Source organism: Thalia democratica, chromosome 7, assembly GCF_965202585.1.
Source record: "Thalia democratica chromosome 7, ktThaDemo2.hap1.1, whole genome shotgun sequence".
NCBI lineage: Eukaryota > Metazoa > Chordata > Thaliacea > Salpida > Salpidae > Thalia > Thalia democratica.
In genome coordinates this window covers 57,103,720-57,175,246 of record NC_139171.1, presented here as the reverse complement: position 1 = coordinate 57,175,246, position 71,527 = coordinate 57,103,720, and the positions used below count along the sequence as shown (strand labels likewise).

The following is a 71,527-nucleotide window of genomic DNA, read 5'->3' as shown; positions in this document are numbered from 1 at the left end:
GGAAACTTCAACCGATAAACCTGCAATAAAAGTGGAAGCACCTGCGAAAACTAGTAAAGATATACCTGCAAAAACTAGCAAGGAAATACCTGCGAAAACTAGTAATGAAATACCTGCGAAAACTAGTAGAGAAATACCTGCAAAAACCAGGAAAAAAGCGAAAGCTAGTAAAGAATTACCTACGAAAACTATTAAAGAAATACTTGCGAAATCTAGTAAAGAAGTACCTGCAAAAACCAATGAAGAAATACCTGCGAAAACTAGTAAAGAAATACCTGCAAAAAACAGTAAAAAAAACACTCGCGAAAACTAGTATAAACTTACCTACGAAAACTAGTATAAAAATACCTGCGAAAACTAGTAAAGAAATACCTGCGAAAATTAGTTTAAAAATACCAGCCAGTGAAAGTTCAAGATAACTACCAACCAAAGATAAAACAACAGAAATACCACCAAACTCTAAATTTGAAAAAATACCTCAAACTTTAACATGTTGTTTGTGTCTCGGATTGTTGGAAGACGCGGTTATAACCTGCTGTGGCTACCCTTATTGCGAGGCGTGCGTGGAAAAACACTTGACAGAAAGTGATAGATGCCCGATACGAAACTGTGCGGCAGTTCTATGTAAGAACATAAATGTTGTACCAACTTGGGATATAAGAAAGGTTTGTTTTGAAGTCGCGCAAAATTTTGTTGATTTTTTTTGCAAACGTGAAAAAATATTAAATTTATTTTCATCGTTTACTTGGTGTTGTTTGTTCATTAGGTTTTTATTATTTATAACTCAGTTCGTGGACAACAAGTTTAGCTAAAGTATGTGATAGAAAGGTAATAGTTTTATATAGTTAAACTAGACAACAGTTTGAAGAACTTATAAGAAAAGTTTAGCTTTTGAATCCTAAGCTGATAATGTTATTAGTAATTTAACACTACAAGGTTTATTTTTAACTCTTACTTGACATAATATACAGTAACCTCTCGCTTATTTACGCACATTGTGTCCACAGAAAAAGTGCGTAAAGATATGAGAGATCGTAAAGAAACGAGAGGTACCAAATATACTCACTAAAATGGCTGTTTTTTTAATATTGCTTCTAGTTAAAAGCAGACTGGGCACTTTCCCACTTTTAACAATTTGTTTACTTTATTTATAAATATGAAAACAACAGACAAAACTATACATATATTAAAAAAAAAGGATTTGAATTTCTATAAAATAATAATACGAGTAGAAATAATTTTACTATTTTAATAATAAGTAGAAATTATCTTTATCTTTATTTATATGTGACATTTATATTCTATTCTACTTAGCAAATTCAATTTATAATTAGGCATTTCTTTACAATTATAAAATGGTGTTTATTAATATATAATGCAAGACTGCAGTATTATTTCTTTGTGTTTTAAACTTTCATTATTTCATTATACTTTTATTATTAAAAACAGTCATGTTTATTTCAGAATTTTGATTTAATCTCTTATTGTTTACAAAATTTCTGATATACTGAGGTATAACTAAATGTTTATCAATTAGTCAAGGAACATAAATTTACAAAGTCTTAAGATATAGAGAGGTGTGTTAGCATTGAAAAACATGTTTTAATTTAAAAATATACATTAAACCTAATTTGTGCAATATTATAAAAAATGAAAGTTTTTATTTTCTGAGTTTTATAGAATTCTGAAATGCGTAACTAAACGAGAGTACGTAACGTCACGAGTGCGTAAAGATCCGAGAGGTTACTGTATTTAATAGACTTAAAACATTTATTCAAAAAAAAAAGCATGAATAGCTGTTTTGCGTTTTTTCAGCAATAAATTTATCAGTTAACTAAATAGCCTAGCAACTGACAAAATAAGACATAAAAAGGTTACGGTTTAAATTATCCATTATAATACAAAAAGTGTAAATAGTTCAATAAAACTTAAATAAAGTTTTTTAGTTGGTCTGCAGTTTATTTTTACTTTGATTGAGAATTCTACTATTTTAAACTAAAAGCTTTTAGTTTTTAGTAGTTTTAACTTTTAATTAAAACCTTATACTATTTAAACTACTTACATTTACTAACATTTAGTTTTTCAATAGTGCACTATGTACAAGCATTTTAAAGCTGTTTTTTTTCATGTTCTTTTTAAAACTTTATATTTATGAAGCCAATGTTATTGTTTTTAACTCAATGTACTTATTATTACCATTAATAGTAATGTAACATATTTTTCATATTTAAACTATATTTGTAATTTGTGTACTTTACTACAAGACAAACCGGTTGAATAAACGATTTTGCATCTTATTTGTTCTTTTCAGTCAATTTTATAATTAATTTTTTGCCAAGTACTTACCATTGCTCGTTTTTATTTCTTTTTACAATAATACTACTGACACTGACGACTAGGGCTTATTCTTCACTAAAAAAAGGAGAAGTCATTTACAGGCTTGCAATTTTCTTTTCGTTTTTAGTTATAAAAACATATCGCAAACAAATCAATTAGTTTTTGTTTTCAATGAAATTTTAATTAAAACAATGAGTTTTAAGTTTACTTTAGAATATATAAATTAGTTTTAGTAACATAGTTTTAAAACAGTTTTATGATCTTTATAAACATTTTACAGTTCAAACTTAGCTATCTAAAGTGCCTACAATAAATATTTTTTTAAAGTTTACATTTAAAAAAATATTGAGAAATGCAAATTTACATTTTTTCTAAATAGTTGAGACTTAATCTAAATTCAAATTTTTTTATATTTCATAAACTCTGATTTAGTTTTTTATGTGAAACTACAGTACATGAAAAGGTAAAAGCTTTATTTTAATACTTTTACGTTATCTAGTTTTAATCATTGTAATATAAGCTATAGTTCATTGTTATGTAGGCAAAGCACTTAGCTTTCTAAATTTAGAATTTGACTAAGCTGTTGTTTTGAATTTCGAACTATCAAAAAATGTTATTGTTTGAGAATTTTAAGTGTAAGTAATTTAACAAAACAAAAAATAAACTTTGTTATATACTCTCATAAAATCTCAAATTCTAAAATTTGTAATGTAAAAATTATAAAATACTAAACAACAGTAACTTTAATTTGCATTCTACTGTCTGCTATTTTTAGTTTTTATACTACTTTTATGAACAAAAGTTTAGACCAAGCATGATTATTGATGCAGAACCGGTTTCTCATTAAATTTGAGTTAAAATTTATTAGAGGAGATTGTTCCTTTACTTTGGAAATTACTAATAAACTTACTATTTAACCTGGAATCCTGGAAAAAGCTAGAACTTCAAAATTAAAACATAAATAATTTGGAAAAACCTGTGAAGTGACAGTTTTCAAAAGGTATTTGAAAAAACTTATTTTTTTACAATTTTTCATAGAAAATTATGAAATTTTGATTAGATAAGAAATACTTTTATATAAATTCGAAAACTATATATCTTTAAAATTTTGATAATTACCTAACATGATGTCACACCAATATCAAGCTGAAATTCAATATTTACATTTGTATTCTTAAACTGTGAAGTAAATAACGTTAAATTTTAGCTCAATATTAGTGTAACATCATGCTAAGTAATTACTAAAAGGCAAAGTGCAGTACATCTTAGGTAACTTTATTTTATTTATTACATATTTATCTTAAAATTTAATTTTCTTATTAAAAAGTACACAAAATTTTGTGTTATGCTTAACTATAGGTGAGCACACTTTGTAACACTATACATGAATTTTTCAGCTTTATATTCAATGATTTTCAACTTTATTATGAAAAAAAGTGCATAAGGGCAAAGCCCTGCTTATGTAATTATATTAGTGAATGTAATTTTAGCTGGCACCTTAGGTGACTCTTCAACTGTATATAACAGTGTCATTTCTGCAATGTAGCTCTTAAACTTTTTTGTATCCTTTTAGTACTTTGGTTTATGTTTGTGACATATTGGTTTAAACTTAGGATACTCGTTTTGTTATAAAATTTATTTGTTTAATTTTTTTAATAATGTAAAATATAATTTGAAATAACACTAAGTTGAAATTGCACTATTGTTAGAGTTAAATAAAGCCGCAAGTTAATTTTTGTACTAACTTCACACCAATATGTAACATAAATAAACCAAAGTACTAAAAGGATACAAAAAAGTTTAGAGTTGCATTGTTGAAATGACACTGTTGTATACAGTTGAAGAGTCACCTAAGGTGCCAGCTAAAATTACATCCAGTAATATAAATAAATAAGAAGTATAAATTTCAAAATGAAATTGAAAATCATTAAAAATAAAGCTGAATAGTTCCTTTATATTGAACCAAAGCGTGCTCACCTAAAGTTAAGCATAATCAAGTTTTGTGTATTCAAACACCTGAAGAAACACCTTAAAAAACAGTGACACTCTACAAATAACTTCAAGGTTTAAATAGATGAAATAACAGGTTAAAGAAATAAATTTTATTAACCTCTAATTTTTGTTTCCAACTTTAAACGAAGGATCATAAAATGAACAAGAAAAATGTTTTAAATTGATAAATCCTTAAAAGCAAGTTAGTTGGAAAGTACACAGGTTGCCACACACTCAAGAAACTCAAGCTACTCTGAAAAAGCTTAGAATCCCTCAAATTTATTCTGTAGTCTGGCATTAAGCTTGAGTTTTAATAGAGATTTAAATTGTTCAAATTCTCAATTTTCCTCATAGTATAAAACTTTTTCACTAAATTTGTAGACTTACAATTATTTGAGTAAAATAATTAGATAGTTGTTTTTCACTAGACAAATCACTCTATCATAAACAGTTCTTTGAGTTTTAATAGAGATTTAAATTGTTCAAATTCTCAATTTTCCTCAGAGTATAAAACTTTTTCACTAAATTTATAGACTTACAATTATTTGAGTAAAATAATTAGATAGTTGTTTTTCACTAGACAAATCACTCTATCATAAACAGTTCTTTATAAAAACATACTTTTTTAAAATAAACAGTAATAAACCCATTTGTTTTTACTTTTTAAACTAATGTAATTAAAACTTTATGGCATTACCTTAATAAAACACCTTTATTTACATTTCAAAGTATTATCCCATACCCAAACCACTCTAACACAAACAATTCTTTATAAAAACAGTTAAAATGTTGCAGAAAATATGTTATATGTGCAGTTTTAATATTTTATATACTACTGTTCGTTCTTAAAGGTGTACAACATATGTCCATCAGAGTGTAAAATGACAAACCTACCAATATTTACAAAGTTTAAGTGCAATATGGCATGCAACAGATAAAACTACAGCCAGCAAGCATGTAAATCTGCTAAACAAAAGCTGCTAAGCAAAACTTTAAAATTTATCAGAAATATTCTGGTATTTGAAAAAAAAGCAAAAAAAAAATCTTAGGTGCAATTTAGATGAGATTTGAACCTTACACTAGATATCTATAAAAAAAGATTTCATAAAATAATATTTTGTCAAAGTTAATTGAAAAACTGAGTAATTTACTAAGAGAAATTGAAATGCATTTGTTTCCTTTATTTTTCTCAATATCTAACTACAAGAGTTTTTGCTCCTACATCAAGTATTACAGCGGTTTTAATTAAGAATTTAATTTGGAAAAGTCAGGATTTTTTTTTCAGCTCAATCTGTGGCAACCCTGGTTTAAGGTCTTTCAGGACAGTTTTTTGATTTAAAGATATGCATACCTTAAAGTTATTTTAAACTTTACAGATTTAGACAGAAAACTGAAAAATCTTAAACTAGGTACTTTTTAGAAAAACCTATGATTTTTTACAAAACACTTATGAAAAGCATCAAATTTTGAAAAGTTTAATCTCCTTGTTTTAGTTTAAAATATTTACTTAAGCTAAATATAAAATAGTTTAATTTGATGTCATTTAATCCTAAAAGTTTTTATAATGTAATCGAAGTAGTACATAAAAATATTTCAAAAATCAATTTTAATATTGAATATTATTAACTATTATCAAAGAGCAATGACTTTTACTAACATATAAAATTGAATGTAGGGGGAACAGGTCAAATATGCACAAAGACATTTTTGCAGTAGCATTTTTCAGTTCAAAGAAAGTTGGCCATAAAAACTTACCTTTTATAAACTTTTAAAAAACTTTATTGTTTCCCAAAATTTAAATATATTTTTAGTTCTATAAAAAGTATATGACCATGTTAAGCTTTCATTAACGTTTAGTTTTTATTTAAAAATGTTTAATAAAACATTTCATAATTTAATATTTAATTATATGTTTTAAGAAAACTTAATTTTAGATGAAAATAATTCTGTCAGGAATTTCTGTGTTTAGTTTAATTTTTTCACAGTAACAGTTTGAAAAGTCGAACTTTTTATTATTAATGGTGTTAAAATTTGTTCATCTAATTTAAATTAAAACTTGTGATGGTAGTATTAAAATATTCAAAAAGTTTATGTAAACAGGTTATAACACAAATTTAAAATAATTTTCCTGTAATTAAGAAATCTAAACATTTTATAAACCTTATAAAAGTTTTATTTTGTTTATTTTGTAGTATTTTGGTCAATTATCTAACTAAGTTAATTTCTGCTAAATAAAAGAATTTTAAAACTTATAAATGTGCTAAAACTTAAGCATTTTGCTTTTGAAAAAGTGTTGTTTTAGCATTAAAGTATCATACATATTAGTAATATTTTATATTTTCTAATGGCTACTAAAACTGAATGTTTTATAAAAAATTATAACATTATGAAATTAGTAAAGTTAGTTTTTGCTATTTTATTGTTGCCTCTATTTAATATTAGAAAAAATTAAAGTACGGTTTGTTCATTAAAAATCAATAAATTGGTTACAAGAATACATAAGTGATTTATTTGACAAACTTTTAAATATGTACCTAGTAGAAAAGCAGCAATAAGTTAGATATCACATTGAGTTTTTTTTTACTCATTTATTAGTTTTTTTTAGTTGTTATACTCTTAAGTAAGTATTTCAATATTTTCATATGAACTCAATCATTAGTTTTTAAAATTATTATTAAGTCAGTTATTAATTTGTTTTTTACTATTAAGAAAGTAAGCATTTCAATATTTTCAAAATGCTCTAGTTGAAATTTTCAAACAAAGAATACTCAATTTAGAAGAGAAATGTTTTTTACACTGGGCTTTAATTTACATTATATCCATAACTGCAAGTGCAGTACACTTCTTGTTTTAATTAAAAATAATACAAAGTTTTTTTTTAAATATTGTTACATACAAACTTTTTATATATTTAGTATGGTATTTATCTTTCAGTAAATTTATATATTGTTTGTTTAAATTTACAAATAATAGCACTTGCTCTTTTATGAAAGTACTATTTACAAGCCATTTTTTATAGAATTTAAAAATCTTATTTAAATTATGAGATATTTTATTTTTTGTAAAATGTTTCTGATACAAATGTACGGACTACACATTTTTCAAGGTCAATTTCTTGAAAATATCAAAAATCACTAAAAATCTATTCTCTCCTTCATTTTTTGAGCTAGAGACATCAAACTTTAAGGTAATGTTTCTTTTACAGTTTAAAAGACTTTTAATGTTGCATTATTGAAAAGAAAAATTTTAGATTAAAAAAACAAAAAAAAAGGTGTATTTTTTAATAAAATTTATATTTTTTGACTTTTAAAAAAATACTTGCATTAAATCAATTTAAATTTTAGTATAGGACTTTCAATTAATTAAGGGCATAGTGGGTCCACCCTAATTTTTACAAGTTTATCTTATTTTATAGAGTTTTATCTGAGCTATCAAACTTTTAAAACCGCTTAAAAATTTAAAGTAATTTTTGAGATATAAGCAATCAAAGTTGGTGACCTCAATAGGTTCTAATGATAGGCATTTTTAAACCAATCTTCTTAAAATCTTCACAGAAAGTCTATTATTAAATTTAAAAAGATTTCATGCAGGAATATTTTTATTTTGAAAATAAAGTATTGAAAAAAACTATTTTTTTTATTTAATTTTAAGTTTTGATTAAAAAAAAATTATAACATTCTAAGTCTTTTAAACTATAAAAGTAATATTTCTTGAAAGTTTGAGGCCTTTAGCTCAGAAAATGAAAAAGATAGATTTTTAGTTGTTTTTAAAATTTCCATTAAAATTGACCCCAAAAAAATTGCAGTCCATACGTTTGTATCAGATTACAAATATTACATCATCTCAAAAATTATATAAGATTTCAAATTCTATAAAAATTGGCTGGTAATTTTTACTCAAAGCTTTAATATAAGAGCCAATATTGTTAAAAAAAAATGTTAGACCCCCTATGCCCTTGAACTAATATATAGAATAGCTTTGTTTTTAAGTTTTTAGAGACAATACTAAAAGCTAAACCATGTTTTTTATTTTAGGTTTAAGTAAACTTAAGCTTAAGTTACTTAATTTTAATAGCTCAGCTCAGGATAACAAAGAGTTTTTTGATCTTTTTATTAACTCATGTTGCATCAAGATAGTTTTGTTTTTATAAAGTCGTAGTATAGTTTTAAGTTTTTATTAAAATCTCAAGTTGATTTTTTTTTCTAGAATTTGTAAGAGATTTAGTTGAAATGCTTCTTGCAATATTTAGAAATTTCTGTCAGAACAAAATTTGAAAAATAAAAGTTTTATAACAAATTTTTTTTAATGTTAAAAAAAAACAGTTGGAAAGTTTGAGGCATTTATCTCAAATAACTGACTCAGGCATTTTAGTAAAATTGTCTTTTTTTTTTGCGTTTTTAGTTTGCACTTCTCATAATGAACCTATTATACTCTCCAAATTCAACCAGCTTTATATAAAAAATGAGTTTGAATATTAAAAATTAGTAACAAGCTACTTGTACTTTAATTAAAACTCTACAAAACAAGATAAAATTAAAAAAAAAAGTAACCCCTTCTATGCCCACAGTTTAGTTGTTTTTGTTTGTTTAATGAAAAAATCATGTTCTACTACAAATATTAGACTTAATTTTAAAAGATAACCTTTGTAGGGTATTTTAAGTACAGTATCCCTAAAGCTGTCTTTAAATTGAAGAAATGATTTTTAGATTATTCAGGAAATAGTTTAAGGTTTTTTTAAACTACTGAATCTAAGGATTGTAACATATATCTCTTGATTGGGTTCAAATTATGTAGAGGTAAAATAAATTTTAGTTTTGATATTGCGCACTCTTACAAAAAAATGGTTGTCAGTTTCTCAGGATAGACGACTTTTGAAAGAAACTAGCTGCTTCTAAATATCACTCAAAATGATAAGAAGTAATCTTGTTTTAAAACTTTAAACACATTTTTTAATTAGTTCTCACATTTGTTAGTTCTTCTTTTTTGGTGAAAAAGTTTAAAAAATCTTACAGTTTTAAAGCCATATTTAAAAAAGTTTTAAGGATTTTACTTTTTATAATACGTTATAAGTTTTATGACAAAATTAAAAACTCGGGTTGCTAAAAACTGAACAAATAAGTTTTAAGAAGTTGACTACAGGAAGTTCAGGTACTAACTAACAGAAAAAAAATATTAAAAATTGAGGTTAATAGTAATTATTATTTTAGTATGTAACAGCTAATACAGGGTTGCCAAGCACTCAGGATAACCAAGGATGTTTTGAAGTTTTTGAAAATCTTAGAATGACAAAATATAACTCAAATAATTTGAGTTAATTTATAAACTCAGGCTGACTCAATACAGTTTGTTTTCTTGATAAAAAACTTATAGTTTTTCTAAGATTTCAGAAAATCTCAGGCCATTTAATTTTATTTTAAATGAAATATAGTTGTTTTAGTTTAAATATTTTGTTATTTTACAACCAACTTTATTTAGAACTTGTTTTTTTAGGGATTTGAAGATACCAAGGAAGACTCTGGACAGTTAGGGTCATTAAAGATAGTTTTTAGTCACTCAGGACAATTTTCTGACTCAATTAGTGGTAACCATCTTAATATTACAAGTTGATAAAACTTGTCTAATATTTTAGTAAACTTTATATGAGTTATTATAATCAGATTTACTCAAATTAAATTTCTTGTTATTTTGCAACTAAATGAGCAAACTGCCAGTTTACTAGTTAACAGCCAATTAATGCTGATTAAGCTTAATATATATAGACAATGCTAGTATAGCAATAGGTTAAACTACTTTTAAACATATTCATACCAGTTTCTTAACATTAAAAAAAAACTGTAGGGGTTAATTTAAAAGAAATAATTATATTACTATATAAAGATTATGTAGTATAATTAAAATGTGGTAATAATTTATATCAGTTTTTTAGTTAATATAATTTATTTTCGAAATTCATTTGTGCTTGAACTCACAAGTTATCTTATAATTTCAAACATTTAATATTAAAACGTAGCTTTTGGTAAATAAAAACAAAATCTATTTAAATTTTGTTAAGTTAACAGTTAATTTTTAGAGTGAACAAGAAATACAGTTTAACAACCAAGCTAATCTTGTTAATCAGCTAAATGTTAAAAAAAGCTAAATTTATGAGAATAATCATACAATTAAATATATACAGCTAGTTATCTACTTGCAATACAAAATATTTGTTCAATAATAGAAGCCTATGGTAATTTATTTAAAGCTTGTTATTCTTCTGTACACAATCTTTGAACATAAATAAAAGTCTAAATGGATTAGTTGCATTGTTTCAATAAGTAATTAAAAATTAAATCTTTTTTTTTATTTTAATTTGAATAGTTTTTAAAGGCGATTAAGGCATAGGGTGACTAAGGGATTTGTTCTTTGTAAAAGTTATCATTAGCTTCTATTAAAAAGCTTTAAAAGTTTAAACTACAAGCCTTTTTTAGAGAATAGTCTTTATTTGTGCCTTCTATAAGAAACTTCCTCACATACTTCGGTTGTTTATGTCTAGAAAGTTACTTAGTTTTTAAGCGATTAAAAGTTCCTTATTAAGTTAAAAAGCTACAGAATAAGATCAGCTTGTAAAAAACTAGGTAGACCTATTTATGTCCTTAACTTTAAATGTCAATAAAAAAAAATCGGTAGATGAATATCAAGTTCGTTTATTTCCAAGTAAAGTATTTTAGTTCAGTTATACTGAAGTTTTAAATACTTGTCTTCAATACTTATTTTGTACTAGCAAAGTTAATATTTAAGGTAGTAATTGCAATCACAATCTATAAAAGATATTATGAAGCTTAAGTAAAGTAATAAATATCTTTGATTGTATTCTATGTTGTTAGTTAGTTTTTATGCCATAAGAAATAAATTTGATCTTTGTAGAGGTTAATCTAACAAATATAATAATACTAGCGTTATTTACTTCATGCAGAATTTTAAATTTACCGTAAAAAGTAGCTGGCCATTAACAATGGCCAACAGAGAGAAACGAGCCAACATATCGCCCAAAATTTACAACGGAGCTTTGTTGGACGAAGATGATGACATGATTGTCAAGGGTTACGTCATAGAAGACAAGATAAACCAGGAGCACTACAGCAAAAATATTGTTAAAGTAATGGAGGATGGTTCTAGCATGACTTTCGAGTACTTTCAGGAGCACGGCTTTGACACTCCACTGCATTTCAAAAGCGTAGAAGGATTAGGTTAGACATTTAAAAAGTTTTTTTTTTAACTAAATAAGTTTTAAACTAGTTTTATTTATTGTAGTAACTGAAAATTATAAAGCAAATTTCTGAAAAAATACCCAAGTTTGTTTTTAACATGTTTAAGACATTGGTTATACTTAAATTTATTGATTAAATGTTTTATTTCAGTACTTTTAATAATCGAGAAAAAAAAGTTTTAAGATCCAACTTTCTTTTTGCTAACTATAAAAAAACATATTGTTTGTGTGAAGTAATTTTAGTAGTATTTATATTTAAAAAAATTCACTGTTGAAATAAATAAACTTGGTCTAATAATAAAAGTTACAGTAACCTCTCGCTTATTTACGCACATTGTGTCCACAGAAAAACTGCGTAAAGATACGAGAGGTACCAAAATACTGTTTGATTGGCTGGTTTTTGATATTGCTTCTAGTTAAAAGCAGACTGAGGACTTTTCCACTTTTAACTATTTGTTTAATTTATTTATAAACATGAAAACAAAAGATATAACATTACTATACATTTATGTATCAAAAAAAAAGAGTTTAAATTTATACAAAATAATAATCCTTCTTGTAGAAAATTTTTACTAATTTTAGTTATAAGTAGAATTTATTTTTGTCTTTATTTTTTTGTGACTTATTTGATACTTAATATTTATATTCTTTTCTACTTAAAAAATTCAATTTAAAATTAAGCATTTGTTTACTATTAAAAAATGGTGTGGTGTCTGTATTAAATTTTTTTTTTCTTTAACCTTTAACAAAAATATGCATTTGGTGCTGTAATGGATTTCTTCTTTCGAACAAAAATTTACAAAATATAAGAAATATTTTTAATGAAAATTGTTTATGTTACTACAACTTTTTCTAATTTAAGGTTTGCCCACATAAGGATAAACTTGTCTTGCATTGTACTAAAGTTATATTAATGGATTTTTTTAGTAGGAATGAAATTTCAAGCCATAAGTTTGAAGAATTGTAATTTTCTATTTTTTAAAGGTATAAAAGCAGGGGTGTTAAGACACCTAAGCTAAAAAGGTCAAAGCCACAGAGTACAACAGGCTCCTTATTGAAGGCACAAACTAAAAATGCAAAAATATTAGTTTAGTTAAAAATCATCCCCTGTGTTTTTCAAGTTATTCACTACAAATTTTTAAAAAGTTCTTTGAAAATATACAATAAACCTAATTTGTGCAATCTTAAAAAATTTTTATTTTTTTAATTTTTTAGAAATCTAAAATGCGTAACTAAACAAGAGTGCGTAACGTCACGAGTGCGTAAAAATGCGAGATGTTACTGTAATTTACATTTTAGTTTTTACAAATATATGTTTTCCTTTATTAAAAGTATTTGTAAAGCTATCAAAAATTTATTCATAATGATCTATATTAGAAATTATTTTTATAAAAAATAAAGTTAGAATACTTAAAAACTATTTTAATGAAATAATAGATGAAATGATAGCTTAAGGTAGAAAGTTAAGATATACTAAAAAGTATAAATAACTAGAATTTATAAATTTGTAATTTGTGTTATTGCTAAAATATTTTCTGATAGTTGTGATAGTGTAATGAAATTGAATTTTTATTCACTTTACTAATTTTTTACTTCATTGTTTCAACGTTGAATATCACTAAATCAGCCAGTAAAAATATGACATGTATAAATCTGATGAAAATTAGTTTATGTTCATTGAAGTGTACTACTTAACTAAACTTTTTTTAATTAAGTCATAGTTTTTAGTAGTGAGATCACATGCCTGCAGTTACCTCTTTGAAATCCTAAGAAGCATTTTTAAGATCAATAGTAAGACTCATATTAATGGAACTGCATATATTATATTAATATTGTTAAAAATAAACCAGTTTTTATTATTTATTTAAAGTCTTTTTTGACTCAAATTTTATTATACAAATTGTTAAATAGTTTTTTACTTGGGCTTTTTAAGTTTTTAAAGTTTATTAGTATTATTAGTTTTTTAGTATTATTAAATTTAAAGTATTATTAGTTTTTTAAGTTTCTGATACCTTTAAAATAATTTTGTTAGTTAAAGTATAGTTTTTATAGTAGTTTAATTAATACAAATGTGGTTTTATAATAGTTTGATTAATATAAATGTGGTTTTATAACGGAAAATACACCCTTTAAGTTATTGTGTCTAGTTTGTACAAAGTTGCTCAGCATAGCATTTCATGAGCCCCTTTATAATTATGTTTAATAGCAACAATCACTTAAAAGTATACCAACACCCAATGGTTACATAAGGTATCTACAATTCATATGTATGACTTTAATAAAAGACTAAACTTGTTAAGTTTTAAATGCTTTTTAATAATTCTTGTGCATAGATTTAAGTTTAAATAGTTTTAATTGAAAGAAAAAAATTTTCTGGTACCTAAATTTAAGGAATTGAGCTTTAAATGTATTTTAACTGTGTTATAACAGGATTGCCACGCACTAAGGTTATTTTTAGTTTGTTTTTTAAACTCATGCTGATTCAGGATACTTTTATTCTTAAAAAAAAAACTCAGAGTAGTTTTTAGATTTCTGAAAACTTAAGGCCATTTTTTTATGAATTTTAAGTGGATTTTGTTTTTTTAGTTTTAATATTTTAAACTTATTACCAATTTTTTAAAGAACTTGACTTTTATTGATTTTGAAATTTTGTTTTATTAGTTTTTTTGAGGATTTGAAAAAAACCCAGGACTGCTTGTGGTCACTCAGAATAGTTTTTTTGACTCAAAAAGTGGCGAACCTGTTATAAAGTTACACTTTTTGAAACACAACTGAACGTCTTAGATAAAATTTTATTGGCCAATTGTAATCCCATAAAGTAATACTACACATATACTAGCTATGTTTGTGTTTTCATGATCATTTAAATTGTTTTTAACAAAAACCTTAAAAATTAAATAAACTAATTGAAGGTTATTTAAAATTATTTATTTACAACTTCCAGATTTATTAACTTAAATAGGTTGTAATATAAACACTGTTTAATTAATTTTATTTGACCAATCTTTTCAGGACTGGCGCTTCCCTCATCGGACTTCTCAGTTCAAGACGTGAAGCGGTACGTGGGCAGCAAACGTATGATCGACGTGGTTGACGTCAGAACGCAGGAGAACACGCAGATGACGATGAAGAAGTTTATAAAGTACTACCAGAAGCCCGCTGAGGAGCGCAAGCAGCTGCTCAACGTCATTTCTCTGGAGTTTTCCAACACGAGCCTGGACGGGCTGGTCAAGCGCCCGCACGTGGTCAACTACCTGGACTGGATCGACCTCGCCTGGCCCCTCCACCTCAAGCACGAGCAGATGACGCAAACGGACGCCACGTACTCGGTCAAGTACCCCAAAGTGCAAAAGTACTGCCTGATGTCGGTGAAAGGCTGCTACACCGACTTTCACATCGATTTCGGAGGCACTTCCGTGTGGTACCACCTGTTCAAGGGCAGCAAGGTATTCTGGCTGATCGAGCCCACTAAAGGCAACCTGGACTTGTTCGAGAAATGGACGCTTTCCGGCAACCAGGACGGCGTGTTCTTCGCCGACATCGTCCAGGAGTGCCAGATGGTCCGGCTGGAAGCGGGGGACACGTTCATGCTCCCGTCTGGGTGGATCCACAGCGTGTACACCCCGCAAGACTCGCTGGTGTTCGGGGGCAACTTCCTCAACTCCTTCACTATTCCAAAACAGCTGGAAATTTGCGACGTGGAGGATAGGACGCGGGTGAAGCGCACCTACAGGTTTCCATATTCAAACTAATATTAACAGTTGACATTTTTTAATAACTAAAGATGAGTTTGATGTTAAACAAATTAATAAAAACTAACATTTACTATTAGTTCACATTTTATAAAAACGGTAGATGATCTTGATATTAAATAATTAATTTAAACAATGTTTTACTACAAATTATGATTTAATCGGGTTTCTGTATTTGTAAATCTGCTTTATTTTCTCACAGGTTTCCCTTCTACACAGAGCTGCATTGGTACGTGCTGGACAGGTACGTCCACAGTTTAAGTGGCAAGTCGTTCCTGAAGGAAGAGTTCAAAAAGCTGAACAACGTTGCTGAAGCAAAGAAGGAGCAGTCTGACGAGGAGCGGGTGCACTTGACAAAGTATGAAATAGAAGGCTTGAACAAAATGATAGAGAACCTGCAGTCGCTTGCTCCGGGTAAGAGGTTTGTTCCAGACGGAATAGCCGACCCGGAAGGACTTTTAACTGAAGCCAGCAAAGTTATTGAGAGTCATCTGGACGACGACCCCAAGCTGGCCATCACCGGAAAGCCCGTCGCTTGCTGGTCTTTCGAGAAAGTGGAAGTGCAACCAGAACCGATGAGCTTCCCTCAGGTCAAGAAGCAGCGCAAGAGGAAAGCGCCCAAGGCGTTCAAGCCGCCCAAGGCGAGGAACGGCGGCAAGAGGATAAGGAGGGTGCGGTGCCACAAGTGCGAGAACTGCGTGAGGGAGAACTGCAGGGACTGCATCTACTGCCACGACATGAAAAAGTACGGCGGACCCGGCACCATGAAGCAGACGTGCATGCAAAGGAAGTGCTTGAACCCGAAGCTTCCCACCACCGTTGCCGACTCTTGCGACATTACGTACGACGACCCGGGCAATCAAGGAGGCAGCAGTCAGAACGGCCTTGAGGTTTCCAGCTTGAACGAGTCGACTGTGACAGACTGCAGTGTGGCTGATGAGAGCGGTTTCGAGCAGAGTTTCGTGAGCTCTTTTGGCGGCACTCCTGCAAAAGTTCCTCGCGCTGACTTGAGCACCGGTTTTGCGAGCACGGTTGTGCCGGAACCGTCGAGTTCCGATGACAGCTCGGATGACGAGCAAGATGAAAACGCGAACACAATGCTGGTCAGACCTGAGGAGCTGGTGGTTAAGAAAAACTTGAGCGTCCTGATGACGATTCCCGTCAACTTCAAAAAAGCAGTGAAAAAAGAGCCCAAGCCTCAGGTGGAAGTGTTGGACTACAGCCAGCAGCTAATCACAAAGCAGATTTTGAAAACGATCGTCAAAACCGCTCCCTTGAGCCTGATAGTCAAAGACACACAGATTACGTTCGATCAGCTTGCTTGGGTTCTGAGGAACTGCGAAAACATGAGATCTTTAGACATATCTGGCAACTCTGGCCTCATCGCCCGGGCCCTCCACAGCGACTTCTGCCCCATGCTGCATCACCTGGACGTTTCATACATGGTAGGGCTGGACGACCTGCGGTTCAGGTGCATCTTCGCCAAGCCCAAGAGCCTGCGGCCCGGCAGGTCCGTGGCCCAGCACAAGCTGGTGTTCTGCAATTCCATCAACGTGTCGGGGCTGCGGCTGTCGTCCGCTTCTTTCAAACTGATCTCCCAGCTCATGTACCTGGAGAAGCTGAACGTGAGCTACACCGACATCAGAGACGACGACTTCGCCCTCATCTGCAAGGAGCGGGGTTCCTCGCTGAAGCACGTCGACTGCTCGGGGTGCACCAAGCTCACCGGCAAGTCTGTCGACTCGTGCAAGGTGCTGTCAAAATTAGAGTACCTGGACATGAAGTTCTGTCCCCAGGTGGGCCTGGGTCACTTCGCCACCCTTTTCGCCACTTTCACCATGATGACCGCTGAAACCTACGGCAAGAAGACTCTGAGAAAGCCTCTGAGCTAAACTAACTGTTTTTGAGAACTTTGTGGTTTCTTTGTGCATGTTTTCTTTAAACGTTTTGTCACTTCCACGTTCGACTGTTCGCGCTTTTTTTGCAGTCATTTGTTTAGGCCACGACTTTTTTATATGAAAAAATTGTGAAAATATGAAAAACATCGACTTACTTACGTTTGTAACACTTACATACGTCTGAAGTTTGAAAAGTCATGGCCGAAATTAAAACTTTAAGTTTAAGCTGTTGCCACGGGTTTTTATAGACTAGGATACACAAATTGGCTTTTATAGTACGTTTTACTACTAAGTTTTAAATCATATTGTCAAGTAGTTTTTTATTAGGTAATGTTTTTTAGTTGGGTATAAAATACTTCTGTTTTAAAACTGTTTATTAAATGTGTTTTCTAGTAGATTATGATTTATAGAAAGTGTCTTGTAGTAATAGATTTAAAAATTGTTTTTATAGTTTTGTTTACTTGATTTAATTTGTTTATAAGTTAACTAAATGTTATCTGTGCTAAGTTACTTAATTATGTTTTATAAAATAAAGTAAAAGCTTAAAATTGTAAAGTAAGCTCTTTGACACACTTTTATTTTCAGGTTTAGTTAATTTTTAAAAACATTACCACAGAAAAAATATTTTCACATGTTGCTTGAGAGGTATCACAGTTTAAAATTCTTGAGAGGTATCACAGTTTAAAAAACACTATTTAAAATCAAGTTGTAAATATTGATATTAATTTTTTTTATGTTTTGTAAAAATTGCGTTATATTAACTGGTAAAAGTACTTAGTCTGAGTTCATAAAAATATTCAGATAAAAAAAATTCCAAGCCAAATTGTCAACTGGTTGACTAGAAGTTGATAATTTTAAATTTAGGACTTTTGACTGATGTATAAGTTTAATTTTAGTCATAAAGATTAATATTAAAAGCAGCACACATATAAACAAAACAAATAAAAGATTGCAGACATCACCTACGACTCAGTTTACATTACTTAAAGCACTGATTATAAATTAAATCAGTTACTAGTGCATTATTATGTTTTTTGAGCAAAATTTTGGATTATTAAATAGTTTATAAAATTTTAAGTCAGTAATAACGAATATTGGTACACAGTCATTAATAACTAATAGATTAAATGTAAAAACAGCACAATATAAACAAACAAATAGACGTTGTATAATAAATAATTCAAAAATACACAAGTTATAATATTTATTTTAACTGGGACCAGTTTACTATTTTGTTTCACAGTTTTAATTTCAGCTAAATATAAACAAAATAAAAGATACACAAGTTATAGTATTTATTTTGATTCGAATTAGTTTACTGTTGTATTTTTAATTAGTTATTTTATTTTGTTTCATAATTTTAATTTCAGCTAAGTATAAACAAAACAAAAGACATGGCAGACAGCAGGGACTTTATGCTCAACGAAGAAGACGACTTCAAGCCGCAGTCGTCGGGATTCGAAGAAGTCGACGGCGCCGATATTTTTGCTGACGTCAGCAATAAACAAGAGGAGCCGGAATCGAAAGCGTTCGACGACATCGACGGATCGGACATCTTCGGGGACGGGGACAAGGAGGAGAAAGTGGAGGCTCAGGAAGCTGCCGCTCCTCAAGAAGAAGTTGTGGCAGGGAAAGAAGAGGTTTCTTAAATTTAGTAGAATAGTTTATTATACAAAACTTATGTTTTGTTTATTTTTATTATATCTAATTTGATTTTACTAATTTATTTTTTGCTTATTTTTGTAGTTTCTATTTTTATTTAAAATTTAGTAAAATAGTTTTACATGTCATATAGAGCTTTTAAATATGTAGAGATTTTAAAATTGATTAAACAGTTTGTTATACAAGTTTATGTTTTGTTTATTTTTATTATTTATATTTTTATAAAACATCTAGGTCGTTTAATTAAGTCTTTGAGCTCTAGTTTACTTATTATAAATTCATTAACCATAATGTCAATACCAGGTGGCTGACGAGCCAGCTTTAATACTAAGCTTTTACTATATTTTGTAAAAAATATATATGCTTTGACCAAGTTGTTGAGCTTTGGTTTTTCAAACAGTATTTTAACCACAATATCAGTTGGTTGTAGAGCCGGCTTTTGTGCTTGGCTTTCATTTTATTATGTAAAACTAATTATCTCTTTGACCAAGTTGTTGAACTTTAATTTTTGTATAGTATTTTAACCACAATATCAGGTTGTTGAAGAGCCTGCAGTGAAAGAAGAAGCGACAAAAGAAGAAGAGCCAAAAGAAGAGGAGCTGTTCAATGAGGAACCGGCCCCTGTGCAGGAAATTAAACTCGATGACGAGGATGTGGCGCCACCCGTGGCCACGCCTCGTTCCGCGCCGGTGGTGGTGGAGGAAGTCGTTCCGGTGGCCGAATCAGAGGTGGCGGCTCCCAACGCTTTCCAGGAGGTTCCCGCCAAAACTGTCAAGGCGGAGGCCGAACCGGAGAAGAACTTCGACATTGTTATCAAGGTATTTGTTTTTGTTTATGCATTTAGATATTTCAATTAAGAATAAACCGTACTAGCTAAGCCCTGAAATCTGTGTTTTATTACAACGTTTAAATGTACTATTAAGTAATTCTAAGATAAGTTAAAAAGAGCTTTAGCTCGTTTTAAATTAAAACACTTACTTCCGATCAAGTTTACAGGTAAGTGATAAAAAAGCAATTTAAATGCAGACCAAAACTTGAAACACTATTTTTATTTTTTTTAAATAAAAAATAATTTTCATACAGGTATCCGACCCACACAAGGTGGGTGACGGAATGATGAAATCTTACATGGCGTACAAAGTCACCACCAAAACCACAATGTCTCAGTTCAAGTCAACAGAAATTGAAGTGGATCGCAGGTTAGATAGTAACTCCTTACTTGACAAGTCTTTATTCAACGACTGTTTATTCTTTAACTATTTGTTCAATAACTTTCCGCTTAATAACTCTTTATTTAGTTTTAGTTCTATTTGTTAAGATCGTTCGTGAAGAACAAATATTTAAGTGTTTCAGATAATATGGTTTCAAGTATTGAAAGTTTTGTAAAGAAAACTTGATAAGCTTGTAACTTCACATAACCATACGCGCAGGTTCAGCGACTTCCTGGGATTGCACGAGAAGTTGCTGGCCAAGCACAGGCACGTGGGCCACATCGTGCCGCCCGCACCGGAGAAGTCCCTGGTCGGAATGACGCTGGTGAAGATAAGCAAGACGGAAGAGGAAGCCGCCAGCATCGACTTCGTTGAGAAGAGGAGGGCTGCGTTGGAGAGGTGAGATTAGTTTTGAACGAAATTGTTTAGTAAAAATTTATTTATATACCTTTGTTTCATTGGATTTTATTGTTCTGGTTTTTGAATATCACAAAGCTTTGACCATTTTAAAACTGCAAGCTTGTTTGTAAAAATAGTTATGAGTGTTTTTATTGTTATCTTAAGATCGTAGAACAATGTTTTTATTTTTCACTGTTTTAAAGTTGCAAGCTTTATATATTTGGCTATCACTTGTAACATACCATTAAGCTTTAATTTGACATTATGTAATATATAATGTAATATATTAAACACTTTATCATTTAAAGTTGTGAGCCATACAGTTTTAGTTTATAGAGTATTATTTGTAACAAACAAACATTATGCTACAGATGTAAATTTAAATATCACAATCTTTATAGTTTCTAAATACTTTAGAGTCGTTACCATCCTAAGTTTTAAATCAATAAGCTTTTAGTTTTTTAAGTAGATAAAACGGAACTGGTATAGTTTATTATTCATATTAATCAAAAGCATTTGGAAAAATGTCTTTTAGTATATTACATCAAAATAGTTACATGCTTTTAATTGTCAATAACTTGTTACAAAAAAACCATTTAATTGAAATTAAATTTAGTGTAATTGTCAATAACTTTTAAAAAACATTTTATTCTTTCTATATTTACACCACACGTATATTAACCGGTTGTTAAAATTAAAATTTAGACTATAACCGAAATGGAAAGAAAAATACTTAATAACTTAAGTTTTACCCCACTCTTACACTTACTTTACTACCATTGAGCTTAAATTTGACATTATACTGGGAATTAAATTTGATTATTCTGGTGTACATCTATCTAAATATTTAAAGTTGTTAATATTCTTACTTAAAAAATTTCTAAACTTTTATTTGTTCAAATTAAGCAATGCTAAGTTTTTATTGTTGTTTTTAACAAAAAGCATCAAAAAATATTTGTTATTTATTGTTTATTTAAAAATAAAAACTATTTTATTGTCAACAACTTGCAACAAAATGACATGTTGTTTTCACAAAACAGGTACATGAACCGATTGGTTAGACACGCCCCCACGGTACACGACCAGGACCTGATCAGTTTTCTCGAGGTCAGTGGCACGCTGCCCCAGTCCACCAACACTCGAGCGCTATCCAGCGGAGGGATGATGCGGTTCGTTAAAAACGTGGAGGGCGCGTTCAACAAGATGACCATCAAAATGGTGGAGGAGGACCAGTGGTTCGAAGAAAAGCAGCAACAGGTTGATAATCTTTGTATTTGTTTTATTTCTTTTTGTTCTTTTAATTTGTAAATATTTAAATTAAAATTAATATGTCCAGTGGTTCGAAGAAAAACAGCAACAAGTTTATACTGTTATTTCATTTAAAATATTGGGTTTATATAATTTTAAATAATAAACGATCCGTAAAGATGATAATGGGTGGAATACTTAAATTTAAATTAATTAGATTAGTGGTTCGAAGAAAAACAGCAGCAGGTTTGTATTTTTTATACTTAATACTCGATACTTAACTTTATACTTGTTTTATTTCATTTAATTTAGATATACTCTTTTAAGGCCATAGGGGGGGGTAAACCATGTTTTTTACAAGTTGATCTTATTTTATAGAGTTTTTTCTAAGCTTCAAGATGCTTTTTATTGTTTCAAAAAATTCAAATTATTTTTTGAGATATGACGAGTCAAAGTCGGGCCGCATAATAGGTTCCCTATGGGAAGGGAAAACTAAAACAGCGAATAAAGACTATTTTGTTTAAAATCTATCTCCTCCTACATTTTTCAAGCAATCTTCTTCAAACTTTCACAGTCTAATCTTTATATAATAACAAAAAACAGTACTTTGGAATTAAAAAAAAATTTGTAAAAATATGTTTTTTTTTGAAAAAAAAAAACACTTTTTTTTAATTTTTGTGATAAAATTTTTATTTTTTTAATATACTAAAATTCTTAAGTAAAGTTTTTTCCTTTTATTATAAGGAACGTTTCCTGAAAATTTGAAGAAGATTGCTTAAAAAATGAAGGAGGAGATAGATTTTTAGTGAATTTTTAAATTTCCGAGAAAATGGACCCCAAAAAATTTGCGGTCCATACGTTTATATTGGAAAATTTTTACAAAAAATTAAATATCTCAAAAGTTAAATGATATTTTTGAATTCTATAAAAACTGGTTTATAGTTTGTACTTTAAGCTTTCATATAAAAGCCAAAGTTACTTTTAGTAAAAAAAAGTGTTGGACCCCCCTATGGTCTTGATTTAAATTAATATGACCAGTGGTTTGAATTTTAAAATGAGGGAAGGTTTTTCAGCCTTCTCCTAATTGGCAGAGGGTTGATATTTTCGTCCAATAATATCTTCGAAGAATAACTCCTTTTTTAGATTAAATCAAGTATTTAATTAGTGTATTAGATAATTGTTGTAATTCTGTATGTTGTAACTGTTGTAAAACTTTGGCAACCTAACTTATAAAGATTAGCAAAAAAAAATAGTGAAAAATATCTACTTTTTTATTTTGTTAAGTTAGTTTAGCTTTAAGCAATGAATTTTCTGTAGAGACAATAATATATAATAACTTCCACACAGGTGAATGGTTTGGAGCAGCAATTGAAAAATTTGCATCACGGTTTCGAGTCATTGGTGCAGCACAGAAAGAACTTGAGTGTTCACACAGCCAACTTCGCTAAAAGTTGCGCTTCATTAGGTTCGTTTTGGTTGTAAATATTTGTTGTAAATAACTTGATACAAATTTGAGTGTTTACACTGCTAACTTTGCTAAAAGTTGCGCTTAACTTGGTTAGCTTGGTAGCAAAGTGTTTTAGATAAATTTATTTAAGTAAATATTTTGATAATTATTTTTTTAATTCCGAAAATTTTACCAACTCTTTCAAAAATAAAATGGTAGTAAAATTGCATTGCTAACTGTGTCTCTGGGTTTGCTTTTTGTTAAACAGTTGTGATAAATTAGTTTTTTATCATGAAATAAAGAGTGTCTTCAAAATAATACAAATCTACCTTATGCCACTTTAAAAAAAATCATACTCCCATTTTTACGTCTTTGGGTTAACTTTATTTCACGAAGTAGGTATCAGTAACAGATATCATGTGTAAGCAGCAAGAATGATCATTGACTATAGCAGTATATAATTTATAGTAGACAAAACTTATTTTAAAAACTCAGACCTTTACTATTAGTTTCAAATGAATGTTTTTCTAAACTCAAATACTTTCTTCAGGCAACTCTGAGGAGCACACGTCACTTTCAAGGGCGCTCGCTCAACTGTCAGACAGTTTCGAGAAGCTGGAAGGTCAGCAACAGGAGCAAGCTAATAGCGATTTCTTCGGAGCGAGCGAGATAATAGGAGATTACCTGAAGATCATCGGTGAGGTCAACGAGATTTTCCAGGTTTGTTATGAAGATTTCTATTAGTAAAATATTTGTTTATAATTTGTCATTAGCTACAAACAAACAAGCGTTCGTGCTTTTTAATTTCTTTAATTTCAATTTTTTAGCCAATCTGAATTAGTTCAACACAAAAACATTGTGTTCCTTATTAAAGTTTGTATTTTTTACAAATAAAGCCTTTTTTTCTGTAAACATTAGCAACTTAATATCAAGCATCGTAATCTTATCTATACTGTTTACATTCTGATTCATAACAATAAACTCAAAGGTACGTATGAACTCCTATTTTTTACCTGTTAAATATCTCTCAACAATTATAAAGGTACGCGTTAAATCTTGGCACACAAATATTCATGCTCTTGTTATTTTTCGTCTGTTAAGTTAAGTATTATAACATAAATCTTAATTAATTTAATACAAACAATATCTTCTCTATTTATTTTGATATCATTTCTTTATACATTAGCTACCTCATAACAATACATCCATAGGTATGTATAAAATCCTTTATTATTTTTTTCATGTTGTATACTTTAATACACTTTACATTAAAAAGGTGCGCGTGAAGTCGTGGCACACGTGGCAGTCTGCCGAGCAGGCGGTAGTGAGGAAGAGGGAACAGGAGATGAAGGCGCAAGCTGCCGGGAGGCAAGACAAGATCCAGATCATCAAGCAGGAACTAGTTGATCTGCAGGAGAGAGTTAAGGTAAAGAAACAGATCTTATAATTTTTTTATATACTTTTATTAATGTTGAAGTGTTTTCCTAGGATTTGGTATAAAAATAAGGCTTGAGGATTAATTGAATAAAAACAGGCGACTTTGTTTTACTCATTAGTATAAAAACTATACAGTTAAAAAATTTTTGGTACTATTCAAATAGTATTCAGGCAGCATAATAAATCTCCAGATTCAAAATCAGTTTAAAAGTATTATGTTGAAATGTTTTCTCATTTTTCTCAAAAGTATGTTGTCAACACAGGTGGCGATACAAGAACTCGAGAAACTCTCATTGCTAATAAAAAACTACATAGTCAAGTTTAAAAAAATTAAAACACATTTTCATATTCACAAGTGGATATGTTTAACAAAAATACTCAACTTAATTTTAATTACCAGTTTAATCTTCACATATTTTACAGGTAGCATAATAGTTCTCTAAGATTCTAAGTTATAACTTTGTATCAGTTTAGATTAGTTAAAGTTAAATTAATTTTTGTACACTACATACAAGTGGGAAAAGAGGAGTTAACTTAAATAACAATTATTTTAATTTTGTTTTAGTTTTATTCATTACACACAGGTGGCGAAAGAGGAGTTTGAGAAGCTGTTAAAACTGTTTTGTTTTTTTAAACATATTTTAGATAGCATGATGATTCTCCAAGAATCCAAATTTTTTACAATGTATCTGTTTAAATAAGTTAAAATAAAAGTTTTTATATATTACATACAGGCGGCGAAAGAGGAGTTGAACTTAAATTATAGTTATTTTATTTTATATCAATTCAAGTAGTGTTAATTAATTTCTATAACATAAATACTCACACAGGTGGCAAAAGAGGAGTTTGAGAAGCTGTCGCTGCAGATCAAGAAGCAGATAGGTGTGTTCGAGAAGGACCGCATCTCGGACCTGAAGAAGATGATCCTCAAGTTCTTGAAGTCCATGATGGCGTCGCAAGAGGGCGCCATGCGAACGTGGGAGGCGTTTCTCCCCGAGGCCAGGGCCATCGCGTAATACGTGTGACGTCACAGTAACGACGTTTCTCCTTCGCGTTGACGTTTCTCCTTACAAGTTGCAAGTTTGTCATCATATTTCACACATTTTTTTCACTTACGTATTTGTAGCAGCTAACTCTTCGAAGTTTTTTTAAGTTGAAGATTTATTTTTAAATTAATTTTAAGAAATTTTTTTAAAATTAATGTTATTTTAACTATTTGTAAATACTAGCTGCTTACTGATAAGCATCGTACTTTAGTTTCTTTTTCTATTAACTTATGACTAATTTAGTTTTAGGTTTTCAGGATGGCCACATATTTCTGGGACCTCTTTAAAAATAATAAGATACATGTTCAAAAATACTCTATGAAAATTTTTTTAAATAATTGACTTTGATAAACTCCTAATCTATAGAAGCAAAAGGTTTTTTAAAGTTTAAACATTAAAAATTTTTAAACTTATTCACATGTTATTTAAGTAAAACAATATTCAGAAATTAGATTGAAATGTAGTTTAAGTGGCTTTCTATTTATGTTTCAGTACTGTAAATACAATAAGAAGTTATAGTGTTTTCAAATTGAATACTAGATATGAAAAAAGGGCAAACAATTTTCAATTCAAACAAGTTTATTACTATTTACACCTTTCGAATACATCTACTAGAAAAAAACATTAAAAATTAACTGAAAATAATACAAAATTAGTGGCCACTCTGATTAAAGTCCTTTTATTTCTAGTATTTAAATGCTTTTATAACTTAAAATTTTTCATTTAGTGTATGTGTTTTTAACAAACCTAATGGTTGTATTTTAAAAAGTGAGGCATAAATTTGAATGCCTTGGAGCTTTCATTCAAGAATTTCTCTTGTATGCCTTAAAAATGTCCGTTTGTTTCGTGCATAAACAGAATATGATCGTGATTTTACTATTTACCACGTGTTTACTTTTGTTAATGTAATTTTTTTTCTGAACTGCAGTTCTTTTTTTGAATATTTTGACGTTCTATGCGTGCAATAGTCGGTTTTTTAAATGATAATTTTGATTTTTACTTGTTTTTATTATTACCAAGTTAAATTTTCTTCATTTAACAACTTTCTTTTCTATTAGTATTAGCTTTAGCAATCTTTCATATTGATTTTTAATTTCTATTCTAACAAATAAATTCATTAACTTATGTTGTTTGTATTTAATATATCAAAAGCATGTAAAAAATATGTTTTGATGTGATTTTAGCATTATATGGTTGTAGTATTTTTAAATACAAAAATCTTTTAAATTGTTTCAGTTTAATTAAAACTCAGAAACGGTTTAATATATGCTTTTACAATAATTAAAACCATTAGTTATTTAAGGTAAATTTGCGTTCTCTAAAAAGAGCAAGTCAAGGTACTTTTACTGCATATTTTTAGGGAGCTTCTCAATTAGTAGCTATAAAAAGGTAAGTAAAGAAAAAGCAATAAAATACTATATTATTTCCGTTCTGGTTATTTAAGTTAAACGTTGAAAAAATAAAAATAAAAGCGATGTTAAATTGATAATAAGATTATATTCTGTATGAATAAGAATGAATGTCGTGCTAAGAATTTGATTTAATGTATCAAACAAATTTATTACAAATGTGCAAATATAAAGCATACGGCAAAAATGTGCAAATTTATTTGATCATTCTTTTAGTACTTATCAGTGCATTGTTTGCTTGTTGAGCTAATTATTAACTTTATTTTATAGTAAGCACACGTTTTATCTACAATATACTGGCAAAATTCACAATAATTTAAACCACTGAAACTATTGGTTTTTAAAAGTATTTTTTCAATGGTATGTTTGTTATGAAAATTGATTATGCGTCTTTAAGAATTACCCATTTTTTATAAATTTTATGCTAACTTGAGTATCGATGTTTTAAATTTCAAGATATATTTTTGAGATAATATATTTACTTAAATCTTTTAATTTTTTATCTGAGCTTAGACATCGTTTCGTCGTTTTTCAGAAAAAACTCAATTGTTTTTATTTCTCTTAACTGTAACGATTGTCATGTAAATTTATGCATAAAATAATCATTGATTGAAAAAGCAGTTAATTATCCTTAAAAACTTTTGCATACCATTTAAGTGCTGGGAAAAATTAAGTTCCAGTAATATTATTCTTTAGTAAGCAAATTATACCAATGTAAAAAACTCAATTTAAGAGTCTTACTGCTTAAATTTAGTTTTTTGTTATATTATATTAACGATTTGGCTTTCTTGCTTAGAATCTTTAAGTTTATCATATAATCTTTTTAGAATATATAATTTAGGTTTTAATTAATGTTATTTTGCAAATCAAATATAACATAGATTTTAAGTATATTAAACAAAGTTTAATCAAAAACTGCACTTATTACATAGCATAACAGTATGTTGAAATTTAATGATAAAATAGCTTTTGAACAATAAATTTACAATTTGTAACTTTGAAATAAAATTTTTCCGTTAATGAATTAGAAAAAAATCAAAGCTTTTATACACAAACACTTATTTTATAAAACAAATTTACAAAGAAACTGATATTCAAATATTCTAGGTTTATTGCAGGTATATCATTTATACCAAATCGATTTAATTAACAACTGGATTTATACTTCTGCCTATTTTAAATTGAAATGTTTCTTTTGCCCAAAATGAGAAAAAAAAGCATTGGAGTAAAAATAAATAAAATGAAAGTTTAATTAACCTTCGAAACAAAAACATTACTTACCAAGAATATTTTTTTAATTTATAGTATAAAGAATTTTCTTTGTAAAATTTTTAATTACTTTTATTAACCAAGTTAACAGAGTTTAAAAGCTATACTATTTAGAAGTAATTACTTAGAGTTTTTTAAGTTTTATTTGAAAAAATTTCAGAACATCATTTCTGCAAACATAAACTATTAAGTAATCATTGTAAATTAATTAACTTTAATATTTAAACTTTAAAAAATAAAATCATATAAGTTCACAGTGGGCTGGTAAACCAAGCGGTTTATTTAGCTGGGTTTGGTTCTATTCTGCTTCAAGTATATTAAAAGTTGTTTAAGCTTAAATTTATATTACTTTTTCGGTTTTGAAGAATAAAAACGAGTCAAAAAACTCAAATTTATGTCAAAATTAAGGCCTACAGCAACTGCTAAAAAATAACTTAATAGCTTTTATACAAATACTTTTTTAGGTTTTTTTTTCTTTGGTTTAGTGTTAATAAAAAATGTTTAAGTTCTTTGAAATTTAAACAGAAAAGTTAATTTTTTCTCATTTAAAAAAAAAAAACTGCTGTTTTTCTGAATCCATTGGTGTATTAAAGGCAATATATAGTATTTTTAAGAGCAAATATCACAATTGCCTAGTGCTGAAATATATTTTTTCATCATTAATTAGCAGGCATGTTATAGATTCTATATACAAATTTACAAAAAATTCTATCGTTAGTAACTATTTTTTAGATTTATACAACCAAATTTTGATGCTTAATTTTTTTTTTTTAAAGTATCAATTTTAAAAACAAAAAAAGTTTAAAGTTTAAAATTATTCAAATAACTTATTGTAATTTTTGATACAAAATGAACCAAATTTAATAGATATTGTAAAAAAGTTTTTCCAAATAAGTCTTACAGGTGTTTTTCTGTAATTTTCTGCAAGCAATTTTTGGCAAAAACTATGAAGATTTTTAAGTAGTTTTTAAACAGTAACAAACAAAAACTAGTTGGATTTAAACTTACATAACTTCTTAAATACTTCAAGAAGAAAACAACAAAACCAATTTCTAAACGAAGAAATCAATTTATGTTTTACACTTAGTATAATTATGTTTTAGTGAAATTATTTTCTTGTAGTCAACGACCGCTCGAACCCCGTTTTCAGCCCAATGTGAAGTTTAGCTTCAATTCACTCATTACAGTTGCTCTTAAATAGGTTTTGTGGCGTTTTAAATATTTAAAAAGTCTATACTATTATTATCTACCAACTGTATAAAATTTAGTGTCTTTATCAGTTACAAACTATGCTTATAATAGAATATGTTTGATCTGCAGTAGATATATAATTGAATCCTTTCAGCCACACTGCACATTTTATTTTAGGTCAGGGTTTTCCAAACTTTTTATCAAGTGGCTTTCCTTGAAAGAAATTTAAAACGCCATGGCCCTCTTGTACCAAAATTACTCAAAAAACTACCATAATAAACACCGAAGACCTTCTTTTTTTTTGCACTTCATCAGCAACTATATATTTAAATCTTATATATCTATTGTAAGTTTTAAAACTATCATATAAAACACCTAAGACCGGTTTTTGCTCTTCATCAGCAATTCCAGAATATCTAGTGTTACTTTCAAATTATGACCTCACGGCCCCCTTGGTGACTCCTTTACTGCTCATGGCCCCCTGAGCATCTATCATGGCCCCCAAGGGAGCCATTTGGTCCACTTTGGGATACCCTGTTTTAGGTGAACTCTTTTAGGACAGATGTAATTTTTCGATGCAACTATGTAAAATGAAGTATTTTGCTAAGTTCGTTCAATCTAGCCCTATATACTCAAGAAAATTACCTTTGTTGAAAGTCTTATACTAAAACAACAAGATTTATTTTCAGTAAGTAAAAATTAAAATCTATAATAAGTGAGTACCTTTGCAAAATACGAATATGTCAATACTTAAATGTATGTTTATATTTAATTTATATTTAGTTTTGAATGATTGGAACATAATTGAATAAATACATATAAATTCAAACTTTAATTAAGTTGTTTCAGTTAAAAATATTGAACAGTGGTATTGACTTTTTTTAGAACTTTATGCTCCTGAAAACAAGTCTGCTAGAATTACTTGGTAACTGAAATGAAGTTTTCTTGTTATAAGGTTTAACTTACTTTATCATAAACCTAGTATTTTGTATTTACTAAAATACTTAGTATAGTAGTTAAAGTTAAAACTAATAGCAGTACAATTAAATAAGTAAAGTTATGATACTTTTAAAAGTCTAAATATGTATGATGAAATATGTTTAGTAACTTAAATTAAAGCTAGTATAATATAATAAATTAAATAAAACTATGATTTTTTTTAAAGTCTAAATAAGTGTGACGCGTATTACATGAAACATGTTTAGTAGTTTAAATTAAAACTAGTAATAATATAATAAATTAAGTAAAACTATGATCTTTATTAAAGTCTAAACAAGTATGACGCGTATGACAAAAAATATAGTTAAAAATAGAAATATTGTAACGGTATATCAAGTTTTGTTTGAAACCGCTTTTTGTTTAAGGAGATATCCCAGAAAAAAAACGCATGAAAATACAGATAAAATTTTAAGTTAGTTAAGATAAGGGAAAAAAGAACAGATAAGTTATTCCTGATGTAATGTTGAATAAAGTTAACAACACTGCTATATAAACCAGCTCCAGTGGTGTCGGAATTTATAGCTACAGCCTGCTACAGTAAACACGATATTACATAATAGACATTTATATTGTTTTTTTGTGTTATATGAAGTATTTTTTAATAATGTTACTTTTTATAAGTATTATTCATATACATTCTAAATAGTTAAACTTTTTTTTTGTTTTATACACTCTAAATTAGTTTCTTGTTAGATTGATTCTTGTGTAAAAGTTTTGTCCACATTTAGAGTATTTTCTAAAGTATGAGGTTCTTTATATATTTGTTAGTGTTTGCAGTTGTTCTTTAATACAATATGTTCAGTCATGTCAAGCCTAGTTTTATATAGAGTAGCCCTTAGTAATATTTAGTAGCAGTATTTAGTATAACTTAAGAATAATTTCAATTATGTTTATTTATAGTTGTTCATTACACTAGGACCCTACAACATGACATACTGTTAAAAAAACAATATTTTTTACTTTATGCTGCATAATTTTTGTAAAAAAGATTTGAATTGCAATTGACTAAAATCACAAAAAATTGACTAAATGAGAGAAAAATTACCGAAAAAAAACTATCTAACCCTTAAAGAAGAGAACTATAAATGCTTAAGATGCTAGTTTCTACAAATGTTTTATCAAAAACTTGAAGACACAACTCATTTATTTTTCAGTTAAGAAGAAAACTTAATCGTTTTTTCTTGAATAATCTGCAGAAGTAGGGCCAAGAAATATACAAAAAGTAATTGTTTTTAATACTTTTACTCATCTTATCAGCGTAAGTCTTATTAGAGCTTTAGGTTGCTACACTTCTTCTTATAAAACTAATTGGAATCAAAACTCAATAAGATTTAAGTAAAATCTTAGTTTGCAAAAATTCTTCTTATAAAACTAGTTGGAATCAAAACCCAATTAGATTCAAGTAAAAGTTTAGGTTGCAAAAATTCTTTTTATAAAACTATTTGGAATCAAAACCAAATTAGGTTCGAGTAAAAACTTAAATTGCAAAAATTAAGCTTATAAAAATAAATGGGATCAAAACCCAATTAGGTTTAAGTTAAACCTTTGCTTGCTTAAGTTCAGCTTTTCATCAAATTTAACAGATTAGTTTGTAGCTTGACCTCCTGTTTAATGTTGTTATGAAACTATACAAAACATTTATTATTATATCTTTTAAAAATAAGAATTTTTTTTTTGGTTAAAACAGTTCAAATCATGCTACATACTTTGCAAAATTTATCTGAGAAATTTTCATGTGATATTTTCGTACATTTTTTGTTTGTGAAAAACTTCAAACATCATAGAACTTTTTCATTGAGTTAGTGTACTCATTAAAAAAAGGTCATTTAGCGCTTCAGGCAAAAGTTTTTTTTTAAATTCCAATGCAAAATTACAAATACAACAAACGAGTAGTGGTTTTAAGTAGTGACAAAATAAAATTATTTTTAGTAAAAATGCATTAATCTTACTTTTAAAAAGTGAAAACATATCAATTGTTAGCTTAATTAGTTAATTAAAAAAATTACATTAGAAACATGATTCAAGTTTTTTACAGCTTTTGTAGCAAGCAAAATTAAAAAAAAAAACAGTAAGAAAATATTAAGAATTGTTATTTCTGGCAAAAAAATGTTAAAACTACTTACTTTCTGAGAGTGAAAATAATTCAATTATAAACTTAATTAGCAAATTGCATCATAAACGTATCATAGTTCAATTACCTTGCAGCTTTATAAGCGAGCGAAACTGAAAACTTGCTCATTCTTACTGCAGACTCCATAGAAGTAAGACCAAAGTTCAAATATGAAGAGCGTCACTCTTGCTATGCTACTTTGCTTGACGGCATTTGCTGCTGCCATGCCAACCATACCAGAGCAGGATGACGAGGGCAGGATCTACATCCCCAACCCCATACCGGTCACGACCGTGCTGCCGTTTTACGAGGACTGGACGAGGATCGTAGTTAAGATCCAGGTTGGGAGCAAGACACTCGTTGACGAGGGAAGGTGCTCCGCGTGTTCCTCACACTTTCAAAAGTAATTTAAGTTTTATTTTTTGTGATTTGCTTTAATTAATTTATATATTTTGTTTTTTTTTATTATATATACTTTTTTTTTTTTTTTACCTTCTCCCACTACCAAAATTAGTTTATTTTAATTTTTTATGATTTTTTTTTATTAATAATTTTTTAAATTTTTTTTATATATATCTATATTATTTTATTTATCTTTTCCAACTTTCAAAAGTAATTTAAACTTTTATTTATAACTTATTTTAAATTTTTTTTATATACAACATTTTATTTATTTTATGTTCTCCTACTTCCTAAAGTAATTTGAATTACTGTTTTATTTATAACTTATTTTAATAATTTTTTTTTATATATAACATTTTTTTTTATTTTACCTTCTCCCACTTCTAAAAGTAATTTAATTTTTTGTTTTTTTATAATTTATTTTAATATTTTTTTTTAATATATAATCTTTTTTTTATCAAACCTTCTCCCATTTCCAAAAGTAAATTAAATTACTGTTTTTTTATGATTTATTTTTTTTATTTTTTTTAGTTTATTTTTAGTTTAATTTTGACATAATAATAAGCCAGGCTAGTTTGAAACTTTAGCAGGTGTTTTAGGCACAACTGAGGCTTGTTTGATAAAAAAACAAAGAAGCATTACTCTCAGAGATATCAGGCTGGCTTTTTTGACTCTAAAAAATTTTGTTTCCTAAAGAACTTTTTTCCTGTAAACAAAGCCTGTTATTTTTTTCAAAACTGACTAACTGCACGTTTGTTTATTCTTTGTCTGATAATTCTATTTTTAAAATCTTTCAAACAATATAAATAAGACTCAATTTTTCAGAACAGTATATTACTTTTTGCTTTATTATTAATTACGTTGATTGCATTTTCACCACATAAGCTAGATTTGAAATTTTACTTTCATTGCTTAGTACACAACTGACGAAAGAAGCATGAAATATGTATTGTTCTGAAAAGTTGAGTCTTACTTACAATGTTTGAAAGAAATTATTAAAGTGCCGAATAATGTTGTATTTTAAAATCTGCTTCACAGGAGCCGGGTTACGCACCAGCACGTGACCGCGTTCAAGTGGGGGAAGTACCTGGTGTTCGCCTCCAGCTTCAGCGACAGGAGGAACAGGCAGAAGTACATGATGGCCCTGAACGACAAGGTGTACTTTGCCGCCGTCCCCCACTTCCCCGAAACCACCAGGGACGCCAGAGTGTTCACCATCGAAGAAGGTTTGTTTTGTATATATATATATATATATATATATATATATATATATATTCATATATATACACATATGTATATATGTGTATTTAAGGGTAACCGCTCAGTTTCAACCCGCGATCATCGGGCACAACTCCCACCCGATCAAACCCGAAGACCGCTTACCGACCAAGGGTGATAGTAAGAAATAACTAAAGTATAAAAAAAAAGTTGAAAGTAAATAAATGTGAAAAGCAAATAAAAATAATTTTTGGTGGAATTGTGTGCGGATGGGAAGTTTTAGTATACCGTATTTTAGTTGTATGAAGCCTAAAAACAAGCTTATGTTTTAAAAAATTTAGCCGCTACGAGCTCAACACAAAACTATATTATTACATTTAAAGTTAGTTATGTCATAAAAGGTTTTTTTTTAATTAAGCACAGATTTACTTTTAATTAGTGATCACAAATTTGTAAAGTAACAGAAAACAATTAGGTGCGGGTAGTTTTTATGTTTAAAGTGGATGATATTTTAGGCTTTTTTGATTTTTAAATTAAAAATTAGTTTTGTTATCAGGGTTGCAACACACTTAGGCTAACCCAGGCTAGTTTGAAACTTTTAAAAGTATTTTAATCAGGCAAAATGAGTCTTATTTTGTGTTTAAAAAAGTAGGCTAGTTTAGATTTTTCAAAAGTTTTAGGCTAGCGTTAATGAATTTTTTTTTCTAAAGGGTTAGTTTTCTTCTAATAATTAAGTTTTAATGTTTTTTTTTTTGAGTTTCAATGTAACTAATAGCACATTTGTTTAGTTTTTGGCTCTAACCTTTTTTTATTTATTCATTTTACAATTTAAGGCTGACTCATACTGGTTTTATGTAGCTCAGGTAGTTTTTGGTCACTAATACTGGCCTTTTTGCCTTTCTTTTTTGAAAGAGTGGCTTCCCTATATTACGTTTCACTTTGATCAATAAATTTAAATAATAAAACATTGGTTTTACTAAAGCGATATTTTTTAGGCTAATCAAAATAAACTTTTTTATTTACTACTGCGTACTACTGCGTATTAAACTGTGAATTTTCACGCTTTCTACTTAAATGCTCTTATTAAAATCATTTTAACTATTGTTAGAGCTAAGTTTTACTTTAGTTCATCCTTATTTGTTTTACAACTGATAAAAAAACTTAAACGTTTCTATTAAACTTTTTTTTTTCTATTATGTTGTAACTAAAAAACATGTACAACTTAAAGTACTATTTCATACCAAATATACAAACAAGGTATATTTTGTTCAAGGTAAAACACCAGACGATGTCCTCCTGATGCAGGTATCAACTGGGTTGTACCTGGTTAGAAATGGTAGGAAGGCGACAACCACCTATGACAAAAACCAGGCTTCGTCAGTCACACTCAAAATTTTTCCTTAATTGTTGTTTTGTTTGAATAAATTAAGTAGAAAATTGTAAATGCGTTTGTGTCTTTGCTTATGATTTACAAGAGTAATGGGTTGTTTTACTCAGAACTGTTTTTAGTTGTACAAAAATCTTTTACTTCAATATTTTGATACTAGGTGTTAATAAAATACAATAATAAGTTTGATACTCAGAACTGTTTTTGATTCTTCACAAAAATTTTCGTTCAAGATTAGGTGTTTATAGAATATAACGAAAATCAAGTACAACTAAGTTGTTGTAGAAAATAATTTGTAGACCATAATTAGTTTAAGTGCGGTTTTAAACTTTCACTTGAACAAGTTTTTTTTACATTTTTAAATAAGTTAAGATACTTTGATTGTAATAAAAAAGTTATGTCATAATTTTTTCACAAAAACTTTTAAAAAGCTCTTTTAAAATCGAATTACAACCATTTTGATATACTTAATTTTTTTTTACAATTTTCAACCGCTGACGTGTTCAAGTATTTGTTTAATCCATAAAAGGTTATTTCATTTATCAAACCAAAGGTGTTAAGTTACATTATTTAGGGTGGCATGTGATAACTTCTATAGCTAAATCTGAGAATTTTATTAATACTAGGATGAGTCTTGTTGAAACTTTATGGTGTTTTCCTTTATATTTACTGAGTAAGCTAAATAAAAAGCTTTTTTCATGTTTTTTTTTATTTTTAGTAGTTAGAAATCTAATTTTGATTAACTTTTAATATGTTTTGATAAGGTCAGTCAGAGATATGGGTAAAAATAAATAAAAACTTATAAAAATGCTGACTCAGCAAACATTAAAGGGAACACCCTAAGATTACAATCGTACCCTATAAGGATAAATAGTAAATGGTTGTTTTTAAAAAGGCTCAAACTCAGGGTCTCTGCATTTAGTTTAAGTAAAACTAATAGAACATTTAAAAAATGGTTACTACAAAAATTTTCTTCTAAATTAATTTAAAACAGGGTTTTCCAAAGTGGGCCATGACAAGTACTTAGGGGGCCACAATCAGCAAATGGAGAAGAGGGGGCTATGAGACCATAATTTGAAACTTACACTGGATGTTCTTGAGTTGCAGATAAAGAGCAAAAAAAAAAAAAAAGGTCTTCGGTGTTTTTTATTGTAGTTTATGAGTAATCTTGTTGAAGGGGCCATGGCTTTTTCAATTTCTTTAAAGGGGCCATTTGCAAAAAAGTTTTGGATAGCCTGATTTAAAAGGTAGTTAAAGTAGGTGACACTTGATGATACTTTCAATGTTAAAGTCTTTATTAATTTATGGTTGTACATGTGTCTATTTAGGATATTTCAAAGTTTTTGCCGATCATTTTACGCTAACATACTGGAAATTGTTAGCTGATTAGGTGAAATTTTAAACTTAAAAAATTTTTATTTATTTAAATTACTAAAATTATATAAGAAAACAAAGAAAGACAAAGAAGTTATGAATGAAATAAATTCAAATTTTACTTTTACTATTAATGAGTAATTTAATACAGCTATCTTCACATTTAAAACGAGTTTTAAACAAAACAAAGAAGTGCGTGCTTAAAAAGAACTAGTCTAAATGCAAAACAGTGTTTTGAACACAAAGTATTTGACTTGAAAATGACTTGCTCAGCACAAATTACGTATCTGAAAGAGCGTACTAACAAGAATATTGCTCCAATTTGAAGCTAGTTGGGTCAGTAATACTTACTTATATATAGTTTATTGAACGACAAAAAAGACGCTCAAAATATTTGGTCCTAAGACCTGGTGCACGAAAAAACTTTTCGGTTATCGAGTTACACACCACGGATACCTTTTAACGTCTTGTCCAGGACTTAGATTAGTTAGTTTACTAGTCTTTTGTTAATAGTTATGTTCATTTAAAAAAAAAGAGTTTATACTAGTAGCGTGAGCTACAAATAAGTTTCTTATTGTTAAACATAAAAGCTTAATTGAATTGAAACAAACAAAACATTTAAAAGTAAATAATTTTGTTTTTGGCAGCCAACTGGCTGTCACGAGTAAAGCTACTGATGAATGTAGTTTCAAACAAAAAATAGTGTAAATAATTTATACCATGTTAGACTGGACAAAATAAGTTGAAAAACGAATTTTTTCCACAAAGAACTCATCAGTTACCAAAATTGATATTCATACAAAACCAGCATAAACAAAATAGTTTATATAAGATACTAATATTAATAAAAAACTTTGCTTAATTTCCTGTTTAGTATTCAGAGCACACAAAAATTTTTTAAAGAAGTTGTTTAAGGAAGAATTAGATAAAGTTCAAAGTATTTTTGAAGCTCTTGGTTATCCATAACATTTTATCAGAAAGACAATTAACAATACGTTCTTTATGTTGGAAAAAAACTGTTAAATATGGTCCAAGTAAATGCCCTATATATTTGAGACTGTCATATTTAGGTAAAGTAGCAACTGCTCTTGAAAAGAGTGTAAAAAACATAGTCAACTCTACTTTTAGACCTGTACAGCTAAGAATCAGTCATGTTACAAGAAAACCCTTGAATGGAATTTATAAAGATCATACTGCCGATCTGAAAAAAGCAAAGTAATTTATAAGTTCAAATGCCACTGTGATAGTGTGTATATCGGCAGAACGTCCCAGAGATTCCATATCAGAAGAGACCAACATCTTTCTAAATCCCTCAGAGTTGGATGGACACGGGTTTGAAAAAACCATCTGACAGGTCATCGGCAAATGCCGAACACTTAGTAAACAATTCTGTTTGTGCAAACAATTATAGTGACAGTAGTTTTTCAACTATTAGTAAAACTCGTAATGATTACCATCTAAGTGTTTTAGAACATCTTTTTTTAAAACGTTCAAACCTAATTTGTGCAAGCAACAGTACGTTTATAATTCTAATCTTAGTAAGTTATAATAACTTTATTTTGATTTTGTCGCTTGTTTTATTGTTTTACTTTTGTTTTGTTAGTGTTGCTTATCTTAAATTACTGATTAATTATTTATAAATATATATGAGTTGTTATGAATTGTGAACGTCTAATTAAATTTGCTCAATTATGCTACTTAGTGTTAAAAGTTTTTTTTTCTGATGAAACCTCTAACTATTTATTTACCTAAAATTTAACCTTAAAATTAGTTGCTAACATAAGTAGTTGATAAGAGTTAGTCGAAATCGATTTTGCTTGTATGTTTGTTTGAATAAAAATGTTTTTGAACGAATCATGTCTTAAATTTCTGTGTAACTATTTTTCTTTTAATTTTTCATTTTAGTTTGTTTTAACTCTCGTGCAAAAATGTAAATCGTGCAAAATTAACCCTTGGTGCAAAATTGTCTTCGTGAAAATTTGTCTTCGTACAAAATTATCTTCGTGAAATTTTGTTCTCGTGCTATTTAATCCCCTCGTGCAATTTAGTAACCTCGTGCAACTTTGTCTTCGTGCAATTTCGACCCGTTCCCAGTAAAAATATCGAATGATTCTTAGTAGTGGTTTTTTTCAATTAAAAGTTTCATTTTAATATTTTGCAATATCCTACACACAAATTTTATAAAATTTTGAATACTCTTGTTTGACACATAAAGCGTTTTTTAGTTGCAAATAACCTAAGTAAGTTTATAAGTACTTTAGTTTGCAGAGTATATTTCTACTATGTCAAGCATTTTATTTTTTATTTTTTCGTCTTTAAAATAAAATCGGATCTTAGAACGATCTCTAATATAAGCGTTTGTTTTATCTTATTAGATTTTAAATAATTTTTATTATGTAATGCTTCTCAAACGAACATTATACTTAAAAAAAGAAACTATAAAATTATTAATTTATAAATAAGTATAAAAGTGTCTTATGAAAATATCAGGAAATCTGCTTCCTTGTCGTCAGGTTTCCTGGATACTCCTGAGTTCGTATAAAATAATTAGGGATTAGCAATAAGCTTATTTAAATTAAGTTTGTACCATCACTTTTTCGTAAAATACCTTTACAACTTAGTTAAATGGAGTTGCTCAACTATTACAGTCGATTTTGTTTTAAAAGTTTGGCAGCTTTCGAAAATTAATGTTGGGTTTGGTTTTAAATGTTTACTTTTTACATGAGTATAAAAATGTGTTGTTTAATAAAATGTTTTATGTATATCTAAAGTTTTATTAACTTCTTATAACTTTTTAGAATGTTAAAAACTTCAAATATCCTTTTTAAAGTATTTAAACAAGTTTAAACAAGTAAAAAAGTATTTAAAGAAGGGTCAACGAAACATATTAACAAAATAGTATCAGACTGCTGGTAGAGGCTTTAAATTATTAAATAAGTATACGTTTAAAATTTTATAAGAATGTAAAAAAGTGTAAAAACATTTAATGGTAAAAATGTATTAAGACTTTTCTTCAAGTAAAAACAAAGTTATGCAAGAAGAAATATGGTATTCTTAAGTATTTAAGCGGTTAAGCTATCAAAAAATTAAGTTATCAGTATGTAATTTATTCATTTAAGAGTGAAAATTTTTACAGCGCTTAATATTTTTTCACCTATTTGAAAAGATTTATCATAAAATTTCTTGCTTACAAACTAAAACAACATAAATAGATAATTCTTATTTAGATAAGTCTAATTTAAAAAACTTGAATATATAAACTATTTACAAAAAAAGTTCAAAAACTATACATATACTTACAACACTAATAACAAAACAGTTGCTAGTTATTCAATAAATATTAAAGGGTTGAACTTCTTCAACAAAAAAATCATGGTGTTTACATAAAAATATCTAAGCGTTGAAAAATAAACAAGTAAGATTTTTTTAGTTTGTTTATTTTTTTTTTACATTTGTAAGTTTGCAAAATGAATTAAGTTTTTCTAACATTAAATCACGTACTTATAAAACGCAAAACAAAAGTTTTATCAGTTTATTTTATGCGGTTTTGAACAAATCAAAAAAATAAACCAACGCCCGCATATTTTATTATAATAAAACTGTTTACAAAACACTGTTATATCACGAAGTTATATAATTTACAATTGTAATGTTTTAAACCTTGCGGCGTATTAACAAAGGTATGGAAAATTGATACAATGTTAAAAACAAAATCTAGGAAGCATTTTTGAAGTCATTTTTTATAAGATACACTTAAATATATGATAACGTATTATGTTCATATCAAAGTTAAGTTTCAATTAATGTTTCTAAATTATTTTGTAAAATGCTTGTTTTGGTATTTTATTCTGTATTATTAAGATTAGCTTTATCAAAAGCGTCAGTTTTAAAAACAAAAAAAAAGTTGTAGCTTACTGTTTTAGATAATTTTTAGTTTAAAATTTTAAAAAAATGAAACAATAATACAGCGCAAATTGTAAAATAATAGTTATACAATTTCAAAAACTTGACAACGATTATTATACTACTTGAATTAAGATAAGGTAAATTACTTAAAGGTTATATCAACAAAAATTCGTATAGCTGATTTTTAGATTTAGTAATTTTTTTGGTTATGTTAAACTAACTAAGTAAAAGTTAACTTAGAATATAAACACTTTTTTGATATATTGTTCGCATAGACGCTTTGCAGTTTGATTTTTTTTATTAGTTAGGATTTTATTTTAATGTTACTTACTTTTAGACAAATCGGATAGCTCTTAGTTAAAAATAAAAATTCAGATAAGTATAATTTATCAAGTAAAAGTAAAAGTGCGACTTGTAAAAATTATAAAATCTAAACTATTTTTTTAATAAATAAAAACATATAACTAGAAATATACGAGAAAAAAAGTTATAGTTTAAACTAATCAATAACCTTATCAGTCGGCGTTAAAGAAGTTTCAGCAATATCAATAAACAAACAAAAAACTTATGAAAAGCTTAAGGAGGTTTAGTAGAACTTTTAAAAAATGAAAAGTATTGAAACATTTTTATTTAAGAAAAACTACTAATTGTACTTTAATTTTCTCTAAAGGTTCTAGCAACATACGCAGCTTAGATTTTTCTCATTTAGCTGTTGTATAAATTTTAAGATCACAGTTTTTAAAATCCACTTTTTTTCTCAAGTACATACTCTTCTAAGAAAATATAAATAAAATGTTTGAAGAAAAAAATAACATGTTGATATTTTTGCTAAAAAGAACTAATGTTTATTTTTTATTTTGACTTTTATTATAATCGAATTAGTTGTTGCAGTAGATAATGCTAAATGTCGACCATTCTTTAAATTTTTCTACTAAAAGATAAACTATCAAAACATATCGACTTTAAACTGTCAAAGTTGTTTTTAAACTTGAATTATTTAACACTATTTAATGCAGAAGTATTTAAATAGGACTAATACCATAAATATACTGTTTTTTTTTCTACATAAACTTATAATTAAAAATTTTCGACTTATGTTTTTAGCAATAAGAATGGTCATTTTTGCACAATATTAAACTTTAGAATTTTGTTTTTAAAGCAAATTGCTTTTCGTATTACAATAAAACTTATTAAAAGTCATAAAAACGAGTAAAAAAGTTTTAATTCGGTAGGACTTTTTATGGGTAGTTTTAAATATTGGGTACTTTTAATTGCAGCAATTATGTAATAAAAAGTACCCAATATTTTGATGATGTCATTAACTTTACTTTGGGTACTTTTGAAGCTTAAACTTTCTTAATAAAACAAAACTTCTGTCCAGGCCTATGACAAATTCACTTTGTTTATTTTTCTAAATATGAAAATAACTATATCTGAATTAAAACAATAGAAGGTAACTAACTATTTCCCTATGTTAACAAAACTATAGAAAAATAATTTTAAACCTTGATATTTTTTGTGTCATTTACAATTTTAAATTCAAGCACAAATAAAGTTATTGACTTATTAAATTTTTCTTTTATAGTTTATTGATGGATTTCAGTCATAGAAAAATTTGAACTAGTTGTACATAAGTTATGTACTTCTATAAAAGCTACCTTTTTTTAGTTTGAAATAAAGCTAACAGGGTGGCCATAAAACCCAGATGCTTATGGAAATCTTGGAATGTTGTATAAAATCCTAGAATGACTTGAAATTCTGATCATTTGTTTTTTTTTTTTTAGAAAAGTAATTAAGACTTGCATTTAAAAAAATTAATTAAATTTAGAAAAATTTAATAGAATTTCAAAAAAACTTTAGGAGTCACCTTGGGTACAGGAAGGGTGTAGATCACTTTTATTACAAATTGATGTCACTTTATAAATTTTAATCCAAACTACAAGTAGCTTTATACAAATTTTTTATACCAAAACAAACTTTTGATATGTAACATTAAAATAGGAGAGTACAGTAGGTTTTAATTGTCATCTTTTTTACTTTTTTCTTTTTATTAATAAATATTGAAAGGAATACTTCCTTAAAATTTGAGCATGGTTGCCAACACACCTGGAATCCAGGAACTTAACAGTTTAAACAAAAACTGGAAAAACCTTGAACTTGTGAAATTAAAAAAATTGAAAAAATTTGGTATTTAAAACAAAAATCACCTAAAAATCTGTAATTTTTAAACTACTTCTACATGTAAAATAATGAAATTTTGATAAAATATAATAACTTAAAGTCATCAATAAACTATAAAAGAAAAATTTAATAAGTCAATAGCTTAGTTTGTGCTTGAATTTAAATTGTAACTTACACAAAAAATATCAAGGTTGAAAATTATATTTCTATAATTTTGTTAACATAGGGAAATGTTTAGTTACTTTCTATTGTTTTATTTCAGATATAGTTATTTTCATATTTAGAAAAATAAACAAAGTGAATTTGTCATAGGCCTGGACAGAAGTTTTGTTTTATTAAGAAAGTTTAAGCTTCAAAAGTACCCAAAGTAAAGTTAATTACATCATCAAAATATTGGGTACTTTTATTGCAAAATTGCTGCAATTAAAAGTACCCAATATCTAAAACTACCCATAAAAAGTCCTACCCGTTCCATAATAAGTAACTTTAAGTAAGATTTACTTATATTTTTAAGTACATCACTTAACAACTGTATTAATTACACTTTTTTTTTATCTTGTAACACAAGTGTGCTTATGTGCGTAAGAAAAAATATTAAATTACTCTACTATTGTGCTAGTTTAAAAATCGTTACTGTTTGAGCTTTTAAAGCTTTAAAAAAGCAATAGTAAGCAACCTAGTACAGTTAAAAGTTTTATCAGTGTTTTTTATATTTACTAACTTACAGATTATGTCGATTAAGTGGCAAGATACATACTTTTAGACAAAGTTTTAATAAAAAACACTTGTTTTCCTTCATATCTAGAAACTAATCTCTGTAAACTTACAAAGTTGTCCGTTGGTTATCAGATTCTAGCTTTGAAGCTTCCTTAAATTTTACTAGATTACGTAAAACTTTTAAAAACATACATTTTCTAAAAGTAAGTTTTTTTGCGCATTAAAATATATCTGTATCAAATGGGTGTATATTTTTAGATTCCGGTAAAGACCTTGTATACACAAAAATTATTATTGGTATATATACAATTATTTATTTTAAACTATTTCTACTGTTTTAAGATATTTTTATAAACTCTCATTCAAGGTTTAAGATTTTCATGATAAGATGTACATTACAACGTATTATGGATATAAAGCTAAATAAACTTAATAAAAACAATTGATAGTTTCCAAGTAGATTTTCATATTAAATGATATTGACTTTAAATACATAAATAATTTACTTTTAAAAACAACTTTGTTGGTTTTTGCAGATTAAAAAAAATCACTTATCAATTAACTTTTTATTAAATCTCTTTTTTTTTTTTCTCAAATATCAGTATAAATTAAGCTAATGTTTTCAGTATAACTAAATGTTAGTAACTTTCTTATCTCCAGCGTACTAAAAAAAGAATTGTAATTTATTTAAACCTACGAACAGTATTACTGTATAAAAACTTAACAAAGAGTAGTGAAAATCTTACAATTTTACTAAGCAATAATTGCAGTATGCATCTTTTATACTAGCTTTATTTTATAACGCCAAGTATGTGTCATTTAAGTTATACTTTAAAGAAAATAAATGAAAATGTGACTGCAAAGTGTGACTATTTTATTAATTTACTGAAAACAGTAAGTTTTTAACATGAATCTACTATTATAATCCTGAACTACTAGTAGTAGAGAATTGAAGTAGCCAAGAACATTTTCATTATCTTTTCTTACGACTTAATAAACTAACAGGTTTGTATACAATCACTGTAACTACTATAACAATTCTTGTTTATTTAGATTATTTGCTTGTTTAAGAATTTCATCGCCTAAATATAGTTGCTCATATATTTACCTTATCTACTTAATAAAGTGCAGGGTTCAAACCATTTTTACAGAAAGTTACATCATGTAGCCTACTTCTTAGTTGTTTAAATGAAATATTCTCTCTAAAGTGTAAGCTTACTAACAACAAAAGTGTTCAATATACTTTTAAACTCTATATTTGTAGTAATCGAAAAGGTACACTAAACAAGAATTATTTAGCAAAATTATGATTCTTTTGTCATTTTTTCAAACATTTATTTAGCAAACTTTATTTCAGATTTAACCTTTTTACTTAATTTTTTAAAGTTGTTAAAAAATCTAAAAATGAAATCCAAATAATTGTGTTTATAGATGTTACAACATTAATGTAGCATTATTAGTTAACTAAGATTCAAAAAATGCATAAATTAGGTTTTAGTTTTCTTAAAAACTTAAGAAATGTTCAAAAACAACTGTGTTTACTCATCAAGCTTTTTCTTTTACAAAAAATATAAATAACACAAAGAACTTCAATTACATATTTTGTTATTAATAAGATCAGCCACTCAAACTACAGATCTCTTGGTAGTAAAAAATTCAAAAAGGAAGTTATATAAAACTTAAAAAGGCTATAATGCAACTAGGATTTTTAGCAGTTCTTTTTAAAGTTGATGTTAAAATTTATTTTGTTTTATGTTATTTACAAAGTTTTTTATATTTTGAGTCTAACAATCGATATTTAATTTTTGGTGAGTTTGAGTTTGATTTTATTTAATTATTAAACTAACATCAACTAAACACCTTTAACGCAAAACTTTTTTATTAAGCGAGCCGAATCTAGACAAGGACCGTTGTTCGCCAAATCCAAAATTATAGTTATTAAAAACTGTATTTAAAAGTATAAATAAAACAAACTTATTAGCACCATTCGACTACACTTATATTTATGCGTCAAATTAAAGTTTTTAACAATGTTTAAAATATTAGATAGATATAAGGCAAAACAAATTATATATTTATTACAGGTAATTTTAGATACCTAAAATACAGTCTTTAATTTTTTATGTATATTTTTTTAGAAAACTTTATTTTATATATAAATATGAAATACCTTAATAATTTTTTTCAAGTTAAAAAATGGTAAAGTGACATAAACTAAGTCCTTATCAAACACGTCTCTTTATGTAAAAAAATAATGAATAAAAAAAACCTTTTAATTTGTATAAACACAGTTAACTTAGCCCAAAATTGATTCAAAATTGAAAAAATGTTTTAAGAAGAATATAGATTATATAAATGTTTTCTTCTTTTATTTCTCCTTAATAAATAGACTTTTGTAATGAACTTAAAGCTTTAATCTAAAATTCTGAATTTCAATCAGCATTTGAAAATAAGAAAATAACTTCTTTTTAGTTATTTTGCTATGATTGAACCCTAATACTTTTACATAACTTTAAATACCAAACTGCATTGATTTTTGTGATGACAAAGCTTATAATGTTGAAGTAATGAGCTTACGTTGTATTATATTTCTCTTGTAACTAGATGCTGCCGACAACATATATTCCAATTTAGTTTTGATATTAATAAGTAACAGCAAAACTGATTAAAACCTAAATCAAGTTATTTCAATTTAAAGCAAACGCTTTAGAGATTTTATTAAATTGGTTGTTCACAGTTAACTTTTGCATTACTCGGATTGTTTTCTTTCTTTCGTAATAATTTTTATTATGTAACTAAAATTTATTTGTTTTTTTTTTTAAATCTTAGTTTTTACGCTGTTACCACTTATTAGATTACTGTTGACAAAAAAAAACTAACTAAAAATCATAAGGAAGTGAATTGCAATTTAAGCAATAGTTTTAAGCTCGATGTTATCAAAATCAATTTACTTTTGTTTTGTTTATTCACCAATTTATTGTAACGAAACGTTTTAAAACAAACATCGCGAAATCGTACGACGACTAATGCTGCCAATAAACACAAAAAGAAAAGCAAACAAAAAAAAGTTGCCATCAATTTTCTCTTGTGCGCCAGTGAATAATGAAAAGTGCTCTTGTCAATGGGATAACGCAAAGAGCGTAAAACGAGCCGAACAGATTGAAGAGTGGCACAATGTTTGCTGATATACTTGTAGCAACCGTGAGTTGAATAGCGCGCTGGTGGAATATCGACTTTTTTTCGCGTTTCTTGATGGATTTTTTCGAGGTTTGAAAAATGTAATCAGTGATATTTTGAAGGGAGTTAGTTTGGATTTGTATCTTGAAACACGAGCACCTTTCTCCGAACTTGTACATTGTTAAGTGCGTTTTAAGTGTGGCTTTTGCTCTTTGAAATGTTAAAGTAATTTTTAAAACGTTTTTATTGTAACCTTTTTTTCTTATGTAAACAAGTGATGATTCATTAGTGATCGACAAAAAAATATTTATAAACACTATTTTTAAATATCAGTAATATTTTCTATGATATTTAATTTTTATTTTAAAGGTTAATCTTTTATATAGTTAAAATAGATTTAATACGTGATAATTAAATGTTTTATTAACTAAAACAAAACTTTAACTAGAATGTATAAAGATTAAATGCTTATTTTTAAATATACTGCTTAAATTTTGTTTTTAGTAACAAAAATAGCTTTTATTTGTTGTCTTAAACAAAGAAAAACAAAAAAGCTTGTACTTGAACAAGTTATAAACTTGTGATTAGTTGTTATATTTTTACAACAATTTTAAATTTTATAAAACACAAAATACTGAATATTAGCTTAATTTAAACATTCAGCAATACTTTTTTTTTTACTTTTATTAATTGCGACATCATCAAAACAAAAATACTATGAAAAATAACTAAAATTAAAACTATACAAACTACCTTCTTATTTTCAAGCAACTCTACTTTAAAAATCACTACACAAGACCAAAGTCAAGTTGAAAACCTAGTCTTGCAGTCAGCCACTAAACAAAACATGTTAATATAAATTGGAGCTGAAGGAATATAACTTAAATTTGATGTCATCAAAATACATTAAGAATTCAACTTACCTACTGTTATGTTGTATGTTAAATAAACAAGAGTACAATCTTCGTTAGAAAAAAAGTTTTCTGTGTTTGAAACGACAACTTTGAAAAACGCTAGAAAACGCCTATAGTAATTAATTTATAAAAGTTGGCTCAGTTTTAAAGAGTGTGGAAAATTGGAGAACGAATTTAATTTTTAATACAAACACTTCCAAATAACTGTTGACACACTTTTTTTTTGTGTTTAAAAGTCAACTTCGATGTGGAGCGCATACGCGGCTTAGAACTTTATTTTTATTTTACAATTTACATAAATTAGATATATAGATATAAGAGAGAAAAAGGTAAAAACTAAAAGAGGAAACTCATTGCTTTCTGCTAGAAAAATTTATAACGGTGTTGACAAAACAAAAAGAGTCGCGTTGATAGATCCAACGACCAATGAAAATCGCCGAACAACTCCAACCAACCAATAGGATCACTTCTTGCCCGCCCCCTTCTTTCCCGCGTTGCTGCGCGGCGGGGTGACCGGCCTGCCCGCGTTCAGCCCCCCGTACGGGAACTTCTTCTTGTCGGCCGGCTTCAAAATCTGGAAGGAGCACATGAGCGTCTCGTCCACCGACATCATGGCTCCCGCGTTGTCGAACTCGCCGCAGTAGTTGGGCGCGCTGAACAGGGTGACCAGCTGCCGCTTGGCGAAGAACTCGTAGCCGTCCTCGACGACCTGGTGCGCGCGGCAGATGAGGTCGAGGTCGTGCTTGTGCAGGAACTTGGCCACCACCTCCGCGCCGAACGTGAACGAAACGCCCCTGTCGTTCTCGCCCCAACCGCTGACTTCCTTGTCGGGGTCCGACCACAAGAGGTCGCAAAGCAAACCCTGGTCTGGGACGTCGGTGGGCCGCATGATGCGACGAATCTGCTCCATGGACTGCAGGTCGGGGGAGAGGCCGCCGTGGCAGCAGAAGATCTTCTCGTCGATGATGGCGGCCAGCGGGAGGCAGTTGAAGCAGTCGGTGAAGGTCTTCCACAGCTTGATGTTGTACCTCCTCTTGCACTCGTCGTAGAAACCGTAGATGCGGTTGATCGAGGCGCACTCGTGGTTGCCCCTCAGCAAGAAGAAGTTTTCCGGGTACTTGATCTTGTACGCCAGCAACAGGGCGATGGTCTCCAACGACTGCTTGCCCCTGTCAACGTAATCCCCCAAGAAGAGGTAGTTGGACTCTGGAGGGAAACCCCCGTACTCGAAAAGCCTCAGCAAGTCGTAGTACTGCCCGTGCACGTCTCCGCAGATCTTCAACGGGGCCTCCAGCTCCAGCAGGATGGGCTGGCTGAGGAAGATCTCCCTGCTCTTGAGGCACAGTCCCCTGATGTCGTTCTCCGACAGCTGGACGCTCTTGCCCGGCCTGGACCCCCTGACTTCGAGGAGGCTGGCGATGATCTTGTCAACGTTCAGTCTGTCCGTGTCAGCCATGTTCTTTTTACAATTAATTACACTTTTTTACCTGGAATAATGCATTGTTTGAAATAAATCAAATAGTTTTTTATCACTTGAAAATTGTTGCGAAAATTGAGTCGAAAAACAACATCTTAAATAATTCTAGTTTGTGATTTGATACTTGTATAAACTTTAGGAATAATCTAAAAAAGAGTAGAATGAAATACTTTAAACATTGTTATTAAACGATAAATATACACACACTTTTTTTATTTTTATTTTTAGACTCATACTTATTATTATAAAAACGTGGTATTTAAAAAAACCAATTGATAATTCCAAATAGATATACGAGTCAATTAACAACACACGTTTAAGTAAACAGTAATTCTTACGTGATATAAACAATTAACTTTAAAATTTATTTTTCCATATTTGATTAAAACTTACAAAAAAATGTAGGTGCTACTATTATACCACAGTATCGAAAAAAGTTAATGTTTTGAATACAAGTGTTCAAAATGTTACACTGTTGAAGTATTTGTTAAAAATATTCGAATGAAACAAGTTCGTTGGAATATAATAATACTAACAACTTGCTAGGTACTTGCTTTATATTACGTTTCTATGTGTTAAACTAATAATATAGTTCCACCAAGTTCTTCATACTATATCTTTCTTAAAATTAAGCAAGTATGTTGCAAAACATTGATAAAATTTAAAATATTTTCTTTTTTCAACTAAATAAGAAACAATAATTTGGCTTTAAGACTATTGCATTTTTTAGATGAAAATAATCTATTAATTTTTAAGGGCGAAAAACTCTTGAAATTTAAGATCAAATTAAAACTATGTATTCCAGTAGTTTTCATAAACTTTTTACAACAAATAAACTAACTATTTTTCGATATATTAATTATAGTCATATGTCTCAACTAAAAATTATTGATTAATCTACTGTCAAGAAAACAGCTTGTTTAAATATAATAACAAATGTGCAAACAAAGTAGTTAATTAAAATTAGACAAGTTCAGACTTTTTTCCCACTGAAACCGGGCAATAAATAGAATATTTAATTTGCACATCTATTAACATATTTAGATGTATTTGTTATAAAATCAATAATAAAAAAATTATTAGGTTTTTGTGTAGTATTGAATTTAGTTATATTGACAAAATGTGTGGTATTTTAAGCTTGAATACTTTGCAATCACATTTTGTCTTGCTAATAGTTAATAATAGATACGTTCGGTTAATTCTATCAAAAAATCGATAGCAAACTCAAATTTAAATATACAACACTAAAATGTAAGCTTACTTTTAATTTAAATTACAACAGTTTCACAACTAATTAGTAAAATAACCACGTTAACATTGAAATAAATCGTTAACTTAATCACAAGCTGACCTGCAATCATAAAAACACCATATGTTGAAATTATACAACTTTTTAAAATTCAAACGTAATTCAGGCAAATGGCATGTGACAAAAAGCAAATAAATAAATTGATGAAATTAACATCATGCTTGCCATGTTTGTTAATAAACAAGTTTGACGTAATTAGCAACGAAAACATTAGGAACGTTTGTACAAATTCTAAACAAAATATTAAATTTTGACGTTCAACTGTTGCATTTATCTGGGACCTGATTGGCGAAATAAAAATAGATTGAGCTCTTATTTAAAATTGACATCTTATAGATATTTTTCTATAATATACACTATAAGACATAATAGACACTATAACATACATCATTTCATGTAAATAAAAAAAATTTGAAAGGAATAACTTATTATTTAGTTAGATACAGTTCTCTTTAATTATTTTATTGTGTATAAAATATTAGTGTATATAATATTTTTGAAAAACAAGTCACGTTGTCAAGAAATTCATAACATTCCTAAAAATTATCAAAGAGGCAATTAAGCAAATTAAAAAAAACTTCCAAATACTGATGGAATAGAAAAACTAATAAATATAATCTAAACTTAAGTTACATCTTATTACTTCCCCAATATGCACAACTCTGATTGTGTTTTAAATCGAAATCAATTTATATCTGAAGGCGCTTTTAAACGCTTTAACATATTTTTTTTTTCCATTCAATGTTTACGGTCAAGAAAAATTCAACATTATACAAAATGATGCAACTAAAATTATATTGACCTTTGAAGCAAATGTCAAAATAAAAATTCGAGCACAAACATTTCAAGAAATCAATATGCATACAATTCGAAAGTGTTTGTACAGAAGTCAAATCAATATTGATAGATATTCAAGACTTAATGTTATGTAACTGCTGAAAAATACCAAAGTGTATGGTTGAAATCTAGTGTTTACTGAGGTAAACAAAACTGTAAGTACATAACAAAATTATGGCGACTTTTTGTAAGTACATATAGGAAATAACTTTTAAATATCAACTACTTCTTAAAATTACAGTGACTTCAGGCCATACAAGGTTTAATACATTTTTTTAAATACTTATATTTTACTATATAAACCACTTGCTTTAAAAATCTTAACAACCTTGAGGTTTAATAAATTAAGATTGAGATTTCGATAGCTTTTCAGTTGAAGGTGATAACTGATGAGGCAAGTTAAATGATTAAATTTTCTTTTCCTCCGACAGTTTTTGAGCAATTTTTTCAAGCTTTATCAGTCTAACCTTTTGCATAACAACTGTTTCAAGGTGAAAATTTAACATGTTGTTTTTTTTTTCAAAAAATGATCAATATTTTTATGATTTTTTCATTGTTCTAAGAAATTCCAGTTAATATTGCAAGAAACACTTTCTTAAGACTTAAGTTAAATTGATTTAAAAGAAACCTTTTAGAAAATATACTAAACTTCAAAAGCTAAGATAGTTTTTTTAGTTTAAAGAATGACTTATAGAATATAATTCAAAACCGTTAAATAAGAGTCAATGCTATTTAAAATTGATTAAATCAAAAAATGCTTTGTAACCAATACTCTTACCTTTTTATAGTTTTAGGTCAATAAAATAAATTTAGCTGCAAATATCAAAATTTAAGAAGATCTGTCTTTATATTGAAACAAACAGTGTTATGTTCACAAAGCTGAGATGTTTTTGACACATGTAAAATGGACTATGCAGTTTATGGTTGTGCTGTACAACTTAATACTTTTCCAATAGTTAAATAAATTTACCTTAAGAAACACAAAAAAAAATATAAAAACATGGTTGCAACTCCCCAGGGAAATAATAATAGAATAATTTACCAGAGACTAATTTTTGTTATCCAAACATTTAAAACTGGGACATTTAAAAACATTACAACTACTATCAAGAAGCAGAACAATATATATCTGCAAACTTTATAACATGAGCTCTAAAACAAAACTGTAAATTTTTTAAACATAACAAATTCAATTTTTTAAGACCTTTAACCTTTACTAATAGAACTTAAACAATTAAGCATTTATATTGCTTTTTTGAAAATTTAAAGCATTAGTAGCTAAAATAAAAATATAATGAGACTAATTTGTAAAACTAGATGGACCTTCTATACCTTAAAGCTTTTATAGCTTTAATACATATGAATATTATACTGAGATATACTTTATCAACTGTTTTAGAGAATAAAAATAATAATACCTAATGAGATTACTAATTTAAAGTTTAACTTAGTAAGCGACTAAATTGTAGCCTTAATTATAAATTTTGATGGTCTTAATTTAAAAATTAAAACTTAGAAGTAACTTTTACAAACAGTTTATAATACAAACACTTATATCAAAAAAATTACAATTATAAAATTAATAAGAAATGTATTACAGTATTTGAAAAAATGCACACTAACAAACAAATGCAAACTTTATTATAACATGAGGTCTAAAAAATACTGGAAACTAAACTGCTTGAAATATTACAAGTTTATTCTTTTACTTTAGACCCTTACTATTAAAAGTTAAATAATTAAACAAAATAAAGTCCGAAAGTCCCGAAACTGTATTAAACCAAATTCATTTAAGAATGCAGCAATTTATTTATTTTACGGAATTTAAGAATATTGTATAGTGGATACCTCTCATTTAGTTACGCTTCTTGCAGTGGTCACAGTGTGCATAGCAACACAAGAGGTGACTGTACTAATTAAGTTTAAATATATTTGTAATAAATTATAAGATGAACAAGAATCATACTTTTTATATATGATTTGTAGTACTAAGAACAAAAATTGGTTAAAGCAACTTCATTGAGTTAATTATTCTCAAAAGACAATTCTACAAACTTAAAACTCTAAATTTTGTTTCTATAGTCAAAAGAATAAAACTTTTTTGTAAAACTTTTAGAAAAAAATACAGTGAGGAAAAATTAAGAAAACGTTGCGTTTATATAATAAAAATTGTGAAATTAATTAATGTTTTTTAAAATTATACACTTATTGTTTTCTAGTTTAAATAAATAGTATTGCTAAGGTTGGTACAAAACAAACATTATTCAAATGTTGTAGTGTTACTTTTTATTAAAATACCTGAATATGTATAAAACTAAACCTTTTTTAGCAATCAACAAACCTTGGTGATTTTCTTTTTTACTATGATAAATTTGCTTAAATATTTTTATATCTCTGCAAGTAAAAAATAACTGTAAATTAATCAATAAAAAATAAAAACTTAAGAAAGTTATATTTATAAGATTTTTTATTTATTTATGACCTTTTAAATAACTGAAATCAATTATGAACAATTGTGTGATTCGATGCATGAGAAAAAACTTCAAGGTGTAAAATAAGTTATTAAGGTGTAAAATTTCTATTTACTTTGATAAATTGAGATAAATTTAATTTATTATGTGAACAATTTTTTTAACAAACAGTAAGATTGTTGATCTACTCTAGAATTTATTTTATATTCACCAAAATTTAAAGATTAAGAATTTTAAATAGCATTTCGTGATTACCAGAGCTAAAATAAGTTATATGTGCAATTACGTTTAAACCAAAGTAAATTGTGAACTTGAGTGTGCATACAATAAATTTTAGTGCATATAAGAAATGTTTGATGTAAAAAATGAATATATGTGTAATTAATCTTATGGTATTTTTCAACCTAGATTCATAATAATTAACTAGCTTTAATATGACCTCAGGCTAAAAAGATAATTGAACCTAAAAAAAAAATTACCTTCATTATAAAAAAATACCTAAAACTTTATTATTGATTTAGTGTGCACATTATTTTCAGTGATTTGTTGTGCACAGCTTTTTTCAGAAGCTATTATTTAATTTTTAAATCACTATATGCAAATACACGCTTTCACTCTTTTTATGATTACAAATAGATTATGAAAAATGTTTTTATATATAAAACAAACTAGTTGCAAGGTAAATAACTACCTACTAAAATCCATATTTGAAAACTATCAAAAAATGAAGTATATAAGTATGAAACAAATCATGAAATTATTTAAAAATAACCAGCTCATACTCATAAATGCAACAAAAAAATGCATAAGTTTTTCAAAAAACCATAAACTAGTTTGAGTTATACTAAAAAAAAACTAACAGGGTTGCCTGTCTTTTAGTAAAAACAGAGTAGTGACCAAAAACTGGCCTGAGTTACAACAATCTTTTCAGAGATTATAAGAGATTATAAAAAAAAAACTGTTAAAAAATGAAAGAAAAAGAAAAAACTTTTAATAAGGCTATAACCCCTAAAAATAAAACATAAGTAAGGACTTAATTTTTGAGAAAAGTATATTGAAAATAACATTAACTATATAAAAATACTTTAACTTGGCTAAGTTTTGCAAATAAAATAAACTAAGACAGAGATTTTTCATAACATTTTTTTAACTAGCCTAGGTAGGCCTAAATATTTTTTTTTTTTTTTAATTTAGTGTGAATTATCCTGAGTGTGTGAAAACCCCTTAATAAGCAAAATGAATGAAAAAATGTAAAAATACTATAACATTTTCTTAAACTTTTAAAAACATTTTGTCTGTAACCTTGGTAGATAAATTGGTATATTGTATATTGTGAGACCCTTAATATGAAAAATATAAAAATCTGTAAGAGAATTAATAGGAAAAAATACTTTTTGAAATTTATGTGATGCAACTCAAATAACTTTTCACAAAATCTACTTTATCTCAAAAGCTGATTTAAATTTGTATATTTCATAAAAAAAAAGTTTAAAATTTATCAATTGGGATTGCTTATACATGCTAACAGGGGTGCTTATAAAACAATAACCTTGGAGTTTTCAGCTCAAAAAGTTTTTCAATTTGTCAAATACTACAAAAACACCATGTGCAAAATTTTAGATGATTTGAACAAACTTTCATGTTTGTAAATTTAGATTTTCTCATTACCCCAATACAAACTGTATAGGACCAAAAAACACATCATTAGAGTTTTTAACTGAAAATTGTTTTACATGTGGCAAATGTCACAAATACACATTGTGGACAGTTTAAGATAATTTGAAAAAGGATTCATGGAGGCACTTCTTAATTATTTGAAAAAAAAAATGAAATTCAAGAAAACTTACAAAAATGATAAATAAAAAAATAAAATCAATAAGTGTCTACATATATTTTTTTAAGTTATCTTAAATTTTGAGTTTATATCACAAAATTGAAAAAAGAAAAGCCAAAAACTGAAAAGTATAACTTTATAAAGCTTAATGACATTAAAGTACCAATCAATAACAAAGGGACTAAGTAAAAACACATTATATAAAAAATAGTCAAAAAACTAGCCTGTGAATTAAAAAACATATATCTAAACAAGCCCAAGTCAGCAACAGTTTTTCAAAACCATTTAAAAAAGGTTTTTTAAAATCTCAAACTAGTCCGATATCACAAGTGTTTTGTAACTTGAAAGATCTTTTCTAAAGACAGATGAAATATTGATTTTGTAACAAGAAAACACTTAAACATTTTCAAATGAATTATATTCAAACTATAATTATTTCCAACATTATGACATTGATATATTTTAAACTTTTTTTACAGGAGTCGAGTACAATGTTTAAGTACCTGGGTTACTGGTTACTAGTTAAAGTAGCTTCTAGGTAATGAATATAAACTATTAAAACATAATAATTTTTCATAGTAAACCAAGTACTAGATAAAACATACTGATACTTCAATGGACAGTTTAATAGTAAACATTATTTTTACAGAATTATTTAAAACAATTATATTGAATAATCTACTCACTTTTAATAAAAATTTTTTGTTAAGCTAAGATATAATTTGTTAAAAATAAAATTTGCAGGGTTGCTTAATTTTATAGTTAATTTGATAAAAATAGTTTGAGTTAAATTTAATCAAAACATTTGATTTTACTTTTAAATTGCTTTAAGTTTTCAGATAACTTTTTTCAAATACTATTTTACTAAAACAAGTTTTTAGTAAAAATTTTAAAAAGGTACAAAAAACATGAGCTACTAAATTTTTAGTCTCAAACTGATGTTTTTCAAAGGACTTACTCCTAGTGTTAATTATTTACAAATAATGTTCCATAAGTATTTTACAACAAAATAATTTTATATTGTATACAAGTCCAAGCACTTAAATTCAATGATGAACATACCAAATAATTTTTACAAGCAAGCAGCATTTTTCTTTGAAAGGATAAAAACTTTAATAAAAACTTGGTTTGGCTGGTTTGAGCTTTTTTCAACTTCAAAGAACTGAAGTTGCACTGTAGTTTAAGACCATAAGGATTCTTTTTTTTTTTAATTAAATTTGGCTTTGATGTAGAAGCTGCAAACTTTGAGATATTTTTTACAGAACAAAAGTTTTTGAGATTATATCAGATTTATGTGAAGTTTCCAATAGAAAAGATGGGGATATAGTTTTTTTATAATCTGTTTTCTCAGAATTTTGAGTTTACACTATAAATCTATCTCTTTCTTTGTTTTCTAAGCAGTTTATATCAAAATTTATGAAATATTCTCTTTATATAACATCCAACTTTTGCAAATCAAATTTAAAAAAAAAAGCATTTTAATATAATGACCTAAAAAATCATACAATTTGTTCATAATTTGCAGGAACATAATAAACTCTCTAAATTGAAAGCTTTCATCTTAAAAATTATTTGAGTTACAAAAAAGGTAAAAAACATATGATAGCTCAGTTTTTAATGTTGAAAAATAGATAAATTTAAAAGTAATTTATAACTCAAGTATAAAAACTATAAGGCTATTCTTAAGTAGTTTTGGGTAAGTTTTAAGTCATTTCGTTGAAGCAAAATGCCACCCCGGGTCAGTCTGTATTTATGAAATAAAAATTATATTAGACAAAAAAAAAACTGTTAATCAAGCTTAAATACCTAATGACAACTGAATACTAATAAAAAAATCTAATAAAATTTAAAAAAAAAAGATTTCAACTTGAAAAAAATTGTATGAGACTTAGAAAAAATATATAAACTAACCTCAGTTTTACTAAAATTTATTTTAGAAGCCTGAACTTTAAAAAAAAAATCAAATTTTTCAGAATTACCTTTAGGAACCGGTTGTGTGGCAACCCTGCATATATAAAAACTTCATAAGTTTTTGAGACAATTTAAATTCCTTATATAGACCACAATTTTTTTATCAATAAACTTTTGGAAAACTTGAAAACTTGCATAAAATATATTTCTCTTTTTTGTTTCCTGAGCACTGTAAAACTTCAGGAAACATTACTTTAACAATTTAGTTTTATTTAGAAACTAAAATGTAATATAAAAAATTTGGTCCTTTTTTCTGATTGAACTATTTAAATACTAGTAATGGAATAATAGTAATGGAAAAACAGTAACTTTTAAGGAGAATGAACTTTTAAAAATAAAAGAGAAGTTCTTTTTTGGTAAATTAGTCATTCTTTGTCTTTTAATCTGTGCCTTGTAGGAAAACCTACAGAACTCAACAACTTCGATTATTTATACCTTATAAGTTACAATAATTTTTATTAAGTGGTTTAAATAGTCTGACATATAATACAAAAATATACAAAATAAGATAAACCTGTAAAATCAAGGTGGACTCCATGGTCTTAATAACATTTCGATAAAATAGATTTAGTAGTCAAATTTAAAGAACTTATGTTAAGAAATAAATGACACAACAAGTGTAGGTTTTTGTTTTAGCTATTAAGGCCATAGGAGAGTTAGCCATGTTCTTTACAAGTTTATCTTATTTCATAGAGTTTTCACTAAGCTCCAAGTTGCATTTTACTGTTAAAAAAACTCATACTACTTTTTGAGATATGACCAGTCAAAGTCAGGCCGCATAATAGGTAACCTATGGGCAGGGAAAACTAAACAGCTAAAAAGACTATTTTATTTAAAATGTATCTTCTACATTTTTGAAGCAATCTTCTTCAAACTTTCTCAGTTTAATCTTTATATAATAACAAAAGAGATACTTAGATTTTTTTAAAATTTCAAGCAAAACTATCTTAAGAAAAACACTTTTTTTTTTGTCAAAAAATTTTAATTTTTTTTTAATTATTTAAGTTCATAAGTAAAATTTCTTCTTATAATGTAAGAAACATTTTCTCAAAATTTGAAGAAGATTGCTTGAAAAATGAAGGAGATACTTTTTAAATTACCAAGAAAATTGACCATAAAAATTTGCAGTTCTAGTTTGTATATAAACTTTTTACAAAAAATAAATGAAATATTTGAATTCTATAAAAAATAGCTTGTAGTATGTACTTCAAGCTTTTGTATAAATACATAAGTCATATTTTGTAAAAAAAAAAGTGTTGGACTGTTTACAAATTAATCATAATCAGCTAAAGAAGAGGCCATAAGGATGAAGGGGGAATCATATTTTTAAAGTCTTAATTCTTATAAGGTTACCACTTATTTCTCAGAAATTTCTTCCAGAATTTGTAAGGTACAAGCTTTCTAGTACTTTTAAATAGAAAATGTTTTTATAGAACAAATTACTAAAATAATTAAGTTGTGCTACTTCAAATGTTAATAATAACAAACAAAGATCTGAATAGCTTACAATTGTTTTGTTATAAATAGCAGTTATCTATAACTTAATCATAACATTTATTAATAAACATAATAAATTTTTCATTACTTTAGATTGTTTTTTTTTAACTCTGATTTATAGTTTTGGTTTCAAATTCAATTTTTATCCTTAAATTTTAAAATTCAAGTTTTTCCAAGTTTTTAAAAATAATGGCCTCACTGTTCTTACACTAACAATTAAGATACTAATTTCTTTTCAACATTAAAAAAATTAAAGTTAGTTTTTAAGATAAAAGTTTTCAAAGTTGTAAACTATTTTAGTTGGGTATAGAATGCAAATTTTTAAAAAGTTTAAAGTAGACTAATATACTAAAAACAGGCTTGCCATTTGTTTTTAAAAAAAAAATTTCCAGGTTTTCCAAATTTCTTCAAGGTTTTTAATAGTACACATTTTTTGGTCTATTTTTAATTTAAACTCAAGTGTAAAGTAAGAAACTGAGATAAATAGTATACAAACATTTAAATGATACTGTAAAGCTACTTTAAATATGTTTTTTATAAATAAAAATATTTGATGATGACAATTTTTTTATTTATATGATAACTTTTTTGAGTCAAATTGAAATATTTCTACTAAACATGTGAAAATTGTTAAAATTCCAGGTTTTTCTAGGTTTTTAGTCCCAAATTCCAAGTTTTTTTCAAAATTTATTAAATTCTAGGTTTTTACAGGTTACCAGGTAAAACAGCAACCCTGTAAAAACGATCTCCTACAACTTCTTAAAAATATTTTTAAGCTTTCTTATTTTATAATTAATTAAAATTTTAATGTTGTCAGAAACTAGCTAAAATGAGGTTACTTTTTGTTTTGGTCATAAACTTTTGAACTTTTTTTTTTTGAAAGATTTTTAAAATACTTTCTGAAAATTTGAGATCCCTAACTCAAAATATAATGAAGAAGATAGGGTTATGCGCATCAAAATATTTTTCAACTGTATCAAAAGCTTCATTAACTTGTACCTAATTCCCTGACTTGAAAACAATTTTTTCTTGCTATTTTTTATTAATCTTTCGAGACTAACATGAAGTATTAGTAAAAGAGATATTGTTAAAAAAACATCAAATTCTGTTATTTTAACAAAAAATCTACTTTTAAAGCTTTAATCAAAATTTGTTTAAAAATATGTCAACACATTTGAAAATAAATAGCACAATATTTAAATTAAAGTTAATTTTTTACCTCAACTATTTAAAAGTTTTAAAGAAAATTTTTGCACTATAAATTATAAAAAGTTGTTCAAAAAGTTTAGAAGGTAAACATAAGTTTAACACTTTTTCAAAAATATACCTTAGTATGCTAAACAACAATTTTCTTTATAAGCTAAAATTAAACAAAAAAAAACTTATTTTACCATCAATAAATTACAGCCAGAAAAGGAACCAGAGAGAATTTAATTAAAATTAAATGTTAAATGTTTTTGAAAAACATGGTATAAAAAGCTTAAGGTATATTATAAAACCATACTTTTATTGTAAAGAATATTATAGCTTTTGGAGAGTTTCAATTATAATCATTCATTTATACTTTTCTTAAATATATTTTTTGAAAACATAAACAAAAATCTGATGTTTTTAAATCATATCCTTAGAAAAAAGTCTTTGCACATTGTTATAAAAAAATGTTCAAGTCAGGGAATGAAGTTGACAAACGTTTAAAATAATATTTTTTTGATGCACATCAACAAGGTTTAGTAATTGTTTAATTGTATTAAAATTTAAGATGAAAAAACTATGGTCTATCAGTTTGTATCAGAAACTTTTTTTAAAATAATATCTCAAACTTGATTTGATTTCTATATATTTATATGTAAATATTTTATTTTAAAGGCAATGTTAACTTAAGTAAAAAAGGCTAAACCCCTCTATGGTCTTAAGAAAAATTTACATTTAAATAAACAATATTTTTAAATATATTGAAGGCAAATATCATTAACCGTTTTTTGTTTTTGTAATTTTATCATTGCAATCGTAATGCATACTTGGAACAAAATTTTTAGTTAATTGCTACCAGTATCTAAAACTTAAAAATAGTTATAAAATAAAAGAGCAGAAGTAAGGTTAGACATTAAATTCCGAACTTATACTGTAAGATGAAAAAGACATTTGACTATAAAAACAACGTTATTGTATTTTTTTAAGGAAGGACCTAAACATTTTTAGTATAAATTTAATAAAATGATGCATTAAAATGAGAGATTTAATTTTCAAAAGATTATCTATTTTTTTAAATAAATATTGAATTTTTTTATCATTGATTAAAACTTTTATTCAGGTATAAATTGTAAAATGTAGCAATGATATATTTTTTATTGTATACGTGTCTGCCATGGGTTTCAAACTTGCAATGTTCAAAATTGAGAATTTTGATTGGGAACCCTACACCATTAGGAAACACAGTTCTAACTTTTTTCTAAGCATATAATAAAAAGTTCAAGTTCTTACATGATTAGATAAGGTCAATAAATATTTTGGTATTGATCACACAAAGTACTGAAGCAGTATTTAAATAAAAATAGGGTTAGATACATGGTTGCAAAATGTTTTTGGCAAAATTTCTCCAGGTTTTCAAAACTTTTATCTAGGTTTTAAAATTACCTGTTTTAGGGTCTAGTTTTAGTTTAAAATTAAGTTAAAGGTAAAAAACTATGTTAAATATATGACAACATTGAAAAGATATCTTCAAGCTTTTTTTAACATACTTTATAATAAATTTTTTGTTGGTAACAAATTAATTTATCTCTATAAAAGATTTTTTGTTTCAAATTGTAATTTTCCTACTTAAGATATAAAAGTTAATTAAAATTTCAGGTTATTACACATATTTTTAGTGATTTTTGTTCAAAATTCCAGGTTTTTTAGTGATTTTTGTTTAAAATTTCACAATTTCAAGGTTTTTCCAGGTTTTTAGCTTAAATTGTCAAACTCCAGGTTTTTTGGTAACATTGATTAGAGGTGTTTTTAATGTAACAAAAAAAATTCTTTAGTGCTTACTTAAATGCTTTCAATATAGTTAGACTTAATTCAATGTCTAAAAATTGAAGCCAACCACTGCAATCTGTTGTCATATTTGTAGTGGACTTAGAACTTGTACACAGGGTTGCCACTAGCTTTTTCAAAATTTTTTCCAAGTTTTCCAAATTTCTTCCAGGTTTTCAAAACTACAAATTTTTGGTCTATTTTTAGTTCGAAGTTAAGTTTAAGGTAAAAAACTGTGTTAAGTAGTATAAAACATTGAAAAAATACTGTCAAAATACTTTAAATATGTTTCATAGTAAAAAAAAAGTTCTGATGCTGACAAAAAATTTTTATTTATAAATATATGATAGATTTTTTGAATCAAATCGAAATTTTACTACTGAACATGTGAAAATTGTTAAAATTTCAGGTTTTTCCAGGATTATTTAGAGATTTTTGTTTAAAATTCCAGGTTATTCCTTTTTTTTTAATTTCTCAAATTCCAGGTTTTTCCAGGTTTCCAGGTATAGTGGCAACCCTGTTGTACATTCAATTGAAATATGAAAACAATATGTAAGCCTTTTTGGTAAAATTTTTTTTAGAACTCTTAAAAATAAGCATTTACACAAAATAAATGCATCTGTAATTATATACTTACAGAGGGTTGCCACTCTTCGGGCCAAAAATCTTCCCTGAGTTTCCCTTAGTTTTTTTTAAATTAGTAATTTTACAATGTTAACTATAAGAATATTGAAGAACTAGCTCCAAGGCTTTAAAAATTCTAAATAAGCAGTTAAAAATGAATAAAATTTACTGTTTTGAAGAAAACTTTATCAATGAAACTGGATTAACTTAATTTCATTCTAGATCTAGAAAAATGAAAAATTCTAGATCTAGAAAAATTTGCCAAATGACGAGTCACCAGAGGTTTTTTCAATAAAGGGTTAGGTTTAGTTTTTATTTCAGTTAGCTAAATTTTTTTATTATTACATAGACATCTTTAGTTTAGTTTTTAGTTAAAAGGTAATTTTTTTTTTCTTAGTAAATTTAAAGATAGGGCAGGTGGAATAACATGTGATGAGCTCAAACTCACTTGCTTGACCTTCAGAAAACGTTTATCATTGCAGAGGGGAGAGTAAGTATTTTCTGAAGCTTTTCTACCATAAAAAAAAAATTCCCTGAGATTTTTTGAAAAATCTTGAAATTTCCCTGAAATTTTTAGAAAAAATCAAAACTGCTTTGAGTTTCACTGAGTTCCCTGAGTGTGTGGAAACCCTGCTTACACAACAATAAATAAAATATTGAAATTCACTTAAAGTCAACAAACCATTTTAATTCAGATGTTATGATTTTTCTACTAATATATTCTCATAGTAAGAGTTGGTTAAATTTTCAATGAGGAAAATCAAGTTTAAATAAAACTATAGTATAGAAACAGATTTTGGTATTCCCAGGATGATGCTGACCAATATGAAGCTGAAATATATTATTCTCAATCTTTTTTAACCATAATTTTAGGCTAATAATCAATATTTTGAGCTTAAAATACTTGATCTTATAAATTTTTTTTAAAGAAGCTATATTTAATTCTAACAACGATTTAATTTATTTATTAGAAACTTAAATATTAAATTGATTTTATTTTACAATATGGTAATCAATATAAACAATTATTTGGTAAAATTGCTTTTTATTGTAAAATAAAGCAATTAATTATTCAGGTTTTAAAAGTTCAATGATAATTAAATTTAATTTTATTAATGTATATAAAAAATATACTTTTTGCCTAAAATCATGATTAAAAGAACATCAAATATATCATAATTTTAGCTTGATATTGGTGCAACATCATCTTAGCTAATTACCAAATTTTGCTTTGCAGTATTAAATATACCCTGGCATTATTTGTTATTTGAATGTTATTTTTAATTTATTATATCAATGGCCTCAAATGTTAATATTAAAATAATCAATAAGACTCTTAATTGAAAATATATAGTAAACAAAACTAGCTGGAATATTAAATAGGGATACATTATGTTTTGTTTTTGATTTTTAAATTTAAAGACAATCAAAAACATGCATTTATAAGTTTCTCTTTTTTAATAAACTGTTTCAGTATTAAATAACAAGTACAATGAATACCTTGTTAACATTTATTTACAGTGGTAATATAATTATATATCACCTGATAAAGTTACTATTCACTAAATCATACTATTTTTGTCCAACCCATAGAAATGGCACCCAGCACAAAACTGAAAAGAATAACAGTATGACTATTATGGTCAATTTTTTTTTTATAAAAAATTAGCTACTAAACAAGTAAGAAATTGAAAATATTGTTTAACTAAAATCGGATTTGATTTTTGAAGCATTAAATTAAAATTGTTTTACCTGTATGAAAAAAAAAATTTTAAGCAAACAAAATTAATTTTTTTGTTTATATGATTTTACGTATTATTGTCCAATTTACTATTTGATTCAAACAAATTAGATATATATTATATAACAAATTATAACAAATACTAAAATATAACAAACTGACAAAAAATATCGGTGTTTGAAACTTTTCTTTTCTAATTGTTAACAAATGTTATTTTTATATTTCTTTTTTATTAAAATGAATCAAAAATTTTTCTTGCTCGTTGCTCATTAACAAACAATAATTCAATGTAACAAAAAGACTTATGAAAAAAAAATTGTATTCAGTTCAACTTAAAATTATGGCTTTAGTAAATAAAATTCATAAATAGCAGATAAGTTTTTTTTTTCTAAAAAGAATTAAACTTTATTAAATTCATAAAAAATTACGGTGCTAATTTTCTTGCTCCCCGTTCAAACGTTATTCAATTTTTAAGCAGTAAAATTTTTAACATATGTTTACACGCAAAACTTCCATAATAAAGCATTAATACTAAAACAGATGATTATGATCAAAAATTTTAAATAGACATAAGGTTGTTATAAAGTATTAATTTTTAATTTGAAAAGGCGTCAAGTATGCTTTTTTAACGAGCTTTATAAGGTAAAAGACAATTTCACAAGTGATTTAAAAAAAAAGTTTTACAGTTTTTTTTCAATCTTTTCAAATATTTTAACTTTTATAATTTAGTTTATTTAATAAAATCAATACTAACGTGTGATCTAATCTCGTGTTATCTATATATTCAATCGCGCCTTAGTTTAAAAAGCAATATCAAGTCAAGACATTTGAAGAGTTTTTGAACGTTCTTTTCAGTGCAAAGCAACTGTTAAATTATAAAAACTTAATTTTATAAACGTATGTAATTTTAAATCTTTCTGCTAAGATGAATTAGCATTAGAAACATACGTATAAAATAAGCATATATGTTTTTCTTAACTACAAAAATTTCATTATTACACCGTTGAACCTTTTGCAGAATATAAAACTATTTGAACTTCTAAAGTTATCATTAGTTGTTTGTAAAAGTTTCACTAAAATATAAGTCAAGTTTTCAATTACCACAATTAAACTACATCACATTAAAGAAAAACAAACAAGTATTTACTTCATAAACTACTTAATTAATTAAAAAGCTAACTTACAATACAGTAACTTACTATAAAAATTAAAACAATATTTGCAATCTTTTAACCGCTTTTATTTAAATTAAACTATAACAGTACTATTAAAGTTTAAACCTTAAAAGACTTATGTTTCGCTTATAATTCTAAGCTAAGTACTGATAAGTAACAATTTCTAAAATAGAATAAGGTTTTCAATGAAAATTTAAACTACAACCCGCCAATATAATTCCTCAAAAAACTAAACTTGAAACAATTTTTTTTTGCTCATCATCAACTCTAGGATACCTAATTGTAAGTTTAAAATTATGACGTTGCTTGACGCTAATTAAAATTTTACAAAGCTACTACTGATAATAGGTTTATACAGAAAGCTAAAAACTGAGTTAATGTATTTAACCCGTTTAATTTGTAATAAAATTATTTTATTTTTTACTTGTTTATGCGTTTTATTATATTGTAATGAGTAGATTGCTTTTGTAACTGTAACAAATAACTGTTCATTTGTTTTTATATTTCAATGTTTTATAAACTTTAATATACGAAAAGACAAACAGTTTATTTTAATTTTTTTTTGTTAGCTTCTTAGACTATATTTTTAATCGTTAAATCGCTATATAAGATGAGCAGGTTGATTAAAATAAAAATACACCATAAAATTTGTTGTACAAAATTATCTGAAGGATCTACTAAAAGATTTTTTTTGTGCTTGACTCTTTAATAAAATACCGATTAAAAAGCTCACGTTATGCAGATAGTCAATACACCAAGTGTGTAAAAGATACGTTTTGGTCATCAATGATTTTTTTCTAAGTTAAGTTTATTTTATTATATAAACTAAACAGCTGTTACTTTGAGCTCTAACTATTTTTGTAAAACTATTTTATAAGTTTTTTGTGTATCTATTAGTGAACGAATTTCTTAGATACCTTTAGTATTAAGTTCATAAATATATTAAGAAGACTATTAAAATTTAATACTACATTAGTTGCATCTTTTATAAACAGATTTGTACATTTATTTACTAACTCATCCTAAATAAACTGTATTCTCAAATTTATTTCACATAAAAATAATAAATTGCAAAAAGAAGATAAAGGTATACTTTATCAACATTTTTTAAACGGTTTTTAGCTGTAGTTAGAACAAATACAATTTCTCTAGACAAACATTAAAAGCTTTAAGAAAAATATGTGCTTATCATAAAGCTTTAAATGAATAATAGTTTTGTCATAATAACTTATTTATACTAAAAAAAAATTAAAACAAGTTGATAAAACCTAATACTTTTTTGGAACATAATTGTTTCTTTATTTTTTATGAACCTTAGTAATAAAAAATATAAATAAACAAAAGTAAACATTTACAAACGATTATACTACATCAATCCCAATACATCAACTAAATCTAAATCAATTAATCTATTATTATTTTTAGTTTTAAAAGTACATAAATAAATTGAACAAAGCTTTAGTGTTCTAAAAGTTTAATTATTATCATTGTTAATAAAGTTTAAAAATTTATAAGTAAAAAGTGACAAAACAAAATCATTTAATATAATTTTAGCCTGAGTGACTGTGTTTTTTTTTTTTGTAAATACAAGTATAAAATAATAAACTATAATTTAATTTTATGTTTCATTTAACTTTATTTATTACAACAGTGGAATTTTGTGAAATATCATTTATTATGTATCAAACTAGTAGAAACAGGTTTTTGTAAATGCCTAAAAGGTTAAGACATTTTATCAATTTATTTATCATACATTCTTGAGCGTTTTTTTTCGTTTAACAAACAATAATTTAAGTCCAAAGCTTAATTAGTATAAATAGATTTATAAATTTAAATTTGGTTCTAGGACGAAAGTAAAACACCTTTCTAAGTATCACAATACATACTATAAATTGCTAAGTGGTTATATATTGATTTTAATTTGAAATACTTAAACTTATCACTTTTTAAATATATTTTAAAGCTAATAATTAGAACTAGATTATAATTCAAACTCATGAAAGTTATTACGAGTGTTGTTGCTTTTCATAAATTAACCTAAATTAGCTTTAATAAACCGTTAAAAGGACAACAGTAGTTTAAATTACAAAAAATAAATAAAATATTCAAAGGTTAATTAAACAAATATTTACGATTTAAAACTGTTCTTTTTAATACTAAGTTAGATTAAAGCTAAATCAGCTTTAAGTTTAAAGTATTTTTTATTAGCTGTTTGCTTTAACATAAAATGTTCAACATAGAAATTTATAGTATATTTGTTTATTATTTAAATTTAGAGATAAGTTAAAATTTAATTTATACTTTACGGAAAAAATTCAAAAATCTATTTTTTAGTTAATTAATAGCCACCGATAACATTAAACAAATAACTAATTTTTTTTTTAAATAAAACGTCTTACTTCTTGAATTATTTATTGTCAAAAGTATCTCAGTACAAACATGTTTGTTCTATATTTTAAAAACAAAATAATAAAACTGTAATATAAATTGTAACTAGTAGAAATAAGATACTGAAAGTCACTACTGCTATCGATAAAAAGAAAGATCACACATTGAGTGTCAAGAATAAAAGTAAAAGTTTAACAGGAACTCAACAATGATCAAATTATCACTAAAGTTTGATTTGAGTTCAGGAAAAGTTTTGTTTGGTTTTGCTGGAATATCTGTAGCTGTTTGTGCTTACAAGTTTTATTTTGCGAATAAAAATAAAACAATTTCCTGCCTCACAAATAAGGACAATTATCCTGGTTATTGTAGTCGAAATGTTTTTAGTAAAAATAGTAAAGAGGTTTCTGTTATATCGCTTTGGAGTAGCATAAAGCAAGCTAGCACAGTTTTGAATCTAAGTGAACGTAAATAAAAGAATGTAAAAGTAAATACAACGAATAAAAATCCAGTGGTAATTTTGAAACTGCCAATCAATTCTAATGTTTTTGATGAAAACTTAAACGAAGTTCACAATATTGCAAGCAACGGTGACAAATCTACATCGCCGAACGTAGTTGGTAGCATTACAACTGGTGGTGACATTTCTAACAAAACTGCACCTGAAACTAAAAACTCATGTGCGAATGAAAACAAAACAAACGTGAGTCCTTTTAAAGAAATGAAAACAACAAAAACAAATTCAGGAGGAACCTCAACGGACGTTCTTATCCTTTCAAATGCTTCTGATAAAATGTTAGATAAAGTTGGTAATACTTTTTAAAATGATGATGGATCTAATAGCTCTTCATCTACAGTTTAGAATTCAAATACAGACGAAAGTAATAAGGGTAACTTTGTACAAAACACTGAAGAATTAAAGGCAAGCTCGGTAAAGTTATTCAAATTTTCAAAAGTTCCTGAAAAAATTGTAAAAAAAGGTTGTAGCAACAAAAATAACATTCCAAACAAGGCTTATGATTTTTAAAAACATACAAAAAACGGAGCTAGAAACAAAAACCATAAGAAACTTGATGAAAAGGAAATTAGAGATTTCAAATGGGCGATAATAATAAAAAACAAAAGTTTTAGTATAAAATGTCTACTTAAAGGGTTTGAAAAAACTTTAGCGAATAAAAATATTACGTCTAAAAACATCATAAAGTTAATCAATAAAAGACTACAACAACTTAGACTTGATAAAAGTATTTATTTGGTTTCAGAAACTTTAAAAATTGAAGTGAAAGTGTGGGAGTTTATTTCGGCTAAAACACTGAGCTGAAAATACTAAACTGTTTTAGACAGTCAATAGAACTATTAAAAGTGATCAGACGTGTTTATAGCGATATTATAATAATTTTAGAAAAAGAAGCTTTGATAACCACAAGCCCATCCTTAGCTTTTGAAGTGACCATCCACGAGCTAAAAATTAAAAACGTCAACTGTTTACTGGAAAGCTTGGAAAGTATCCGCAGCTGCCTGGAGTTGGCTGAGTCGGTTGATGATTTAAGGATCATACTTGAACATTTTTCTGAAACTGCTTCTGAAACGATTCAAAAAATAAACATCAGGAACTTGAAGAAAACTGATGAACACATCAGAACTCCTGAGGCTCCTGAATGTAAGCCAGTCAAGTTAGAAAGGGTAAAATGCAAAGAAATGTTTCTACGTGACAAAAAATTCGTAAATTTTTTTGAGAGGCAAAAGAAAAATTTAGGCAACGTAATAGTGGAGTTTAAGAATCAAGCCATCACGGCTGAAAAAGTGATTGAACTGAAAAGAAGCAGACTTCAACAGCTGAAAAAAGTTTCAGATAAATTAACCGAACAACTGTGCAAACATGAGGTTGTTAAGTGGAATAGTATGTCTAACAATGCTATCAGTCTGTCAGATTTACCTTTGAACTATTTGGAAAATGTAGAAATTTTGTATGTTCGAATAGCAGAAATGCTGAAAAGTGCTCATTTTGTCAAAAGCAAGTTGGAAAAGTCGCTTTCACTCGAAATGACTTATTTAAACAACTTGTATCAAAGTATCAATACGTTGATGATGACCGATGAGATAGTATCTAATTAACTATATTTTTTTATATTGAAATTAATTAACAATTGGCAAAACTACCTTATCAATTTAATCTAAGTTTTTTCAATTAACAGATGTTAATGATTTATAATGTTTTGTAAAAGTTATGTTTACTGATGTATTTGAATTAAGTTTTTATCATATTGTTTTTAGTTGAGCTTTTTGTAATATTTGTTATTGCTTTAAACTTTGTTTTTAATTAGTCATTAAACTAAAATAAAATATTAATGATTTTAGTAGTTTGATAAAATGTGTACTATAAAACCTTTTTATATATGTTTGTATAACAAATTTTATGGTGCATGATTATTTATATTAACCTGTTCATCTTGTATAGCGATTAAAGGATGAGTAAAATAAGTTAAATAACTAAACAAGTAACAAAATTATCTAATTAAAATATATTAATTGTATTTTGGCAAATTAAAGTTTATAAAATATTTCAAATAGAAGTTAATGATAAGGTATTTGCTCTAGTTACAAAAACTAAACTACTTTTTACAATATACTAAAACGCTCAAAAAATTAAAAAATAAAATAACGTAATCCCAAAGTAAACGGACCAAATAAATCAGTTTAATATTATAGCTCTCTATATAAAAATAATCTTCAGTAGTAGCTTTGTCAAAGGTTAATTAGCGTCAAATAAGTTTTAAACAGCTTGATTCTATAAATTAATGTTGGTTACTTAAAAAATTTAAAGTTTTATATTATGAATAACGTAGTTTACTATTAACTCATTGTGACAGTTTTCAAAGTTTATAAATTACCGCATTAAAAAAAAGTTTTCTTGTACAAAAACAAGCAAAAAAAAAAGCAAGATTAGTATGTTTATAGAAATATAAAAACATTTTAAATATTAAATAATAAATTTAGTTTAATACTTTAAACAAGCTCAAACTAAAAAATAAACTCAACAGTTTTCAAAGTGTTCATCTTAATTACATAGATATTTTTTTGATTTTATTAAAAAAAATCTATAAAGTATAATAGTTTCTACAAAGTATAAGGCCGAAGTAACTTACCACTTTTAATCATTAAAAAATGGTTTTAGGTGTAATCAAGATTTTAAAGAAAAATTTAAAACTAGACTAAACTTTAAAACCATTCCAGAAAGTCAGAGGGCCATAAGCTGTAAAAG

General features: G+C 27.0%; 3 protein-coding genes across 3 annotated transcripts; 2 read left to right on the top strand and 1 right to left on the bottom strand.

Moving 5' to 3' along the window:
* Positions 1-11,285: 11,285 nt before the first annotated feature.
* LOC145840384 (lysine-specific demethylase 2A-like) lies at positions 11,286-17,297 on the top strand. Its single transcript, XM_082947630.1, has 3 exons — positions 11,286-11,555; positions 14,588-15,308; positions 15,530-17,297. The coding sequence occupies exons 1-3, from the start codon at positions 11,321-11,323 to the stop codon at positions 17,217-17,219; spliced, it is 2,646 nt and encodes an 881-aa protein (XP_082803756.1). The 5' UTR covers positions 11,286-11,320; the 3' UTR covers positions 17,220-17,297.
* Positions 17,298-18,600: 1,303 nt separating this feature from the next.
* On the top strand, positions 18,601-26,760 carry LOC145840133 (sorting nexin-2-like). The gene is made up of 9 exons (XM_082947271.1): positions 18,601-18,865; positions 19,424-19,705; positions 19,971-20,086; positions 20,318-20,497; positions 21,538-21,754; positions 23,093-23,210; positions 23,743-23,912; positions 24,469-24,618; positions 25,460-26,760. Exons 1-9 carry the CDS (start codon positions 18,620-18,622, stop codon positions 25,643-25,645), a joined length of 1,665 nt encoding a protein of 554 aa, XP_082803397.1. The 5' UTR covers positions 18,601-18,619; the 3' UTR covers positions 25,646-26,760.
* Positions 26,761-47,695: 20,935 nt separating this feature from the next.
* LOC145840881 (serine/threonine-protein phosphatase PP1-gamma catalytic subunit B) lies at positions 47,696-49,412 on the bottom strand. The gene has a single exon (XM_082948228.1). It carries the CDS (start codon positions 49,383-49,385, stop codon positions 48,393-48,395), a length of 993 nt encoding a protein of 330 aa, XP_082804354.1. The 5' UTR covers positions 49,386-49,412; the 3' UTR covers positions 47,696-48,392.
* Between the last annotated feature and the right edge of the window lie 22,115 nt (positions 49,413-71,527).

What these genes read in the sequence shown, in the direction of transcription:
- LOC145840384 (XM_082947630.1), top strand. Translation starts at nt 11,321, where the DNA reads ATGGCCAACAGAGAGAAACGAGCCAACATATCGCCCAAAATTTACAAC. An exon ending in CAAAAGCGTAGAAGGATTAG is followed by an intron (nt 11,556 to 14,587) that starts GTTAGACATTTA and finishes CAATCTTTTCAG; the next exon opens with GACTGGCGCTTCCCTCATCG. An exon ending in CGGGTGAAGCGCACCTACAG is followed by an intron (nt 15,309 to 15,529) that starts GTTTCCATATTC and finishes ATTTTCTCACAG; the next exon opens with GTTTCCCTTCTACACAGAGC.
- LOC145840133 (XM_082947271.1), top strand. Translation starts at nt 18,620, where the DNA reads ATGGCAGACAGCAGGGACTTTATGCTCAACGAAGAAGACGACTTCAAG. An exon ending in ACTTCGACATTGTTATCAAG is followed by an intron (nt 19,706 to 19,970) that starts GTATTTGTTTTT and finishes ATTTTCATACAG; the next exon opens with GTATCCGACCCACACAAGGT. An exon ending in AGGAGGGCTGCGTTGGAGAG is followed by an intron (nt 20,498 to 21,537) that starts GTGAGATTAGTT and finishes TTCACAAAACAG; the next exon opens with GTACATGAACCGATTGGTTA.
- LOC145840881 (XM_082948228.1), bottom strand. Translation starts at nt 49,385, where the DNA reads ATGGCTGACACGGACAGACTGAACGTTGACAAGATCATCGCCAGCCTC.